The 66,616-nt window shown below is 47.8% G+C and overlaps 2 protein-coding genes across 2 annotated transcripts in view; one reads left to right on the top strand and one right to left on the bottom strand.

Moving 5' to 3' along the window:
• Nucleotides 1-10,079: 10,079 nt before the first annotated feature.
• On the bottom strand, nt 10,080-44,494 carry LOC136591016 (gastrula zinc finger protein XlCGF26.1-like). The gene is made up of 7 exons (XM_066588466.1): nt 44,466-44,494; nt 41,716-41,869; nt 41,439-41,606; nt 41,234-41,357; nt 41,040-41,113; nt 33,776-33,827; nt 10,080-11,847 (listed from the first exon to the last, which is right to left on the bottom strand). The coding sequence occupies exons 2-7, from the start codon at nt 41,821-41,823 to the stop codon at nt 10,742-10,744; spliced, it is 1,632 nt and encodes a 543-aa protein (XP_066444563.1). The 5' UTR covers nt 41,824-41,869; nt 44,466-44,494; the 3' UTR covers nt 10,080-10,741.
• A 14,719-nt stretch (nt 44,495-59,213) lies between these two features.
• Nucleotides 59,214-66,616, top strand: part of LOC136590954 (zinc finger protein 665-like) — an 18,042-nt gene continuing 10,639 nt past the window's right edge. The window contains exons 1-5 of the mRNA XM_066588445.1: nt 59,214-59,295; nt 65,061-65,214; nt 65,325-65,492; nt 65,574-65,697; nt 65,818-65,891. Of these exons, the coding sequence (XP_066444542.1) occupies nt 65,107-65,214; nt 65,325-65,492; nt 65,574-65,697; nt 65,818-65,891 (474 nt within the window). The 5' untranslated portion in view covers nt 59,214-59,295; nt 65,061-65,106. The remainder of the gene's footprint in view (nt 59,296-65,060; nt 65,215-65,324; nt 65,493-65,573; nt 65,698-65,817; nt 65,892-66,616) is intronic.

The raw sequence follows: 66,616 nt of genomic DNA, 5'->3' as shown, positions 1-66,616 counted from the left end.
TGCTGTACTGCCTCTAGCTTGGATACAAGATATGATACGGGCAGGCATGGAGGCTCTAGTACCCTGTTGTACCGCCTCTAGCTTGGATACAAGATGTGATACAGGCAGGCATGGAGGCTCTAGTATCCTGCAGTACCACCTCTAGCTTGGATACAAGATGTGATATGGACAGGCATGGAGGCTCTAGTATCCTGCTGTACCACCTCTAGCTTGGATACAAGATGTGATACGGGCAGGCATGGAGGCTCTAGTACCCTGTTGTACCACCTGTAGCTTGGATAGAAGATGTGATACGGGTGGGCATGGAGGCTCTAGTACCCTGTTGTACTGCCTCTACCTTGGATACAAGATGTGATACAGGCGGGCATGGAGGCTCTAGTACCCTGCTGTACTGCCTCTACCTTGGATACAAGATGTGATACAGGCGGGCATGGAGGCTCTAGTACCCTGTTGTACCACCTCTAGCTTGGATACAAGATGTGATACAGGTGGGCATGGAGGCTCTAGTACCCTGTTGTACTGCCTCTACCTTGGATACAAGATGTGATACAGGCGGGCATGGAGGCTCTAGTACCCTGCTGTACTGCCTCTACCTTGGATACAAGATGTGATACAGGCGGGCATGGAGGCTCTAGTACCCTGTTGTACCGCCTCTAGCTTGGATACAAGATGTGATACAGGCAGGCATGGAGGCTCTAGTATCCTGCAGTACCACCTCTAGCTTGGATACAAGATGTGATATGGACAGGCATGGAGGCTCTAGTATCCTGCTGTACCACCTCTAGCTTGGATACAAGATGTGATATGGGCAGGCATGGAGGCTCTAGTACCCTGTTGTACCACCTGTAGCTTGGATAGAAGATGTGATACGGGTGGGCATGGAGGCTCTAGTACCCTGTTGTACCGCCTCTAGCTTGGATACAAGATGTGATACAGGTGGGCATGGAGGCTCTAGTACCCTGCTGTACTGCCTCTACCTTGGATACAAGATGTGATACAGGCGGGCATGGAGGCTCTAGTACCCTGTTGTACCGCCTCTAGCTTGGATACAAGATGTGATACAGGCAGGCATGGAGGCTCTAGTATCCTGCAGTACCACCTCTAGCTTGGATACAAGATGTGATATGGACAGGCATGGAGGCTCTAGTATCCTGCTGTACCACCTCTAGCTTGGATACAAGATGTGATATGGGCAGGCATGGAGGCTCTAGTACCCTGTTGTACCACCTGTAGCTTGGATAGAAGATGTGATACGGGTGGGCATGGAGGCTCTAGTACCCTGTTGTACCACCTCTAGCTTGGATACAAGATGTGATACGGGTGGGCATGGAGGCTCTAGTATCCTGTTGTACCACCTCTAGCTTGGATACAAGATGTGATACAGGGGGCATGGAGGCTCTAGTATCCTGTTGTACCACCTCTAGCTTGGCTACAAGATGTGATACGGGCAGGCATTGTGGCTCTAGGACCCTGTTGTACCGGCTCTAGCTTGGATACAAGATGTGATACGGGTGGACATGGAGGCTCTAGTATCCTGTTGTACCGCCTCTAGCTTGGATACAAGATGTGATAGGGTTGACATGGAGGCTCTAGTATCCTGTTGTACCAACTCTAGCTTGGATACAAGATGTAATACGGGCAAGCATGGAGGCTCTAGTACCCTGTAGTACCGCCTCTAGCTTGGATACAAGATGTGATACGAGCAGGCATGGAGGCTCTAGTACCCTGTTGTACCACCTCTAGCTTGGATACAAGATGTGATACAGGCAGGCATGGAGGCTCTAGTACCCTGTTGTATCGCCTCGAGCTTGGATACAAGATGTGATACAGAGCGCATGGAGACTCTAGTACCCTGTTGTACTGACTCTAGCTTGGATACAAGAGGTGATACGGGGGGCATGGAGGCTCTAGCACCCTGTTGTACCGCCTCTAGCTTGGATACAAGAGGTGATACGGGGCGCATGGAGGCTCTAGTACCCTGTTGTACTGCCTCTAGGTTGGATACAAGATGTGATACGGGTGGGCATGGAGGCTCTAGTACCCTGTTGTACTGCCTCTAGCTTGGATACAAGATGTGATACTGAGGGCATGGAGGCTCTACTGCCCTGTTGTACCACCTCTAGCTTGGATACAAGTTGTGATACAGGTGGGCATGGAGGCTCTAGCACCCTGTTGTACCACCTCTAGCTTGGATACAAGATGTGATATGGGGGGCATGGAGACTCTAGTACCGTGTTGTACTGCCTCTAGCTTGGATACAAGATGTGATACTGGGGGCATGGAGGCTCTACTGCCCTGTTGTACCGCCTCTAGCTTGGATACAAGATGTGATATGGGGGGCATGGAGGCTTTAGCACCCTGTTGTACCACCTCTAGCTTGGATACAATATGTGATATGGGGGGGAGGGGGGCATGGAGGCTCTAGTACCCTGTTGTACCACCTCTAGCTTGGATACAAGATGTGATACGGGGGGCATGGAGGCTCTAGCACCCTGTTGTACCACCTCTAGCTTGGATACAAGATGTGATACGGGGGGCATGGAGGCTCTAGTACCCTGTTGTACCGCCTCTAGCTTGGATACAAGATGTGATACGGGGGGCATGGAGGCTCTAGTACCCTGTTGTACCGTCTCTAGCTTGGATACAAGATGTGATACGGGCAGGCATGGAGGCTCTAGTACTCTGTTGTACTGCCTCTAGCTTGGATACAAGATGTGATACGGGCAGGCATGGAGGCTCTAGTACTCTGTTGTACTGCCTGTACCTTGGATACAAGATGTGATACAGGCAGGCATGGAGGCTCTAGTACCCTGTTGTACCACCTCTAGCTTGGATACAAGATGTGATACAGGTGGGCATGGAGGCTCTAGTACTCTGTTGTCCCGCCTCTACCTTGGATATAAGATGTGATACGAGTGGGCATGGAGGCTCTCGTACCTTGTTGTACCGCCTCTAGCTTGGATACAAGATGTGATACGGGCGGACATGGAGGCTCTAGTACCCTGTTGTTCCACCTCTAGTTTGGATATAAGATGTGATACAGGTGGCATTAAGGCTCTAGTACCCTGTTGTACCACCTCCAGCTTGGATACAAGATGTGATACGGGGGGCATGGAGGTTCTAGTATCCTGTTGTACCACCTCTAGCTTGGATACAAGATGTGATACAGGGGGCATGGAGGTTCTAGTATCCTGTTGTACCACCTCCAGCTTGGATACAAGATGTGATACGGGCAGGCATGGAGGTTCTAGTATCCTGTTGTACCACCTCCAGCTTGGATACAAGATGTGATACAGGCAGGCATGGAGGTTCTATTATCCTGTTGTACCACCTCTAGCTTGGATACAAGATGTGATACAGGCAGGCATGGAGGCTCTAGTACTCTGTTGTACCGCCTCTAGCTTAGATACAAGATGTGATACAGGCAGGCATGGAGGCTCTAGTATCCTGCTGTACCACCTCTAGCTTGGATAAAAGATGTGAAACGGGCAGGCATGGAGGCTCTAGTACCCTGTTGTACCGCCTCTAGCTTGGATACAAGATGTGATACAGGGGGCATGGAGGCTCTAGTACCTTGTTGTACCACCTCTAGCTTGAATACAAAATGTGATACAGGAGGCATGGAGGCTCTAGTATCCTGTTGTACCGCCTCTAGCTTGGATACAAGATGTGATACGGGCAGGCATTGTGGCTCTAGGACCCTGTTGTACCGGCTCTAGCTTGGATACAAGATGTGATACGGGTGGACATGGAGGCTCTAGTATCCTGTTGTACCACCTCTAGCTTGGATACAAGATGTGATACGGGTGGACATGGAGGCTCTAGTATCCTGTTGTACCACCTCTAGCTTGGATACAAGATGTAATACGTGTGGGCATGGAGGCTCTAGTACCCCGTTGTACTGCCTTTAGCTTGGATATATGATGTGATACGGGGGGCATGGAGGCTCTAGTACCTTGTTGTACCAGCTCTAGCTTGGATACAAGATGTGATACAGGGGGCATGGAGGCTCTAGTATCCTGTTGTACCACCTCTAGCTTGGCTGCAAGATGTGATACGGGCAGGCATTGTGGCTCTAGGACCCTGTTGTACCGGCTCTAGCTTGGATACAAGATGTGATACGGGTGGACATGGAGGCTCTAGTATCCTGTTGTACCACCTCTAGCTTGGATACAAGATGTGATACGGGTGGACATGGAGGCTCTAGTATCCTGTTGTACCACCTCTAGCTTGGATACAAGATGTAATACGTGTGGGCATGGAGGCTCTAGTACCCCGTTGTACTGCCTTTAGCTTGGATATATGATGTGATACGGGGGGCATGGAGGCTCTAGTACCTTGTTGTACCAGCTCTAGCTTGGATACAAGATGTGATACAGGGGGCATGGAGGCTCTAGTATCCTGTTGTACCACCTCTAGCTTGGCTGCAAGATGTGATACGGGCAGGCATTGTGGCTCTAGGACCCTGTTGTACCGGCTCTAGCTTGGATACAAGATGTGATACGGGTGGACATGGAGGCTCTAGTACCCTGTTGTACTGCCTCTAGCTTGGATACAAGATGTGATAGGGTTGACATGGAGGCTCTAGTATCCAGTTGTACCAACTCTAGCTTGGATACAAGACGTAATACGGGCAAGCATGGAGGCTGTAGTACCCTGTAGTACCGCCTCTAGCTTGGATACAAGATGTGATACGAGCAGGCATGGAGGCTCTAGTACCCTGTTGTACCACCTCTAGCTTGGATACAAGATGTGATACAGGCAGGCATGGAGGCTCTAGTACCCTGTTGTATTGCCTCGAGCTTGGATACAAGATGTGATACAGAGCGCATGGAGGCTCTAGTACCCTGTTGTACTGACTCTAGCTTGGATACAAGAGGTGATACGGGGGGCATGGAGGCTCTAGCACCCTGTTGTACCGCCTCTAGCTTGGATACAAGATGTGATACGGGGCGCATGGAGGCTCTAGTACCCTGTTGTACTGCCTCTAGCTTGGATACAAGATGTGATACGGGGCGCATGGAGGCTCTAGTACCGTGTTGTACTGCCTCTAGCTTGGATACAAGATGTGATACTGGGGGCATGGAGGCTCTACTGCCCTGTTGTACCACCTCTAGCTTGGATACAAGATGTGATACAGGGGGCATGGAGGCTCTAGCACCCTGTTGTACCACCTCTAGCTTGGATACAAGCTGTGAGACGGGGGACATGGAGGCTCTAGTACCCTGTTGTACCGCCTCTAGCTTGGATACAAGATGTGATACGGGGGGCATGGAGGCTCTAGTACCCTGTTGTACCGCCTCTAGCTTGGATACAAGATGTGATACGGGGGCCATGGAGGCTCTAGTACCCTGTTGTACCACCTCTAGCTTGGATACAAGATGTAATACGGGGGCATGGAGGCTCTAGCACCGTTATGCCGGCACTTTTATTCTAAGACTATTCATTCAACTCTGATTTTCAACACAGAAATACCGAAACCTTTTTTGAGCTTGACGTTCTCTGACGCTCTTGACAAATAGAAAGTTCTTTGCCCAAGGCATACATATCCTCAGTCATTGTTATCTAATGGACACTCTTTTGGGACAATCACTCTTGTGTTATACGCCTTTCAAACACTCCTACAACTGATGCCAGCTTGTTACTTATACTGTTCAGACACAATCCTCTGCCTCACTGTCTAGCAGAAATAGGCATCGTCCCATTTTCCCTGAGCTTACATTTATACTCGCTCAGCGCTCCTAGGGTTAATGGTTTCTGGGTCTTCTGCTCAGCTGATGCACCTTTTCTAATCACCTCCCTATATAGCCGCTCTGGGCCTTTCAGTCCTTGCTGCAGTGTTGATGTGACTTTTGTTCCCTTCACGGTCAGCCGCTGCTTCGGCAGTTACCTTTCCTTTCCTTGCTCCCTGCTCGTGTTCTGTATATCCAGCTGTCTGTCACTCTCGTCAGTTTGCCTCTCTGTTCATCCCTGTCAGTTTGTACCTCCTGTGTTCCTATACGTCCCGGTATTGTTCTGTTGTTTATTTTATAGGTTCTCTGTCCCGCCAGGGTCAGTCAGCGCCTAGAGGAAGACTGTGGGGGCCGTCCTTATCGGGACGAGTGCTCCGCTTATAGGCAGGGATCTCCCCTCCTGGTTATTAGTTCAGGGCAAGATACCTTCCCAAGTCTCCATCTGCATATGGGGTTCATCCATCAGGTGTCTTACCTTTTACGCTGGGGTCAGATGTCAACCGTGCTGGACTGGATCATCACTTACCTGGTAGGTTTTTAAACATTTTCTTTTTATTGAAAGAAAAGCAAAATTGCCAGGAAATTGAAAACAGTCTGGCCTCGCAGGGCCCAAGTAATCACATATACAAGGCGCTGAGATCATTGCCTAAATAGTATATATACAATATATATGATATACTCAGAGAGATAGAAAAACTGGCAAAAAGTTAAGGGGAGGGGGGGAGGGGCATAGAGGGGGGGAATGGGGTAAAAGGAAGTAACAAATGGCAAGCGTAATATCCTTTTGTCAGGAAGGAAGAGTAAGGCGTTCCATTCTATAAAGTGTTTGTCATTCTGTTATATTAGTTGTCTAAATCATTTCTGCTTCCCTGGAAATGGATCCATGGCGTCCAGAGGGATTCTTCTTCGTCCCTTGTACCAGACTCCCAGGATTCTTCTTCGTCCCTTGTACCAGACTCCCAGGATTCTTCTTCGTCCCTTGTACCAGACTCCCAGGATTCTTCAAAACGGAATATTTGTGTAATTCTTTCTAGCTCTTGTGAAATCTGCGGCGTTTCCCTTTCTCTCCAGTGGAGGGGGATAATGAGCCTGGCCGCTGCCAAGGGAATAGTTGGCAAACTTTTATTTGAGGGATTAAACTGGTTTGTAGGCAACCAAATCAAAACCTCCTCCGGTCTGAAGGAAAAGCATGTGCGGCAAATTATGTTAATGTGGTTTGTAACCGATTGCCAAAATGGACTAATTTTTGAGCAGTGCCACCATATGTGCAATGCGGTGCCACTCTCTGTCTCACCCCTCCAGCACTTGTCTGAAGTCCCAGGGCTCGTTTTAGATGTTTTTGCCGGGGTCCTGTACCACCTGGTCAAAGTTTTATCTGAATTCTCTTGGATTCGTCCACATCTGGAGAAGCCATGTGAATTTTTTAATACTTTGAGGGTTTCTTCTCTAGTGAGACCAAGTCCCAGTTCTCTCTCCCATTCCCTAAGGAACCAAGGTGATGTCTGTAACAGCAGGCCTTTATAAATTTGTGTAACCAGTCTCTTCGGATGCGAGGGGAGGGAGACATATGTCTCAAATCATAGGGGGGGGTCTCTAAGTTTGCGGAAACTAGATGTCTGAAACCGCTTTAGAGAGTGGTAGAGACCTGCTCTGCTCAGAAAATCTACAGCAAGGTGGGCAAATCTCGTGTCTAACTTCAGGGTTTTTTTTAGGTATTTTTGATTATTTTTTATTCCTGGTTTGCTAAAGTGAGACAAAGACAAAGTGGCTGGTTTGGCATTTTCTTTTTTTATTTTTTTTTAAAAATTTTTTAACCATGATGGATCAATAATGTATTTATTTACTACAGATTTGGCGATATTAATTATGTGTAGGTTTTTTTTTCTTGTTATTTTCTCAATATCTAAAGCCTTGTGTAACTGAAAAAAAACTGCAACTTTTTTTTTATCGATAAAAACATTTAGATGCCACAGTCAGCAATGACTGTGGCATCTGCGGGGTTAAGTAGTATACAGGAGTGAGTAAATGAGTAAGCCCTTTTCTGGGGGAAAAATCTGTATGCAAATACGCTCTCTGATGGTGGGAAATAACATGAACAACAATTCATGTCACCCCTTCCCTGGGACAGAAGGAGAGACGAGAGTCACAGAGCTTCTCTGCTGTCGCTGGTCTCTGTTTCCTCACTGCTCTGCACAACTCACTGAAAAGTGACAGCAGGAAATTCACTATTCCCAACCCTACTTCAAACAGCTTATGTTCCTTATGTGCTACCAACAAGAAGCTTGCCTTTAATGACACTAAAGGAATGTTGATAGCTCTGATAGAACAGATCTACAGACTTTTACATTAGAACCAGCTCCGTTTGTCCGAACCTCTAATGTCTTCTTCCTACAGAACAAACTGAGCTCGTCCAAAACCGTTGGGGGAATTAAAAAATTAGACGCTGAATGCGGCATCAAAGCTGTTAGCCGAATGTAGTGTAGGATCTAGGGAAGAGCCACAGGGCTGCCATGTAATCCAGCCTACTAAGCCTTGCCAATTTCACTGCCACCCGCGCACTCCCAAACCCTTATTTATTTTGGGTAGGAAAGTGCATTGTTGCTTTCTTGGAGTTACTCAACAGAAACACACAAAAATGAACAGTCATGGTGATTTTATTAGCAATTCTTGAAAATCAAATGAGTTAATATGTATATTACAGCAAATTATATATATATACACACACACGCACACACACGCATATATATAAACATATGTATATTGCAGTATGTAGAAGAGAACACCTGAAGGCAGACCTCTCTCTTGCATAGTTTAACCCTTTCCAATCCACTGTCTGATGTCCAAAGACATTCTGATTGAAGGCTGTACAGCTCTGATGTCAGAAGACGTCCGGCAGGGTATTCCTACTGTATATTACTGGCCGCTCTGTTGTTGGGGGCCTCTCCAGCATGTCCCATGCCGCAGTACTGGCTCTAGACAGCAGATGGTGCCATTGTATAATGGCAGAAAGAGAAAGACCCCTAGGAAACCCTGAATCCAAAATTGGATTGCAAAGGGTTAATATATACATAAATAATTGCAGAAGAATGCTCAGATGATGGACCTCTCTTCTGCATAGTGTTAGAAACGTGTCAGACCTCGCCTGACTATGCAGGGAAATCTCAGTGTTGGATGAGATCTGAAATTGGATTGGAAAGAGTTAATAGGCTAACATATAAAAGTATAAAAATACTGTAGTTAAAAATACAGAATATAAGTAAAGTATATAAAAATAGTATTTTTAATGCCATTTTTTGGGACATTTTTAGTCAAACATGCGCTTTTTCTTAAATTTTTTTTTTCCTTATCAAGAAGCCGCCGGCCCCATGGAGAACAAGCTGTGGGGCTGAAGTAATCCACTGCTGCAGCTGTCACAGCCACAGCAGGGGATCGAAATGTTCTTCCATTGCTTTCAGTGGGTCGGCACTACTGCCATCAGCTCCATTGGAAGCAATGGGCAATATCGCAAAAAGAAAGGAGATGCTACAATTTTGTTTTCCACGCAGCATTGCTGAAAACATCACAAATGAGAATCAAACCATTGAAATTCATTAGTTTTATAATCCTGCACTTTCATTCACTCTCGCGTTGCCTGGTTTTCTCACCCTGTCTCATTTTTCTGTCTTTGGAGCGGAGTAACATGTCATTGCGGGACAAACTGTGGCTTCTATTGATATAATTTTGATTGCTTTTTAGTGAAGTTTTTATACGATGTCCAAAGAAGCAGAATTCTGCAAGGGTGCGCCATTTTTCATCTGGCATTTACCATGTGAACATGATTACGGTTTCTCCCCATTTGTAGTCTTAGATTCATCAAAAAATGTAATTTCTGAATGGAATATTTCCCACGTTCAGGGCATGAAAATGGCTTCTCCCAGGTGCGACCTCTTTGATATCGCTCAAGATTGGTTTAGACAAAAAGAAAAAACTTTCCACATTCTAGCATTAACCCTTTACCGCTCCATGACGTACCGGTACGTCATGGAGCGGCGGGGTATGTATGAAGAGAGGTTGCGTGGCAACCTCTCTGCATACAGCGCGAGCGTCAACTGTTTATAACAACTGACACCCCCAGGCCCCAGGGCTGCCTTACCAGACTGCCTATCAAGCCATCCCCGTGGGGTGGCTTGATAGACTGCCTGGTAAATTGCAGTATGACTTAATGCTATAGCATTACGTCATACTGCAGGAGCGATCAAAGTAAAGTTAAAAAAAAAAAAAAAAATCAATAAAGTTTTCTTAATTGTAAAAAAAAAAAAGTTATAAAAGTTAAATCTAAATTATAAAATAAAAATTTGTATTTGGTATGGCCGCATCTGTAAAAGACGCTCTATCAAAGTAGCGCATTATTTTTCCCGCACGGTGAACGTCGTCCGAAAAAAAAACCCGCCAGAAATGCACCTTTTTAGTTACCTTGTCTCCCAGAAAAAAACGCAATAAAAAGCGATCAAAAAGTCGTATATACTCCAAATTGATACTATCGGAAACTACAGGACATCTCGCAAAAAATGAGCCCTTGTTCAACTACGTCGATGGAAAAATAAAAAAGTTATTGCGCGCACAAAATGACCGCAGAAAATAAATGAAAAAAATTAAATATCTTTGAGAAAAAAAATATATAGTAAAAAAAAACCTCTATAAGTTTGGTATCGTAGTAATCGTACCGACCCATAGAATAAAGTTATTATGTCGCCTTTGTTGCCGTTTGTGCGCCGTAGAAACAAGAATTTCTTAAAAGTTTTTCAGTACATTATATGGTACAGTAAATGGCACCATTGAAAAATACAACTCGTCCCGCAAAAAACAAACCTACATACAGCGACGTCGATGGACAAATAAAGGAGTTACAATTTTTTTGAAGGGGGAAGGGAAATAGAAAAAGGGGCCGCGTCATTAAGGGGTTAAAACGTCATCTCCCAACGTGAGTTTTGATGTGTCTCTAAATACTATTTGGATGTGAAACATTTCCCTCATTCCAGACATGAAAAGTCCTTCTCTTCTGTGTGAATTTTCAGATGTTCCACAAGATTTGATTTCTGAGTAAAACATTTCCCGCATTCAGAACATGAAAATGGCTTCTCTCCTGTGTGAATTCTCTGATGTTCCACAAGATGTGATTTCTGGGCAAAACATTTCCTACATTCGGGACATGAAAATGGTTTCTCCCCTGTGTGAGTTCTCTGATGTATGTTGAAATGCTGTTTAAAAGCAAAGCATTTCCCACATTCTAGGCATGAATATGTTTTCTCTCCTGTGTGAATTCTCTGATGTGTCTTAAAGTACTGTTTAGATGTAAAACATTTCCCACATTCTAAGCATAAAAATGGATTCTCCCCTGTGTGAATAGTTTGATGCATCTCAAAATGCTGTTTAAATGTAAAACATTTCCCACATTCTAGGCATGTATATGGCTTCTCTCCTGTGTGAATTCTCTGATGTTTCTTGAAGTAATGTTTAGATGTAAAACATTTCCTACATTCAGGACATGAAAATGGCTTCTCTCCTGTATGAATTTTCTGATGTTCCACAAGATGTGATTTCTGGGTAAAACATTTCCCACATTCAGGACATGAATATGGCTTCTCCCCTGTGTGAATTCTTTGATGTTCCATAAGACGTGATTTCTGGGTAAAACATTTCCCACATTCAGGACATGAAAATGGCTTCTCTCCTGTGTGAATTCTCTGATGGTTCTCAAGATTTCTTTTAGTTGTAAAACAATTCCCACATTCAGAACACGAAAACGGTTTCTCCCCTGTGTGACTTCTCTGATGTTGTCTAAGTTGGGATTTCTCGGTAAAACATTTTCCACATTCAAGACATGAAAAAGGCTTCTCTCCTCTGTGCTTTCTTTGATGTCTCCCGAGAGATGATTTCTGGGTAAAACCCTTCCCACATTCTACGCATGGAAATGGTTTCTCTGTGTGAATTGCCTGCTGCCCCTCCAGGTTTGATTCGCTAATATGTTGTGAAGACAAAAATCCTGTTGTTTTTGTGTTGATCTGTGATTGACTATCTTCTACATCATAGTATGGAGATAACAGGAGGTGTTCCTGGGAGCTCCTGCTGTCTTCACCTGGAGAAAGAAAAAAAATCAAAGTGACTGATATTTTATAAGTTCCATATGATACTTCCATTTAATCAGTGAGACCTGCACCGAATACCGTCACCACATCACATGTAGCGGTTTACTTTGATTTGGTATGTAACCACTAGTGTCAGTAACATATAATCAACCATATATGTAAATCTACCAAATGTATTTATATTTCTTAATACACTAGATCACAGAAAAAAAGTCTGCTGCTTGGGGTATTTCATCTGTCCTGTACTAAACCGTGTGCAGAGTCCAAATCTGGAGTTGGATTTTGCCGTCGGGTTCTGAGCAATGGGAACAGAAGGCTTTTCGTCGCCTTGTACAGCCTTCAGGCTCGCTCTGCCACTGCTCAGGTACATAGTCACAATCTAGCTCCGGCATAAGGCCATGCACATCGCTACAGAAACAAATGTCATTTTCCAGCTTGTATTATGAGGCTAATTTTGCATGATGATCACGAAAGTGTGACGTTTTTGCACATTTTGGTAGTAAGTTCCATTCCTGTAATCTGGAGGCTAACATTTCAGACTTCTCTTCTGATAAAGACCAGTCTCTCACCGGATCATCTAATTCAGATCGGCTCAGCAGGTGAGGCTTATCCTGTTCAGATTCTGGTTCATAACATGCGTCAGCAGCACCATCGTCATCCTCATGATCCACTTCTGTATTGTCACTTTCAGTAGCACAACACGCAGGCGGTATTAGCACTGTAGTCTCATGGTCACGCAGAAATAGCCGTCCGAGTGATGATCTTACGGCAAATCATAGGCACAGCAAACGGCATTGCCTTCCTCTTGCCATTGGCCAGTGTGGCACACGGTGCAGCAGATGGGAGGTCCCCATCTTTTGTCTTGATCTTCAACTTTAAACCCCAAATAATGCTTCTAAGCAATCTTCGCTTTCTTTTGTGCTGAACGCATGCGGTATATTTACCACAAATGTAGCACACATGGTCTGGATGGTTGACGGCTCCGCCTGCTCATCTTTATGCTAAAACAGACATACTAGCTACATAAGAAAACAGTATTACCAACTACAAGCTTGTGCTTGCCTCATCTCGAATTATATAGTCTTGGCAACTACTGCCATCAGCTTACCGACCTGCTCAGATGTGCCCCGATGCTGCAGGATACAGGTAATGGTGCAGCAGTTATAATGTTGCCATGCATCAGTATGTGGGCCAATCTACCGAGCTGCCGCCAAACTGTAGTTGGTCTAAAACGTGAGATGTAGACGTCCGAGGCGAATGCTGACTTCAGATTTAACGCACTCGATTTCATGTAAATAACAAGTTTCTCTCCCAGTAGCAAAAACTTTATCAGTAAGGTTGTCCTGACCAGATCACTCTGGTGCCGGAAGCTCCTGCGATCATGTGAATTAGTAATGGCACGCGACTCCTACTTTGTGCCATTCACTGCCCTCTTTAGATATACCTCCCTACTGTGGTAATTGGAAGCTACCTTCACACTGCATACCTGGGGAACCATTTTGTTTTCGAAATAGATCTTACATTAAAAAAAAAACCTGAAGAAATCCAACAATAGTTGTAATAATTAAATAATTGAATAAACTTAAAGGGGTTGTCCCGCGGCAGCAAATGGGTCTATACACTTCTGTATGGCCATATTAATGCACTTTGTAATGTACATTGTGCATTAATTATGAGCCATACAAAAGTTATCAAAAGTTATTCACTTACCTGCTCCGTTGCTAGCGTCCTCGTTCCCATGGAGCCGACTAATTTTCGCCCTCCGATGGCCAAATTAGCCGCGCTTGCGCAGTCCGGGTCTTCTGCAGTCTTCTATGGGGCCGCTCGTGTAGAATGCCGTCTCCGTGTAGCTCCGCCCCGTCACGTGCCGATTCCAGCCAATCAGGAGGCTGGAATCGGCAATGGACCGCACAGAAGCCCTGCGGTCCACGGAGACAGAGGATCCCGGCGGCCATCTTCAGCAGGTAAGTATGAAGACGCCGGACCGCCGGGATTCAGGTAAGCGCTGTGCGGGTTGTTTTTTTAACCCCTGCATCGGGGTTGTCTCGCGCCGAACGGGGGGGGGGGGGGGGGGGGGGTTAAAAAAAAACAAAAAAACGTTTCGGCGCGGGACAACCCCTTTAAGAAGATTTTGCAGGTAGCTGGACTCACTATATACACCCCCTACGGAAAAACCCTAACCTGCCAGGGGTTTTAGGTTGGAGGGATTTTCACCGTGGGAGAAGGGAGGGGGGTCTCTGTGGAACAAATACATTCTGGGGGTCTTTGGAACAATTTAGAGATCTTTATAACGATCCCAATAGTTATTTTTTCCACTTCCTTCAGTTATGACAAGCGATGGCTGCTCAGGCCGGTTAGTAAATGTGCTCACAGTCCATCACACTTTGGGGAATCGTCTCGGGTGTTCTGGAGCTGTGAAGGGTGTGATATCTTATTTATATAATCAGATGCTTTCCTACTATTTACAGCAATTCCCAATAATGGTAAAAAGATTTGAGCTGTGTTAGTGAAGATAGATGGGCTGCAGTGTTGTGTACGATTCCAATAATCTCTCTAGCTGAACATCAAGGAGTATCACAATGATATTTAGTGCATGGAGTTTATTGTACTCCATTAAAGTTGTTTAATATGGAAATTAGATTAAACTCAGACTGTCCGAGATGTGGCAGATTTAATAGACTTGGTCTGGGATTCTGTAAATTTTAGACACAAGTATTTGGTCTTAGTCCCAGAACTTGTATATTGGGTGTTGTTAATGGGCTTGATGTGCGGATTCTACTGGGATTTCAGAGAGCATTGCATCAGACACAAAAGTTGATTACTGCACATTGGATGCATTAATATTCATAGATGAGCGAGCACCAAAATGCTCGGGTGCTCGTTGCTCGAGTCGAGCTTCCAGCGATGCTTGAGGGTTCGTTTCGAGTAACGAACCCCATTGAAGCCAATGGGTGACTCGAGCATTTTTGTATATCAGCCATGCTCCGCTAAGGTTTTCATTTGTGCAAATCTTCAAAACCTACGAAAGTGATGGAAACGACACAGAAACGGATAGGGCAGGCGAGGGGCTACATGCAGGGCTGCATCTCAGGCTCCCAGGTCCCACTATTAAGCCACAATAGCGGCAAGAGTAAGCCCACCTCCCTCACAATTTTTACTTCGGACAAACCCTCTTTAGTAAGGCATACCTTAGCACCACACTACCTCCAACCAAGCACAATCACTGCCTGCGGGACACTCCGTTGCCTCTTCTCCTGGGTTACATGCTGCCCAACCCCCCGCACGACCCTGCGTCCGCAGCGCACACAAAAGTGTCCCTGGGCAGCCTTTAGCTGTCCTCATGCCACACGCTGGCTGCATAGCCACACCACCCTCATGTCTATTTATAAGTGCGTCTGCCATGAGGAGGAACCGAAGGCACACACTGAAGAGGGTTGGCAGGGCCAGGCAGCGACCCTCTTTAAAAGGGGCTGGGCGATAGCCCACAATGCTGTAGAGAATCGATGAGAAATTGACGTTCGATCTTCATTACAATCCTGTGCCACCTCCATCAGGAGCTGCAAACGTGGGCATGAGTTACATAGCAATGGGGAATCCATGTGCCCACACAGTATTCATTCTGTCTAGGTGTCACATAGCTCAATCGACACCGTAAGCGGAAAGCCATCTGCACTCTGCCCCCTACCCAAGTCAGTCAGTGTCTTTGTGCCAGACAGGTCAAACACCGCGATGGGAACTAAGTGTGCACCTAACAGCATAGGTGGGTCCTAGGCAACCCAAGACATGAACAATAAATAAATCAGAGCGGCCAAACATGGCAGACTTGCACCGCGCCGACGACATAGGCCTCAGCCCACAGCTTCAGCAATCGTAGGCATGAAGCGGACTTCGATGCTAGTTCATCTGCGACGGGCTCAGTAAATCAGTTACCTTTCCTTTCCCCGCTCCAATGACTGGATTAGCAGGAAAAAGCTCCACAGACCCAACCTGGCGCAGTTGCAGTTCCCCCGGGACATAGGCCTCTGCACAAACCCTCAGCAATCGCGGGCCTACAGTGGACTCCAATGCTAGCGCAGCTGTGAACGTCTCATTAGCGCTGTATTGCTCCTCTTGTTTGTCCCATTGCAGTGCCCCAGATAGCTGAGCTAACGTGAGACAAAGTACAGGTGGGCTTCGGCCCACACTGCATGCCCCAGTCAGACTGTTTTTTTTTTTTTATAAATAGTCACAGGCAGGTACAACTCCACTCTGGGAAGTCTGTGTGGACCCACAGCATGGGTGGCTCCCTGGAACCCACCGACGGTACATAAATAAATCCCATTGCAGTGCCCCGGATAGCAGAGCTAACGTCCGATAAAATACAGGTGGGCTTCGGCCCACACTACATACCCAAGTCAGACTGGGTTTTTTGGGGGGCCAGATACGTAGAACACCGCGATGGGAAAACTTAGTGCACCCATACTATGCACAGACCCCTGTAGTATTCCTGTTTCAAAGGTATAAGCTGACCCCACTTACAGTTATGTTGTAGAAGTCTAGGTAGACCCCAGTAACATTTCTGTAGTTACAGTATTGACAGACCTCAGTAATATTTCCATAGCAGCAGTATAGGCAGACCCCAGTAACATTTTAGTTGCAGCAGTATAGGCAGAGCCCAGTAACATTTCAGTTGCAGCAGTATAGGCAGAGCCCAGTAACATTTCAGTTGCAGCAGTATAGGCAGAGCCCAGTAACATTTCATTTATAACCGTATAGACAGACCCCTGTAACATTTCTGCAGCTGAAGTATAGGCAGACCCCTGTAACGTTAATGCAGTTACGCTCCACTCCTTTGGCCCAAACAAGTCTCTCCGATAACTGTGGTTACACGAGAGAAAATTCATGATGCGCATTGCTGCTCCCCTGACCCCAAGCGGGAGGAGGAGGTAGCATTACAAGGCCAAGACAGCATGACCTGGACCCGCTATAGTCTGTGTGGGAAGCACGTTAGCGGGCCCAGGGTCAGGCTCGGTTCCGCGCCTCCACCGTGAATTTTGCCTCCATGGGCAAAATCAAACCTTCAGATGCGAATAAGAGCCAATGGACAACAGTGCAGCCACAGAACAAAAGTGGAAGCGACAACAGCTAGTATTTTGTGAGACAAGAGGGGCATTTGATAGCAATGAAAAAGGATATTCTAGGAACTAAACGTCGGCACTCCTCCTCATCTCAATCAGAAATATGGAAAGGCTTCATTCATATGTTTTCTGTTGACCATTTCAAAGTGTTAGCAATGCTAGTTTCTGGCTATAGCACTCATCTTTGTCAGGAATTACCAAAGATGATCACAAGTAAAGGCCTCATCAGTCCAAAATCAGTCTGGGAGTATGTGGATCTCAGCTGGCCTGCTTCCACCAAGGGTATGTGCCTGCTGCTCCTCTGTCCCCAGCCCTGCAGGGATGCTGTGTTCTATAGTCGGCTCTATTCCTACCTCAGCTGTACACTACAATATGTAATTATTATCAGTACCAACAAGATGGAAGCCGCTATTGCTCTACCGGTCGGCTGAATGCTTCAGCTAGGGATAATCAAATACGACCCCGGTTGTATTCAGTTGGTTTTCGGAACTGTGGCCAGGATTAAGAGGGACAGGGGGGATGGGGGGCATTCCTATTGTGCCGGTTTAGGTGAAATTCTTGGACCGCCGTAAGAGGGACCAAAGCTTAACCATTTGCCAAGAATGTTTTCATTGTTGGAGGAGGAGGAGGATGGGGAGGGTTTACAGGAGATGGCATTACAAGGCCAAGACAGCATGACCTGGACCCGCTATAGTCTGTGTGGGAAGCACATTAGCGGGCCCAGGGTCAGGCTGGGTTCCGTGCCTCCACCGTGAATTTTGCCTCCATGGGCCAAATCAAACCTTCAGATGCGAATAAGAGCCAATGAACAACAGTGAAGCCACAAAACAAAAGTGGAAGCGACAACAGCTATGTGGAAAGGCAAGTATTTTCTAAGACAAGAGGGGCATTTGATAGCGACACCGACTGCTGGCGACGTGCTGCTGCTGCTGACACATCTTAATTGCGAGGTAGAGGTTGCATAGGAGGAGGAGAAGGGGGAAGGTTTAGTAGAGGTGGCATACACCGCCGCAGATACCAGCACCGAGCTGGGGCCTGCTATTCTGGGGGTGGGTAGGACGTGAGCGGTCCCAGGCTCTGACTCTGTCCCAGCCTCCGCTAAATTCACCCAATGTGCCGTCAGGGAGATATAGTGGCCCTGCCCGCCTGTGCTTGTCCACGTGTCCGTTGTTAAGTGGACCTTCCCAGTAACCGCGTTGATGAGGGCACATACAATGTTGCGGGAGACATGCTGGTGTAGGGCTGGGATGGTACACTGTGAAAAATAGTGGCAACTGGGGACCGAGTAGCACAGGGCCGCCGCCGCCATCATGTTTTTGAAAGCCTCCGTTTCCACAAGCCTATACGGCAGCATCTCCAGGCTGATCAATTTGGCAATGTGCACGTTTAAAACTTGAGCGTGCGGGTGCGTGGCGGCGTATTTGCGTTTTCGCTCCAACGCTTGTGCTAGCGACAGCTGGACGCTGCGCTGTGAGACATTGCTGGATGGGGCCGAGGACAGCGGAGGTGAGGGTGTGGGTGCAGGCCATGAGACGGTAGTGCCTGTGTCCTGAGAGGGGGGTTGGATCTCAGTGGCAGGTTGGGGCCCAGGGGAAGAGGCAGTGGTGCAAACCGGAGGCGGTGAACGGCCTTCGTCCTACCTTGTGGGGTGCTTGGCCATCATATGCCTGCGCATGCTGGTGGTGGTGAGGCTGGTACTGGTGGCTCCCCGGCTGATCTTGGCGCGACAAAGGCTGCACACCACTGTCCGTCAGACGTCCGCGCTCTCAGTGAAAAACTGCCACACCTTAGAGCACTTTGGCCTCTGCACGGTGACTTGGTGCGAGGGGGTGCTTTGGGAAACAGTTGGGGGATTATTCGCTCTGGCCCTGCCTCTACCCCTGGCCACCCCACTGCCTCTTCCAACCTGTCCTGCTGCTGCACTTGCCTCGCCCTCTGAAGACCTGTCCTCAGTTGGCTTATCAAACTAGGTGGGGTCACCTCATCATCCAGCGGCTCTTCCTCCAAATCCTCTGTGCGCTCCTCCCTCGGAGTTACTGCCCTTACTACTGCCTCACTGATAGACAACTGTGTCTCATCATCGTCATCGTCCTCCTCACCCACTGAAAGCTCTTGAGACAATTGCCGGAAGTCCCCAGCCTCATCACCCGGACCCCAGGAACTTTCCAAAGGTTGGGCATCGGTCACGACAAACTCCTCAGGTGGGAGAGGAACCATTTTTTCCCGATCACGGCAGGGACCCGAGAACAGTTCCTGGGAGTCTGCCTGCTCCTCAGAATGTCTCATTGTAATGGAGTGAGGAGGCTGGGAGGAAGGAGGAGCAGCAGCCAGAGGATTCAGAGTTGCAGCAGTGGACGTCGTAGAAGACTGGGTGGTCGATACATTGCTGGATGCACTTTCTGCAATCCACGACAGGACCTGCTCACACTGCTCATTTTGTAATAAAGGTCTACGACGTGGACCCAAAATTTATGATATGAAGCTTGGGACCCCAGAAACTTTCCTCTCTCCTAATACCGCAGCAGCCGGCTGCGATTCACCTGGACCACGAACTTGGCCTGTGCCCACACCCTCACTTGGAACTCCGCGTCCTCGCCCGCGTCCACGTCCTCTAGCCCTACCCCTCAGCATGGTGGATTACGAATAGAGCAGACACAGAGCGGTGTAAAAATATTTTGAATTATTGGCGTGCAGTTGGAGGGAGACAGCGCTTATGTTACGCAAACAAAAAAAAAATTATACGGAAGCCTGCAAGCAGGCCTAGCTGTGCAATATGCAATAGTGATGCACCTAAACTGACACCAGCCACGCAGTGAAATGCAGAGGATCACAGCTAGCCGTAAGAAGTATTTTTTTTTTAATTTTGGGAAAATGCAATGCAGGCTATATATCATGCATCTGATTTTCCCTCTATCCGGGGGCTGTCGCTGTTCACTGTGCTTGCAGTTGATAGCAGACACACAGCGGTGTACAAAATTTTGGAATTATTGGCGTGCAGTTGGAGGGAAACAGCGCTTAATATGTAACGCAAACTGCACCCAGGACAAAAAATTATACGGAAGCCTGCAAGCAGGCCTAGCTGTGCAATATACAATAGTGATTCACCTAAACTGACACCAGCCATGCAGTGAAATGCAGAGGGTCACAGGTAGCCCTAAGAAGGAGCTTTTTGGGGGGAATTGTTGACAGGATTCTACACTACCACTGTCCCTGCCTCACCAATACTGCCCCTATACTCTGTATAATTGGCTGCAGACTGAGAACGCAATACTCTGCAGAGCCCAAGATGACAAAAAAAAAACGGTGCAAAATTGTTCCTAGCAGCCAAAACAGTAATGCACACGGTAAGATGTGGCCCTAAGAAGGACCGTTTGGGTTCTTGGACACAGGATTCCACAATACCCACTGTCCCTGCCTGAGCAATACTGCCCCTATCCTATGTAGTACAGACTGCAGCCTGAGAATGCTATAGCCTGCACGCCCGAAATTTAATTTTTTTTTTTTTTAATTAGCAAAACAGCTCCCAGCAGCCACTACAGTAATGCACACGGTCAGATGTGGCCCTAAGAAGGACCGTTGGGGTTCTTGAAGACGCCAACACTCTAACTATAGCACCAGCTACACCCTCCCAAATCTCTGCCAGCGTTTGTCTGAGGCGAGCAGCAGGCGGGAAAGCTTTAAATACTCGGCGGTCACTTGATCTCGCCAGCCACTCACTGCAGGGGTGTGGGATAGGGCTGGACCGTCACAGGAGGAAGTTGTAATGCCTTCCCTGCATGTCTATTGGCCAGAAAATGGCGCAAAACTTTCAGGGAGTAACGAGCATCTCGAACACCCTAATACTCGAACGAGCATCAAGCTCGGACGAGTATGCTCGTTCATCTCTAATATATATACCATAGTCAGTACATTTCTACCGACACCACCAAAATGAGACTCTGACTCCGCAACTCCAACTCCCCAGCCCTGTTTCTGCTTTTTGACGGACTCAGAATGCGTCCACGGTGCGGTCAAGCAGCACATACAGCAAGTAGGATGCGCAGCTGCATAGCTACTACCAATACAGAGAGGGAGATTATGATACCATTGTATTGTGGTGAGAGCACGTCTGCAATACTGCGTTCAGTTCTGGAGACCTCATCTACAGGAGGACATTAATAAAATAGAACAAGTCCAAACAGGGTCTACAAAACTGGTGGAAGGTATCAAGAACAAAACTTATCAGGAAAGACTTAGGGAACATAATTTTCCTTTTTCCCTCATGCAACATATATAAAAGGTTTCCTTGATGTTCCTCCTTTCTCTTCATTCCTGCTTTAACATATATAAAGATTCCCATCATGTCCTCCTCTCCCTTCTCTCATCCTGTAACATATATAAAGGTTTCCATCATGTCCTCCTCTCCCTTCTCTTCCCCTGTAACATATATAAAGGTTTCCATCATGTCCCCCTCTCCCTTCTCTCCTCCTGTAACATATATAAAGGTTTCCATCATGTCCTCTTATCCCTTCTCTCCTCCTGTAACATGTATAAAGGTTTCCATCATGTCCTCCTCTCCCTTCTCTCATCCTGTAACATATATAAAGGTTTCCATCATGTCCTCTTATCCCTTCTCTCCTCCTGTAACATGTATAAAGGTTTCCATCATGTCCTCCTCTCCCTTCTCTCCTCCTGTAACACATATAAAGGTTTCCATCATGTCCACCTCTCCCTTCTCTCCTCCTGTAACATATATAAAGGTTTCCATCATGTCCTCCTCTCCTTTCTCTCCTCCTGTAACACATATAAAGGTTTCCATCATGCCCCCCTCTCCCTTCACTCCTCCAGTAACATGTATAAAGGTTTCCATCATGCCCCCCTCTCCCTTCACTCCTCCAGTAACATATATAAAGGTTTCCATCATGTCCTCCTCTCCCTTCTCTCCTCCTGTAACATATATAAAGGTTTCCATCATGTCCTCCTCTCCCTTCTCTCCTCCTGTAACATATATAAAGATTTCCATCATGTCCTCCTCTCCCTTCTCTCCTCCTGTAACATATATAAAGGTTTCCATCATGTCCTCTTATCCCTTCTCTCCTCCTGTAACATATATAAAGGTTTCCATCATGTCCTCCTCTCCCTTCTCTCCTCCTGTAACATATATAAAGGTTTCCATCATGTCCTCTTATCCCTTCTCTCCTCCTGTAACATGTATAAAGGTTTCCATCATGTCCTCCTCTCCCTTCTCTCATCCTGTAACATATATAAAGGTTTCCATCATGTCCTCTTATCCCTTCTCTCCTCCTGTAACATGTATAAAGGTTTCCATCATGTCCTCCTCTCCCTTCTCTCCTCCTGTAACACATATAAAGGTTTCCATCATGTCCACCTCTCCCTTCTCTCCTCCTGTAACATATATAAAGGTTTCCATCATGTCCTCCTCTCCTTTCTCTCCTCCTGTAACACATATAAAGGTTTCCATCATGCCCCCCTCTCCCTTCACTCCTCCAGTAACATGTATAAAGGTTTCCATCATGCCCCCCTCTCCCTTCACTCCTCCAGTAACATATATAAAGGTTTCCATCATGTCCTCCTCTCCCTTCTCTCCTCCTGTAACATATATAAAGGTTTCCATCATGTCCTCCTCTCCCTTCTCTCCTCCTGTAACATATATAAAGGTTTCCATCATGTCCTCCTCTCCCTTCTCTCCTCCTGTAACATATATAAAGGTTTCCATCATGTCCTCTTATCCCTTCTCTCCTCCTGTAACATATATAAAGGTTTCCATCATGTCCTCCTCTCCCTTCTCTCCTCCTGTAACATATATAAAGGTTTCCATCATGTCCTCCTCTCCCTTCTCTCCTCCTGTAACATATATAAAGGTTTCCATCATGTCCCCCTCTCCCTTCACTCCTCCAGTAACATGTATAAAGGTTTCCATCATGTCCTCCTCTCCCTTCTCTCCTCCTGTAACATATATAAAGGTTTCCATCATGTCCCCCTCTCCCTTCTCTCCCCCTGTAACATATATAAACGTTTCCATCATGTCCCCCTGTAATATATATAAAGGTTTCCATCATGTCCTCCTCTCCCTTCTCTCCCCCTGTAACATATATAAAGGTTTCCATCATGTCCTCCTCTCCCTTCTCTCCTCCTGTAACATATATAAAGGTTTCCATCATGTCCTCTCCCTTCTCTTCTCCTGTATCATCTATAAAAGGTTTCCATCATGTCCCCCTCTTCCTTCTCTCCTTCTGTAACATATATAATGGTTTCCATCATGTCCTCCTCTCACTTCTCTCCTCCTGTAACATCTATAAAGGTTTCCATCATGTCCTCCTCTCCCTTCTCTCCTCCTGTAACATATATAAAGGTTTCCATCATGGTCCCTTCTCCCTTCACTCCTCCTGTAACATATAATAAAGGTTTTCATCATGTCTTCTTCTCCTATAAGATATATAAAGGATTCCATCATGCCTTCCCTGACCCCTCATGCTCATATATAAAAGGTTTCCATGATGTTCCTCCTTTCTCTGCATGAAGGGAGAGGGGTGAGGGATGACATGATGGAAACCTTTATATATGTTACAGGAGGAGAGATGGGAGAGGGGGACATGATGGAAACCTTTATATATGTAACAGGATGAGAGAAGGGAGAGGAGGACATGATGGAAACCTTTATATATGTTACAGGAGGAGAGAAGGGATAAGAGGACATGATGGAAACCTTTATATATGTTACAGGAGGAGAGAAGGGAGAGGAGGACATGATGGAAACCTTTATATATGTTACAGGAGGAGAGAAGGGAGAGGGGGACATGATTGGAACCTTTATATATGTTACAGGAGGAGAGAAGGGAAAGGAGGACATGATGGAAACCTTTATATATGTTACAGGAGGAGAGAAGGGAGAGGAGGACATGATGGAAACCTTTATATATGTTACAGGAGGAGAGAAGGGGACATGATGGAAACCTTTATATATGTTAAAAGATGAGTGAAGGGAGAGGAGGACATGATGGAAACCTTTATATATGTTACAGGAGGAGAGAAGGGGACATGATGGAAACCTTTATATATGTTACAGGATGAGTGAAGGGAGAGGAGGACATGATGGAAACCTTTATATATGTTACAGGAGGAGAGAAGGGGACAAGATGAAAACCTTTATATATGTTACAGGATGAGTGAAGGGAGAGGAGGACGTGATGGAAACCTTTATATATGTTACAGGATGAGTGAAGGGAGAGGAGGACATGATGGAAACCTTTATATATGTTACAGGAGGAGAGAAGGGAGAGGAGGACATGATGGAAACCTTTATATATGTTACAGGAGGAGAGAAGAGAGAGGGGGACATGATGGAAACCTTTATATATGTTACAGGATGAGTGAAGGGAGAGGAGGACATGATGGAAACCTTTATATATGTTACAGGATGAGTGAAGGGAGAGGAGGACATGATGGAAACCTTTATATAGGTTACACGATGAGTTAAGGGAGAGGGGGACATGATGGAAACCTTTATATATGTTACAGGAGGAGAGAAGGGAGAGGAGGACATGATGGAAACCTTTATATATGTTACAGGAGGAGAGAAGAGAGAGGAGGACATGATGGAAACCTTTATATAGGTTACAGAAGGAGAGAAGGGAGGAGAAGGACATGATGGAAACCTTTATATATGTTACAGGATGAGAGAAGGGATAAAAGGACATGATGGAAACCTTTATATATTTTACAGGATGAGAGAAGGGATAAAAGGACATGATGGAAACCTTTATATATGTTACAGGGGAAGAGAAGGGAGAGGGGGACATGATGGGAACCTTTATATATATTACAGGAGGAGAGAAGGGAGAGGAGGACATGATGGAAACCTTTATATATGTTACAGGAGGAGAGAAGGGAGAGGGGGACATGATGGAAACCTTTATATATGTTACAGGATGAGAGAAGGGATAAAGGGACATGATGGAAACCTTTATATATGTTACAGGGGAAGAGAAGGGAGAGGGGGACATGATGGGAACCTTTATATATGTTACAGGAGGAGAGAAGGGAGAGGAGGACATGATGGAAACCTTTATATATGTTACAGGGGAAGAGAAGGGAGAGGAGGATATGATGGGAACCTTTATATATGTTACAGGAGGAGAGAAGGGAGAGGAGGACATGATGGAAACCTTTATATATGTTACAGGGGAAGAGAAGGGAGAGGGGGACATGATGGAAACCTTTATATATGTTACAGGGGAAGAGAAGGGAGAGGGGGACATGATGGGAACCTTTATATATGTTACAGGAGGAGAGAAGGGAGAGGAGGACATGATGGAAACCTTTATATATGTTACAGGGGAAGAGAAGGGAGAGGGGGACATGATGGGAACCTTTATATATGTTACAGGAGGAGAGAAGGGAGAGGAGGACATGATGGAAACCTTTATATATGTTACAGGATGAGAGAAGGGATAAAGGGACATGATGGAAACCTTTATATGTGTTACAGGATGAGAGAAGGGAGAGGGGGACATGATGGGAACCTTTATATATGTTACAGGAGGAGAGAAGGGAGAGGAGGACATGATGGAAACCTTTATATATGTTACAGGGGAAGAGAAGGGATAGGGGGACATGATGGAAACCTTTATATATGTTACAGGGGAAGAGAAGGGAGAGGGGGACATGATGGAAACCTTTATATATGTTACAGGAGGAGAGAAGGGAGAGGAGGACATGATGGAAACCTTTATATATGTTACAGGGGAAGAGAAGGGAGAGGAGGACATGATGGGAACCTTTATATATGTTACAGGAGGAGAGAAGGGAGAGGAGGACATGATGGAAACCTTTATATATGTTACAGGAGGAGAGAAGGGAGAGGGGGACATGATGGGAACCTTTATATATGTTACAGGGGAAGAGAAGTGAGAGGGGGACATGATGGGAACCTTTATATATGTTACAGGAGGAGAGAAGGGAGAGGAGGACATGATGGAAACCTTTATATATGTTACAGGGGAAGAGAAGGGAGAGGAGGATATGATGGAAACCTTTATATATGTTACAGGAGGAGAGAAGGGAGAGGGGGACATGATGGGAACCTTTATATATGTTACAGGAGGAGAGAAGGGAGAGGGGGACATGATGGAAACCTTTATATATGTTACAGGAGGAGAGAAGGGAGAGGAGGACATGATGGAAACCTTTATATATGTTACAGGAAGAGAGAGAAGAGAGAAGGGAGAGGGGGACATGATGGAAACCTTTATATATGTTACAGGGGAAGAGAAAGGAGAGGGGGACATGATGGGAACCTTTATATATGTTACAGGAGGAGAGAAGGGAGAGGAGGACATGATGGAAACCTTTATATATGTTACAGGGGAAGAGAAGGGAGAGGAGGATATGATGGAAACCTTTATATATGTTACAGGATGAGAGAAGGGATAAAGGGACATGATGGAAACCTTTATATATGTTACAGGAGGAGAGAAGGGAGAGGAGGACATGATGGAAACCTTTATATATATTACAGGAGGAGAGAAGGGAGAGGAGGACATGATGGAAACCTTTATATATGTTACAGGAGGAGAGAAGGGAGAGGGGGACATGATTGGAACCTTTATATATGTTACAGGAGGAGAGAAGGGAGAGGAGGACATGATGGAAACCTTTATATATGTTACAGGGGAAGAGAAGGGAGAGGGGGACATGATGGGAAGCTTTATATATGTTACAGGAGGAGAAAGGGGAGAGGAGGACATGATGGAAACCTTTATATATGTTACAGGGGAAGAGAAGGGAGAGGGGGACATGATGGAAACCTTTATATATGTTACAGGAGGAGAGAAGGGAGAGGAGGATATGATGGAAACCTTTATATATGTTACAGGAGGAGAGAAGGGAGAGGAGGACATGATGGAAACCTTTATATATGTTACAGGAGGAGAGAAGGGAGAGGAGGATATGATGGAAACCTTTATATATGTTACAGGAGGAGAGAAGGGAGAGGAGGACATGATGGAAACCTTTATATATGTTACAGGAGGAGAGAAGGGAGAGGAGGACATGATGGAAACCTTTATATATGTTACTTGTGAAAAAGTATTGTGACATATCTAGGAATGGGATGTGGTAAATATGTAACTACTGATGATCATGGTAATAAATTGAAGATTATTGTATTGTAAACCTAATTGCTTGGACTTGCAATATTTGCTATTATGTTACTTGTTTACATGACTAATAATCTTGAGTTACATGTATTCTGTATGTAGTAGTTACTTGTGTTCTAATGAAGATAGATTAGGAATATTAGAAATATGGATTTGCTACAGCAGAAAACTTATCAAATCACTTTGGCAGAGATTGCTGGATTGATAAAATGGACCTACACAATCCTGCTTCATCCATTATTAATGAAGGGTGAAGAAAAGCACACAAGGCCCAGGACTGCGATTTTGGTTTTGCTTCATCTGCCATGAACTGATTTATTCTGGATCAAGTTTATTTTGGACTGAGTAAATTCGGGAACTGAGTTATCTCTGCCAGGACATTGGGATTTATCAAGTGTGATGTTAAATGTCATCTTCTCTAAGTACATGCTGCATCTGTCCATATGCTGCGACTATCCAACTGAGCCTGAAGAGCTGACAAGTGTGCCCGACTGCTGCTGAACTGTCACTGGGGCGGAGCATCAGACTTCTGAAGAACATCCACCAGCTGACAATTCAGAGGAGGGCGAAGCATCATAGCTTCCTCCATAAGGCAAAAAAATGGTGTACAGAGGGCAGCTGAAACTGTGAAATCTATAAAAAATAGACAGGCTCTATAGTCAGCGGTGGATACCTGCACTTCTTACATCCATGGACATGGAGAATGGAGGAAATTGACTGACATCAATGTAATGGGCGGGGACAGATCCCTCCTTAGGGTTTGTTCTTTGGCTAACCAGGAAAAGTAGTAAGGGCACAATAATCCCCCTGCTTCCCTGCATCAGAGACCCTGTAGGTTTAGAGTCTAAAGAAGATCAAGAGAAGAGGAAACCCTTTTACAGAAAGTGACATTTGTATTCAACATACGACTGTTTTTGAATTTTTTGTTTTTCATTTTTTCCTCGAGCCCAGATTTGACAAGATTTGTTTTATGTTGATAACAAATGAAACTTTAGGGAACAGTGTAATAAATGTGACATTAGATTATGTGGTTGTTTATCTAATGTATCATGGTTATGAAAAATAGGGAACATTTGAAAGAAACATTTAGAAGTTATTAATAGAGATGAGCGAGCACGCTCGGTAAAGGCAGATAGTCATCGCTCTTCTCGAGTATCTGCATACTCGTCCCAGCAATTGCAGGGGAAAGGCGGGGAGCGGGTGGGAGCGGAGGGGAGAGAGATCTCACTCTCCCCCCACAATTGCTCAGACGAGTATGTAGATACTCGAGAAGAGCGATGACTATCTGCCTTTGCCGAGCGTGCTCGCTCATCTCTAGTTATTAATGATTCATTAATAGAACCATAATATGTCAAAAGATATATTTAAACTTTTAATTGGATGTTGATTTTATGTATTTTATTAAGGGTGGATTGTTAGGAAAATACTGAATGTATGAATTTTTAGATTTTATTCAGACATTTAATTACGATTTGGAATCTTTGATTGGAATATGCTGAGTAGGTGGATAAACCAGTCCTGTGCATACCAGAAGAGATGTCCCCTCTTTCGATGTGCAAATTCCATTTACTTGGACACAGAGGTGAAATCAACATTAATGGGCATTTAAAACCAATCTACATGGAGCGATGATTGCTCAAAAATTGCTAAATAGTGATCGTTTGAGCGACAATCATTGCGTCTAAACGTGCGGCCATCGTGCACTTTTCGTGCACGGCCAGCTGATCGTTAAATTCAGGTCAACCTAAAAATCGTTGCGTTGCCTTATTAGCAGTTCTCCACGGGGAGTACTGATAGCATTGTTTCTCCGTGGAGAACAAAGGAACTGAATGCAGATTAGAGCCCTCCGGCTATTGACTGCATTCAGATAAGGCTTCATTTGCACACTAAATAGCTATTAAGTAGCTGAGTAGCTACTTAATAGTTTATGCAAAATGATCGCTCAAAGCGGTCACTCAAATTGTCGTTTGAGCGATCATCGGCTCGTGTAAATGGGCCTTTAGATCTTGGTCTAGGAAGAGGTGTAATTAAGTTTGTATACAGACAACGGGGAGTCAACATTTATAACCATGTGCAACTGTTTGATGTCCACTTCAAACAGGAATATGGCGGAACCTTTCTGTTTAGAAGGCTTTGGTATGCGGACACATGGTGACCTGTTGGAATGAGGACTTGGTCAGCTGTATTAGAATATAAAGAGGTCAGAAGGATGAGAAGGTTTGGAAGCTCTGAGTAGTACGGACACTTCAGAGACAGAATGAGGAGGTCATCTGTTGAACCCCTAGACGTGAGGGGACCCTCTGGTGATATAATATATGTTCTGTAATCTTTTAGGTAATAATGTGTAGCCAATGATGTAATGTATCCTGCTATCTTTATACTTTGTGATGTGCCGCTAATCCCTCAATTGGCCAGCTTTGTGGACGAAATTTCTCAGAAATCTCATCCACATGGGACAGCAAATCTGTCACGGCAAAGCTGGGAGAAGCCGCTGCTGTGGTGCAGATTCACCGGCCACAGAAACGGAAAAGTGTGCAGCCAGGTCGCTTCAAAACAAGCGGCTAAGTGCCGTGGGTTTTGAAGCAGCGCTTTCCCGGCGGACATCTCGCTGTTTATTGCTGTGGCCAAACTGCGAGATTTCCGCTGGAAATACGCTCTGTGAGAACCCAGCCTGAGGACTCACACACAGGTTGCCTGACTCACACACAGAGCCATAAAAAAATAAGGGCTGTAAAGTAACGTACCTGTCTGCAGACAGAAGTTCCTGTACCACTTGTAAGCAGGGATGGTATTGCAGCTTCCGGCCACCAGGGGGAGCTCATCACAGCAGACATGTACAGCAGGAACAGAACATACAGTATGGACTTTTCCAGCCAGCAAGGGGAGCTCACAACAGCACACTCGTACAGCACAGCAGGGACAGGATAACAGCAGACTGTCTGCAGATCTACCTATACATCTGGAGGTAGGAGACAACGGGGATGGCAGCAGGGGACAGGCCTCTTGACTTGCCTGCACACTTTACTATGCCTTACTATCAGGGGGTGCCTTATATTTGGGACTTCTGCAAATTTCAGAGGGTGTCTTATTTTCAGGGGGTGCCTTATTTTCGGGGAAACACAGTAGATCCAATAGTTTACAAACGTAGGACAATTATTCACCACGAGGCTTGATTATCAATTGGATTTGAATACGTTCCTATTGTTAAACCTTCCATGTTGTCTTACTATCTTTAAAGCGCAATCTGAACTTAAAGGGGTTGTCCCGCGCCGAAACGGTTTTTTTTTTTTTTTTCAACCCCCCCCCCCCCCCCCCCGTTCGGCGCGAGACAACCCCGATGCAGGGGTTAAAAAAGATCACCGCACAGCGCTTACCTGAATCCCCGCGCTCCGGTGACTTCTTACTTACCTGCTGAAGATGGCCGCCGGCATCTTCTTCCTCGGTGGACCGCAGGGCTTCTGTGCGGTCCATTGCCGATTCCAGCCTCCTGATTGGCTGGAATCGGTACGTGACGGGGCGGAGCTACACGGAGCTACACGGAGCCCCATTGAGAAAAGCAGAAGACCCGGACTGCGCAAGCGCGTCTAATTTGGCCATTAGACGGCGAAAATTAGACGGCAACCATGGAGACGAGGACGCTAGCAATGGAACAGGTAAGTGAATAACTTTTGATAACTTCTGTATGGCTCATAATTAATGCACAATGTACATTACAAAGTGCATTAATATGGCCATACAGAAGTGTATAGACCCACTTGCTTTCGCGGGACAACCCCTTTAAGTCTTGCTCCTTGCAGCAATACACCTTGTAAGCATAAATTTCACATTTGCTCATCTATGTAACCCTGATGCGTGAATATCGCTTATCACTGAGGGCTACAATGTTACATCTGTAAGTTACTGTATGCCCTCTACCATCCTACCCAATTTACATATGAACAGCGCCTCATGTATCGTAATTGTGTCTTATATATAAAGTGTAGATCTGCACTCACCTGGTGCGTGGTGGGGAAACCCAAGGTTTGGGAAAACCCACCAGCACCCCGTGTCATGTTGCACAAAATTCCCCGTCCACAATCCAGCCACCTAGAGACGTTTTGGAGATAATAAGCTCACCGATTCCCAGGGAGCTCTAGGCAATCGAGAAAGTTCAATGCAAAAGGTAACTCCACGCTCCACGAGTCGGAGGTTTTGGTAAAAAGTATTCCAATATTCAGATGGTTATCAAAACCATTCTTTATTTGTAAACCTTTGCCTCGTGTTTCAGCGCTTGTAAGCGACTTTCTCAAGCATAAATACAACTACATGTGACAGGTGTATATATGTATATGTACACTTACCTCTCAGGGTCCGCATTAGACACCAACCGCTTGTCGTCACGTCATCTATGGGGAGGCATTTACCGCTATGTGCAGAGTGATTCACGTGATCTTCCTTTGGAATGCAACGAGCGTTCCAAGTTTGTATAACTTTCTTGCTATTTGGAGTGCAGTCATGCGTTCCTTTTCTACTCCAGTGGCTGGGCCGGGCAATTTATGTATTACTCGAGTAGAAATATCTAAATATTGGAATAATTTCTACCAAAACCCCCAACCCGTGGAGCGCGGCGTTACGTTCTGCATTAAACTTTGTCGATCTGATCAAATTTCATCAACATGTAATCTGGTCGGGCACATGGGCGACACATTCTACAGATTGAGAACCTAAGCCTTAAAGGGTAAGATAATATAGGAAAGTCTCTTCTGTGATTGTAATTGTATCTGTACGGATCAAACGTTGCGGCACTAAAGGAATTATTACTAGTTGTGGTAATAATGAGCAGGAGGACATTTTTCTGGACTTCCTATCAGTTATCCCATTAACCCATTAAGGACCAAGAACTGTAAATTTACTGTGCTAGGTCCTGGGCTTTAATCCCAGTGACTGTAAAAATACAGCAGGGGAATTAAAGCCCCTGCTTCTGCAATCAATCAGCTGAGAACTCGAAGGAGAAAGCAGGAGTGTTTTTTACCCCTTCTGCCTTCTCCTTTCCCGAGTACTAAGAAGTGAAAGTGGAAGTGTTTCTTCCACTACGCGAGCCAGTGATCACGTGACAGCCAGGATCTCCGGGCACAGCAAAGCTACAGGGTCCTAGCAGACCCATATTAACTCTGCCAGTGACTATTGTCACCACAGGGGATGTTTTTCCCTATAACTGTGGGTCCTATGGATGCATTTACTATGGATGCCCCAGCCACATGGGAAAAGTGTCAAACAAAAAAAAAACATGTGAATATCCCCCACAGGTCTTATATGACATCATGAGGAACAAAGATAGTAAAAAAATAATAAATACAGAATAAAATAAAAATATATATATATTAAAAAGAAAATAACCCAAAGCCGATGCCAACCAAAACCGTCACCGTATACGCCCTGTAATCCAAAATCATATATATTATATATCAAAACGTTCAAAACAAAAGGGAAGAAACCATTCCCATACTTTATTTTAGTAAAAAGATACTAATTAAACCAAAAAATAACTATAAATGTTAAAGAAAAACACTTTTTTTTAGCTTTTTACCCCAATAAAACTAAAAGCTGTTAAAAAAAAAAACATGAAAAAGATATTTTGAAAAATCTCCCTATATGTCACAGAAAAAAAAAACGCAGCAAAAATAATTTTGGTAGCTGAAGGTAAAAAAATAGGGCAGTAAAACCACCACTTGGGTAAAAATTCCCAAAGAGTGTCTGGTCCTTAAGAGGTTAATAAAGCAATGCCCAGTCAATAGATCTCCAGCCAGACGCTGGCCGAAAATCGCTGGATTCCAATGCGTTTGTTCAGATAGGCGATTTTCCAGTACGTAAAATTCGCCCGCTGGAAGAGATGGCGCATATGATGCACCTTCTGGACGTCCGTTTTTACGCCTGGCCAAAAGAGAGAGGTCTGGACATATCTTTTGCCAGAATACACCGGCTGTTCCCATAGGTTGCTATAGGAGTCTATGAGAACCATTAGAAAAGGGAAGTGTGAGGGAGTTTAGCAGCGGCTCACGTTGCTCAACTCCCTTCCCCTGCCCTTGCCGGCAGCTCCCATAGGCTGGGGAGGACGCGGGAGGGACTAGCTGCGGCCAGCAAGGGGCGGAGAGGGGAAGGGAGTTTAGCAGAGCTGAACTCTCTCCCCCCGGCCGACGGTATTCTCGGCTACAGCGTATATACACTGCAGCCCAACCATCTGAATCGGCGTTAAAACGTTAGATGCAGCAGTGACTTGGTTGCAGCTACTTTTCGTTAATGCGATTTTTCAGCCATGATTTGGGCCGCCAAAAATCGCAGCGCCCATGTGAAGGGGCCCTGAAATGGGGAAGAGATCAAATACTATTCCCCTGAGCCTTATAGTATAACAACATGTGGAGACCACCTGATCCAACTCACTGGATGAGGAGATCAGAGGAGACCAGCAGGTATCTACGCCGTATACATCTCCACCATTGGAGATCAGAGGAGACCAGCAGGTATCTACGCCGTATACATCTCCACCATTGGAGATCAGAGGAGACCAGCAGGTATCTACGCCGCATACATCTCTGCCATTGGATAGCAGGTAGAGCATTCTAAGGAAACTCAGTCTGTAATACTCAAGATTTATGAAAGGCTCTTACCAGTCACTGATGGGGGCGCTCCGAGTCCACTCCGCGTTCCACCACAACTTTTCTGCAAAGACATCACATTAAGGACATAAGAAAGAAGACCCCAAGATTATTTTCTATCCAGGAGGTCAAAACCCACCAAAAGCTAAGGACCAATCTACCTTAATAGAAGAATCTCCTCAATCAGACGGGATCAGCAGTCATCCAAGTGCTTTACACATCATCAGAAATGTTTCTGTTATTGTCCGGGATGAAATGATCAGAGTCCATCATGAAGTGGGCGGCCGGTCATCATCACCGGTTTTTACATTATCATAGAATCATAGCATAGTATAGTTGGAAGGGACCTCCAGGGTCATCAGGTCCAACCCCCTGCTCAGTGCAGGATTTACTAAATCATCCCAGACAGATATTTGTCCAGCCTTTGTTTGAACACTTCCATTGAACTCCCCACCTCCTGTGGCAACCTGTTCCACTCATTGATCCCCTCACTGTCTAATATCTAATCTGTGTCTCCTCCCTTTCAGTTTCATCCCATTACTTCTAGTCTTTCCTTGTGCAGATGAGAATAGGGCCGATCCCTCTGCACTGTGACAGCCCCTCAGATATTTGTAGACGGCTATTAAGTCTCCTCTCAGCCTTCTCTTCTGCTAAACATTCCCAGATGCTTTAACCGTTCCTCATAGGACATGATTTGCAGACCGCTCACCATCTTGGTAACTCTTCTCTGAACTTGCTCCAGTTTGTCTATGTCTTTTTTAAAGTGGGGTGCCCAGAACTGGACCCAGTATTCCAGATGAGGTCTGACTAAGGAAGAGTAGAGGGGGATAATGACCTCACGTGATCTAGACTCTATGCTTCTCTTAATACACAGGTGTCAAACACAAGGCCCGCCACCTCATTTTCTGTGGCCCGCTGGCTGTGCAGTAACTTCCCTCACTCCTCCGTGCTGCTGTCAGTAGGCGATCTTCTATCGGCTTGTTCTGTCTAGTGCAGACAGAATAATAGAGGAGTGCCAATATCACCCTGGCAACAGCCGCGGAGGAGGGAAGATGACTGCAGAGAACATGATCTCTGCAGCGAGGAGAGTGACGCTGAGGAGGAGCAGCTGCAGGGAGAGAGCCTGGTCAGCGCTGATCTCCTCTCACTGGCCCCAACTCTATTCATGGCTGCAGGCCTGGGGAGACATTAGGGGCCAAAGTATGCAGGAGGGCCCCAAGAAAAGAGCAGCTGGTATACCTGTCCTTGTGTGCATATGTATGTAGGTGTATAATAGTGTGCGTCTGTGCGCACGTAGGCGTATAATAGTGTGCGTCTGTGCGCACGTAGGCGTATAATAGTGTGCGTCTGTGCGCACGTAGGCGTATAATAGTGTGCGTCTGTGTGCACGTAGGTGTAAACTAGTGTGCGCCTGTGTGCACGTATGCGTATAATAGTGTGTGTCTGTGCGTATATGTGTATAATAGTGTGCGCCTGTGTGCACGTAGGTGTATAATAGTGTGCGCCTGTGTGCACGTAGGTGTATAATAGTGTGCGCCTGTGTGCACGTAGGTGTATAATAGTGTGCGCACGTAGGTGTATAATAGTGTGCGCCTGTGTGCACGTAGGTGTATAATAGTGTGCGTCTGTGTGCACGTAGGTGTATAATAGTGTGCGTCTGTGTGCACGTAGGTGTATAATAGTGTGCGTCTGTGTGCACGTAGGTGTATAATAGTGTGCGTCTGTGTGCACGTAGGTGTATAATAGTGTGCGTCTGTGTGCACGTAGGTGTATAATAGTGTGCGTCTGTGTGCACGTAGGTGTATAATAGTGTGCGTCTGTGTGCACGTAGTGTATAATAGTGTGCGTCTGTGTGCACGTAGGTGTATAATAGTGTGCGTCTGTGTGCACGTAGGTGTATAATAGTGTGCGTCTGTGTGCACGTAGGTGTATAATAGTGTGCGTCTGTGTGCACGTAGGTGTATAATAGTGTGCGTCTGTGTGCACGTAGGTGTATAATAGTGTGCGTCTGTGTGCACGTAGGTGTATAATAGTGTGCGTCTGTGTGCACGTAGGTGTATAATAGTGTGCGTCTGTGTGCACGTAGGTGTATAATAGTGTGCGTCTGTGTGCACGTAGTGTATAATAGTGTGCGTCTGTGTGCACGTAGTGTATAATAGTGTGCGTCTGTGTGCACGTAGTGTATAATAGTGTGCGTCTGTGTGCACGTAGGTGTATAATACGGTGCGTCTGTGTGCACGTAGGTATATAATAGTGTGCGTCTGTGTGCACGTAGGTGTAAAATAGTGTGTGTCTCTGCATGTATGTGTATAATAGTATGCGTCTGTGCGTATGTGTATAATTGTGTGCGTCTGTGCGTATGTGTATAATTGTGTGCGTCTGTGCGTATGTGTATAATTGTGTGCGTCTGTGCGCATATGTGTATAATAGTGTGCGTCTGTGCGCATAGGTGTATAATTGTGTGCGTCTGTGCGCATAGGTGTATAATTGTGTGCGTCTGTGCGCATAGGTGTATAATAGTGTGCGTCTGTGCGCATAGGTGTATAATAGTGTGCGTCTGTGCGCATAGGTGTATAATAGTGTGCGTCTGTGTGCACGTAGGTGTATAATAGTGTGCGTCTGTGTGCACGTAGGTGTATAATAGTGTGCGTCTGTGTGCACGTAGGTGTATAATAGTGTGCGTCTGTGTGCACGTAGGTGTATAATAGTGTGCGTCTGTGTGCACGTATGTGTATAATAGTGTGTGTCTGTGTGCATTTCTGTGTATAATAGTGTGTGTCTCTGCATGTATGTGTATAATAGTGTGCATGTATGTGTATAATAGTATGTGTCTGTGCGCATATGTGTATAATTGTGTGCGTCTGTATGCATGTATGTGTATAATAGTGTGCGCCTATCTATATAAATAAAAATAATGGTGTGCGCCTGTGTTTGTGTATATATGTATAATAGTGTGCGCCACTGGCCACTATGGGGGACCTTATTACCAATCGGGCCACTGTGGGGTTCACTTTTACTATACTGTCATACAATTAACAATTAGAATCGGCCCTTTGAAGGCAACCATAAGGCTGATGTGGCCCTCTGTGAAAATGAGTTTGACACCCCTGTCTTAATACATCCCAGAATTGTGTTTGCCTTTTTGGCTGCTGCATCACACTGTTGACTCATGTTCAGTCTATGACCTATTAGTATACCCAAGTCTTTTTCACATGTGCTGCTTAGCTCAATTCCTCCCATTCTGCACGTGATTTCTTCCTTTTTCTTGCCCAGATGTAGGACTTTGCATTTCTCCTTGTTAAATACCATTCTGTTAGTCGCCGACCACTGTGCAAGTTTTTCTAGATCTTTTTGAATACTCTCTCTTCCCTAGTGTTAGCTATCCCCCTTAGCTTTGTGCCATCGAAAAATGTGATCAGTTTCCCCTCAATTTGCTCCTCCGGATCATTTATAACAATGTTGACCAACACTAGACCTATGGCAGAGCCTTGTGGTCCCCACTTGATACATTCTTCTACTTGGATGTGCAGCCATTTATGACCTCTCTTTGAGTACGATCACTCAGCCAGTTGTGAATCCACCTAACAGTTGCCTTGTCAATCCCAGATTTGGTCATTTTTTCAATAAGTATGGTATGAGATACTTTGTCAAATGCTTTACTAAAGTCAAGATATACTATATCCACCGCATTTCCCTGATCAACCCAGTCGGTGATTCTGTCAAAGAAGGAAATTAGATTAGTCTGGCATAACTTGTTTGTTACAAACCCATGCTGGCTCTGGTTAATTACTCCATTCTCATCCAAGTACTTGCATACATGCTGTTTAATAATCTGTTCAAAGATCTTTCCTGGTACAGAAGTCAGGCTCACAGGCCTGTAGTTTCCTGGATCCGCCTTCTTCCCTTTTTTGAAGATAGGGACAACATTTGCCCTTTTCCAATCTTCTGGCACTTCTCCTGTTCCCAGGAATTGTCAAAAATTATGGCGAGTGCTTCAGCAATTACCTCCGCTGCTTCCTTTAGTATCCTAGGATGAAATTCATCTGGACCTGGAGACTTGCATTCATGTAAGTTAGCTAAGTGTTCCCTCACCATCTCTCTGCTTACAGATAGCCTGCATTCTTTTATTCCCCCAGTAGCACAGGGAAGATCAGCTGATGTTCCATCTACTTTTTGAGAGAAAAAGATAAAAAAATAGGAATTTAATAATTCGGCCTTCTCAACATCATTCTTAACCAATTCACCATTTTCATCTTGTAAGCATCCAATAGCATCTCTGACTTTTTTTTGCTTTTGACCCCCCAAATCCTTTTTCATTGCTTTTGGCCTCTGTTACAAGCCTCAATTCATTACAAGTTCTGTGTTCATCCATCCTGATCTCTTTAAATGCTTCCCATTCTTCCTTCTTTTAGGGATTGGTAACGATTGTGCTTTGAGAATCTCATTTCACAATATTTCCCAACCTTCTTGGACATTTCTGTCCTGAAGAACATCCCGCCATTGGATTCTTCCTCTTTCTGAGTTCATTGAAATCTGCCTTTCTGAAATCCACCCTTGAGGTCTGAGTCTTCTCAGGTCTTCCTCCCCTTGTTATCCAACATCCAAGGATATCATGATCACTGCCTCCTAAGGTCCCAGCCACCCTTACTTCCTCAACCATTCCCTCCCTGTTGGTAAGAATTTGGTCCAAGATAGCAGATCCCCTTGTTTTCTCTTCTACCTTCCGGAAGATAAAGTTGTCAGCAAGAGCGAATAAGAATCTGTTGGATCCATTACTTTTACCTGAGAGATTCCCAACTAATGTCTGATGGGTAAAATCTCCCATGATCACCATGTTGGGCTTCTTTGAGAGCTTGGCCATCTGATGTAGATAGAGTTCCTCCATATCTTCTGCTTGTCCAGGTGGCCTATAGTAAATGCCTACAATGGTGTCCTTTCTGTTGTTCTCTCCTTGTATTCTTACCCAAACAGTTTCTACAGAACTCCCAGCTCTGAAGCTTGAATCTCTGTGGAGATGAATGTTCTCCTAACATACAACACAACACCTCCTCCCCGTTTATTAGGTCTGTTTCTTATAAATACATTGTATCCTTCAAGCCTTGTATCCCAATCATGTGTATTATCCCACCAAGTTTCTGTGATGCCGATGACATCATATTTCTCTTCCTGTGTTCTCCTTGTTTGTTTCCCATGCTCTGTGCATTTGTGTAGGAACATGTTAGTTTGTGATCGGGGTCTCTTGTTTCTCTACTTTCCTTCTGAATTTTTTGTCTTTGTTTTTTTTTCCCACTTCTAATAACAAGGTTCTCCAATGTATTAATTAGCTGTATGTTTTGGCTTTCACTTCCCTTCCCATGTTGTTCTAGTTTAACGCTCTCCTGATGAGTGAAGCAAGACGCCCATCAAATATATGCTTACCTGTCTTTGTAAGGTGCAACCCATCTCTACCAAGCAGTCCATCATATAGGTAATTCACTCCATGGTCTAGGAATCCAAATCTTTGCAGACGGCACCACCGACTTAGCCAGTTGATCACCTCTAGAATTCTGTTCCATCTTCTTCTTCCATGGCCATCCACTGTGAGGATGGATGAGAAGACCTTCTGTGCTCCTAGTAGCTTGACCTACTTTACAAGGTCTTCAAAGTCTCTGCAGATCATTGCAAGGTTCTTTTTTGCAGTGTCATTAGTCCCTACATGTATTAGTAGGAATGGGTGGTGTTCTGTAGGACGGAAGAGTTCTGACAGCCTATGAGACACATCTTTGATTTGTGCACCTGGAAGACAGCACACCTCTCGTGCGGTTATGTCAGGCCTACAGACAGCGGCCTCTGTTACTCTCAATAGGGAATCCCCCACAACCACCACTCTCCTTTTCTTCTTCACAACAGCACTTCCTTTTCTCCATTCAAGAGGACTGTGCTTTTCTTGCTGTACCTCTTTCTCATTCTGTCAGTAACCAGTACCAGGCCTCCCTGTGTGAGAACCTGTTACCAGTCCCTGAGCAGTATGGCTGCTGGCTGACTCCTCACCCTCCTGCTTCTTTTGGTCACATGCTCCCATTCCTCAGCTTCTGCAGTTACACTGGACATTTCTTTTCCTTCAACATTTTGAAGACTTTCTTCTGTCAAGGAAATCCTCATCTTCCTTAATGAGTTCAATGTAGTTATTCTCTCCTGAAGTTCAATGTAGTTATTCTCTCCTGAAGACTCTGCACTAGTGATGAGTGAGCACGCTCCGATACAGCAGTTACTCGAGCGAGCATCGCTCTTCTCAAGTAACTGCTTACTGGTCCGAGCGTGCTCGGGAAAGGAGGGGGGGGGCGGCGGGGGCGAATGTGCTTGCTCATCTCTATTCTGCACCTTTACCTCCGGTAGAGACACAAGCTTGCATTTCTGGCAGGTGCAGTTTGGCTCTTCTTCTGGTAGGTCTGTAAACATATAGCATACGTTGCAGCCCACCATATGACTCTGCTCATTTTCCATGTTGTCAGATGATGTCACTTCCAAACTTCTAAAAGTCAAGAATTGTAGTGAAGATACGTAACCTATAAGATACTCCTAACTGCACAACGTCGCGTGCGGTCTGGCGATGTCCTCCGAGCAGCTAGACCCGCATAATCTCGGCAATCTTCCTGCTTGAAGTGATTCTTTGCTCTTCCTAGAATGCACAGGGAATATGCAAATGATCTTCCTGCAGCTCCAGTCTCTGGTCTGGCGATGTTCTCACAGCTTTAACAGTAAAGACGCCTTTTATTATTGCTGGAAATGGAACCTTCTCTCCTCCGGCCAGACAGCGGTCGCTCTTGTCTTCTGTGGTGACCTCACTGTGGAAAGCCGCTCACCAGATTTATAGTATTATCGTATAATCAGGTCTGTGCTTAGACGACTCTGAAGCCCAGAACTGTATGAGGCGGCACTAATGATCTGTACAGCAGTAAGATTATGGCCATAAGTCAGGAGTCAATGACTCCTCCAATACAGGACAGGATTCTGTCAGCCTTAGAAGCAGCTGACTGGCATTGTGCTGTTAGTCTGTGAGTTACATCTACACTGCAGGACTATACATTTATCCACACTGAATATCACTTACCAGTGGATGTCCGAACAGCCGGAAGGAGAACACAATCTATTATGTAACCAGAAGCTATTTGTAGCCACTACCTACCACAGCCACCAATATCATCATATAGAGCGTACACGTCACTGCGGCCGAGAGGTTTACTATAAAGCTTCCATCCATCTATAGAGGATCTGCAGGAATCTCAGCTCCATCTACCTGATGATCCGGTTGGTCTTGGGAATATGGAGGACTGGGACATCTCTCTGGTGGATTTCTCTGACTGCATCCATCTATAGGAAATATATACAATGACTGAATACATTGTCTATATGTGATGATCAGATGATGGGGGAGTCTAGGTGACCCTCATACCTGATGTCTCCTCTATAATAAGGAAGGTCTCCTCTTACCCGGTGATGTGACGGGCCGGTGGTCCTCCATCATGATGTCCTTGTACAGATCCTTGTGTCCTTCTACATACTCCCACTCCTCCATGGAGAAATAGACAGTGACGTCCTGACACCTTATAGGTACCTGACAACACAATATACCATCATCACCCGGACCCTCCCTTGGCGTTATTGTATAATGTCCCACATTACGGGCAGTGCTCACCTCTCCGGTCAGCAGCTTCGTCATCCTGGTGGTAAGTTCTAGAAGCTTCTGCTCATGTATCAGTGAGTGAGGTGGAGGCTCGGTGATGGGGCTCGGGGTCCGGCTCCGTCCTCCTGACACACGGGGGGCCACACACTCACCAGACGACTTCTTCACTACTGTGTAATCCTGTGTATGGAGAGACACTGATGACTACATGGAGTCTAAGAACCCTTCACCTTCCAGTCATCACCTGCTGTAGTAATAGAGATAAGAGGGACTCATGTGAAACTCTCACCTCTCCGGTTATCAAGGAGATGATCTCCAGGGTGAGCTCTAATATCCTGGAAGCCTTGTGGCTTCTGTCCTTTTCCATCCTCGGAGGGTCATTGATGAGAAGGACCATCGTGGTCTCAGGACAACTATAGCGGTGAGTCCTGTACCTGAGGAGCCTGAGGGAAGACAAGGAGGACTGAGTGCTAAATCACATCAGGAGGAACATCTTACATGAAGTACAGGGACTCCCTGACTGGTTATTATAGGACGACTCGTATCGTATAATGGAGGGGACTTATGTGCACACGCACCAGATATCATATTCATGTGATATATTAGTCGCCGCTGCTATAAACTAGATACAGTATTACACAGAATACATACTGCATTTCACCTGAAGGGATGGCTGGGACTTGAACCTCATTCACCGTGTAGGTTGGCTGGTGCAACTGAGAATGGAGAAGGTCCCCAAGCATGATGTGACCTTCTACCACAGGAGCCGATACCAGAAGTGTTGCCCAAAGTACTACTGCCCCTCATAGACGCCAGCCCCCCACTCATTAGTACTGCCCCTCATAGACGCCAGCCGCCCCACTCATTAGTACTGCCCCTCATAGACGCCAGCCGCCCCACTCATTAGTATTTCCCCTCATAGACGCCAGCCCCCCCACTCATTAGTATTTCCCCTCATAGACGCCAGCCCCCCCACTCATTAGTATTGCCCCTCATAGACCCCAGCCCCCCCACTCATTAGTACTGCCCCTCATAGACGCCAGCCCCCCCTCCCACTCATTAGTATTGCCCCTCAGACGCCAGCCCCCCCTCCCACTCATTAGTACTGCCCCTCATAGACGCCAGCCGCCCCACTCATTAGTACTGCCCCTCATAGACGCCAGCCCCCCCACTCAGTAGTATTGCCCATCATAGACGCCAGCCCCACCACTCATTAGTATTGCCCCTCATAGACGACAGCCGCCCCACTCTCATTAGTACTGCCCCTCATAGACGCCAGCCCCCCCACTCATTAGTACTGCCCCTCATAGACGCCAGCCACCCCCCCACTCATTAGTATCGCCCCTCATAGATGCCAGCCCCCCCCCCACTCATTAGTACTGCCCCTCATAGACGCCAGCTCCCCCACTCATTAGTACTGCCCCTCATAGACACCAGACCCCCCACTCATTAGTACTGCCCCTCAGAGACGCCAGCCCCCCCACTCATTAGTACTGCCCCTCAGAGACGCCAGCCCCCCCACTCATTAGTACTGCCCCTCTTATTCAGTAGTGCTGCTCATCATATATACTAAGTAAGATACAGCAGCGTCTCCATGCCTCGGCTCGTGCGCTCCGCCTATTACACACGTTGGGTCCGGTGTCTCCGGTAGAGCAATGTGTGATTGTTGCCAGCAGGAGAAACCAAGTCATCTTGTAGATATGAGACAAACATACATGATGTCATGGCGAGCGGCCAACCTCTCGGGCGAAGGGGTATGTCAGAGGGCATCATACCTACTAGATTACGTGGTTCTCTTGTGGTGACACTCACATTACGCATATTTTCAGGCACGTAATCCGCAGCGCTCCGAGCCCGCTGATCTCTATTGGGCACAAACACCTGGGTGCTTCTTATGTGTCTGAAACAAAAAAGCGTGTTGGTGCGTGTTACACGTATGTGTATGATGTTATCAGTGTATCTGCTGGGTGCGGCGTATTCCATGGACCACATACGCCCGTGTGAATGAGCCCTTAAGCTCACCCTCCGCCGCCAGCCTCTGCGGTCCGCCTGGCACTGTTCACCCCCTCAGTGCCAGGTAGAGCAGACAGGTGAGGTGTCATGTGATCGCTCTGCCCAAAACGTAGTAGGTGAACCGATGGCAGAGTCGGCAGTGGGAGGAGCCACACCGATGAGTAGAGCTCTCATAGGCCCCTCCCCTTTAACGATGCCACAGCCTGACCAACCCACCGGAGGGGAGTATGGCCGCCCCCCCTGTGTGCCAGCCACACAGAAAGGGTTAAAGATACTAATTATGGATAGAATCCTCACAGACACAAGCTCCTCTTAAGGCGGCCTGCACACGGGCGGGCGGACCCCACATGCGGTGCCCGGCCGGTGACCCTGGCTGACCTGTCCGGCGGCTTCTGCACACGCTGGGGATGTCCGGCATGCTGTCAGGCACGCGCAGTAGCCGCCGGCGCTGTGGGGCGACGCGTATGCTGCGATACCTCCGTAGTGCTCGCTGCAGACGGGCCGCGGGACGGACGGCTTCCACTGACTTCAGGCCGGCCGTGCGTAACCCGCGCAGAACCGCGGCCGGCGGAACACGTCTTAGATGATAATAGAGGAATGTTGGCTGCTGGACGAGCGCTCCTTCCGCTCGTGGAGATGACACGCGGTTGTGCCGTTGAATACTATGGGCCGCATGCGCCGTGGACTCCAGAGGGGGACGCCGTGTGCAGGAGGCCTAAGGGGACCCAATAAACTGTGCGCAGTGCGGCCGGCGGCAAGAGCAGCGCCATAACTAGTCGCAGACATAGGCGCACCGCTAGATTGTGGTTGCGACCGGGCCCCTGCCGGTAGGGGGCCCAGTGGCTCCCCCACATACAGATCGCACGCAGTGAGTATTGCTGCATGGTCGCCGGCCGGCAGGGTGTAGTTGTTGCGGAAGGAGATGCCGACTGAAGATGACCCCCATCATCCTCCCCGAAGTCACCTGACAGCCGGGGCGTCTCATGCAGGGAGTGAAGGGTTAAGAGGGGCCACACAGATCCCCACCTGTAGAGCCCACAGCAGCTTCCAGGACCTGTGATGATGTCACCAGTGTGGGAGGAGTCAGAGATCACATGACCCACGGTGATCAGCTGGATGTAGCAGAGCTGTGTGAGTGTTGTATCCTGGCAGCGGTGTCCTTGTAGTGGGCAGATTATGGCTTGTCCTGTGCACACAGTACCCTGTTGTATCACCTCTAGCTTGGATACAACATGTGATATGGGGGGCATGGAGGCTCTAGTACCCTGTTCTACCACCTCTAGCTTGGATATAAGATGTGATACGGGAGGGCATGAAGGCTCTAGTACCCTGTTGTATCGCCTCTAGCTTGGATACAAGATGTGATACGGGGGGCATGGAGGCTCTAGTACCCTGTTGTACTGCCTCTAGCTTGGATACAAGATGTGATACGGGCGGGCATGGAGGCTCTAGTACCCTGTTGTACCACCTCTAGCTTAGATACAAGATGTGATACAGCTGAGCATGGAGGCTCTAGTACCCTGTTGTACCGCCTGTAGCTTGGATACAGGATGTGATACGGGGGGCATGGAGGCTCTAGTACCCTGTGGTACCGCCTCTAGCTTGGATACAAGATGATATGCGGGCGGGCATGGAGGCTCTAGTACCCTGTTGTACCACCTCTAGCTTGGATACAAGATGTGATACAGCTGAGCATGGAGGCTCTAGTACCCTGTTGTACCGCCTGTAGCTTGGATACAAGATGTGATACAGGTGGGCATGGAGGCTCTAGTACCCTGTTGTACCGCCTCTAGCTTGGATACAGGATGTGATATGGGCGGGCATGGAGGCTCTAGTGCCCTGTTGTACCGCCTCTAGCTTGGATACAAGATGTGATATGGGCGGGCATGGAGGCTCTAGTACCCTGTTGTACCGCCTCTAGCTTGGATACGAGATGTGAGACGAGCGCTCACACACAGACACTTACTGACGGGCACACACACAGACACTTACTGACGGGCACACACACAGACACTTACTGACGGGCACACACACAGACACTTACTGACGGGCACACACAGACACTTACTGACGGGCACACACAGACACTTACTGACGGGCACACACACAGACACTTACTGACGGGCACACACACAGACACTGATGGGCACTCGCAAGGACACTTACTGACGGGCACACACACGGAATACACTTATCAGCCCACGGCAGCAGCAGCTGATGACATCACCCTCAGGCTCAGCGTCGGCACCTCACTCCCTGCGGCCACATTCTCTGGCTTGGTGCTGCTCCGCTACCACTGCCCGCTGGATGGACCCTCAGTGGGCAATCCTCCAGCGGCTCCCTCGGTCTCCTGGCGACGGTTACCCCCCTTCCGCCCTGCTCCCGGCTCGCTTCTGGGGTCTGATGTCACTTCCGGTCAGATGCCTGCAGTGGATGTCGCTGACGTCTCGGCTAACATTGCCATAGGTTTAGCTCAAACTCTGGTCCACAGAATGTCACTTTACCTGCAGTGCGCCCTGCTCATGCCACTCACCGTGCCAACATTGCAACGCCCCCAGTCCAGCTACCTTGCTGCTTCTGGAGAAAGGGGGGGGGGGGAGAGGGGTTATAATCACCTTTCAGCCTGATACACATGACTGTACTAGCTAACGGCCCAGGAGACGGGGGTCAGTCATGGTGGTCAGTCATTAGACAACCTGATTTCGCACTCTGTGGATGGATTGAGGTATGGTCAAGAAGGTCGGCTCTATAAGGTTATGTTGTGCTCTCCTTACAGGATGTGGTCAAGGCCGAACTCCTTCCATCTCACATGTCAGCCCGAGGAGCCACATTGCCCTGGAAGAAGCATGAAGCATGCTCACGAGAACGCGGCTAACGTCTACACAGACTCCCGCTGTGCCTACGCCATTGCTCATGACTGCGGAGCCATCTGGGGAGCGAGGGCATTCCTGACAGCAAATGAAAGCAAAACCAGTAAGGGTGTACCAGCACCGATGGAAGCCCCCCTGTTGCCCAAGAGAGGGGGCTGAAGATGCAACACAAGGCCACTCCAAGGATGGCACAAAAGAGGCAACCGTAAATCACCCCGCTGATCAGACTGTGAAGATAGCCAGGCAGAAGCCCAGACTTGGTCCTCCAGGGGTGGGGTGGTACAGGTCCCCCTCAGACGTCCCCCTCCCCCCGGTGGATTATGATCTGTTGATGCAGTTACAAAAGCAGGCAACCAAAGGGGGGGAAAGTAACACTGGGAACCAGCAGACAGGGCATAGAGACACCGGGGAATACATGGATGGTCTCCCACAGGCCCCTATCCCATCATGGCTCCGGCCTCCCACGGTAATACACACCTGCCACAAACAGCTATGACAGATGTGGCTGCCAGTCACTGGTCTGCACCAGGATTTAGCATCATGGCAGCCACACACACACAGGGCTGTCTGATGGGCACAGAACGACGTGGGGTGGTCTGTATAGGCTCCTGTTGCGTCCTCCGGAAATGCAACCACAAAAACACAAACAAAAGGCACAACTGTGCAAAAGGAAACAAAAACTAAAGGGGAATTCTCTCCCTATCGTCCCCTAACCCGGGAGAGGGCCCTGCCTACTCGGCGGACCGACCGCTTTGACAAGTGCGAGCCCGCACGCGTGCCTGGGCCACTGACAAGTCCCTATAGGGAAGCCCTGGCACAACAGAAAGACAAAACCGAAAACCAAACAAAGCATAAAAGAACTTAGCTTGCATGGAGAGCTTCAGCCAAGGTGTGTTCCTCCGTCGCTGTCCAAAGGTAACTGAAGGATTGACCAGCACAGGAGGTAATGCTGGCACTGTTTAAGTAGGAGCCAAGCTACTCAGCACCAGGTGCTGACTGACGTTACTCCTGCAACTATCACGCCCCTCAGCTCCAGGAGAAGCAAGAGCACACCCAAAACCTGGTCTGGCCTGCAAGCCCGGTGCAGGCCTCAGAACGGCTGCAACAGCTCCCTTGCAGTGCCTCCCTCATCCTGACGACCCGTTCCAGCGTCTTCAAGTAGACTACTTCCGACTGCCGAGGGTGGGCAGGTATAAGGTCGGTCTTGTAATGGAAAATATTTGGTTATGGATCATTTATATTAATATATTATATGAATTTAAACTGCGCAATAACAGACGCCACGGAGTGTGCCAGAGAGGCAGCTTGTGTAACCGTACCGAGAGCCATATGTCTAGATAAGATAAGGATATCAAGGAGCTTCCCATGTCGGCTCAAGGGGCCCTACCAAGAATATCAAGATATAACGAAGGTGGGGTTGGAATGATAGATCACCGAGGGAACCACTAAATAATAAGTAAAATATAACCTTTATTAATATAAATTAAAACTCTATATACAAAAAGGCGTGATCAATCCTTAATAGATATCGTGCCTGTCACGACCAATCGGCACCGTCCATAAAATGTGATACCTTGGACAAGTGAACAGTTATAATTTCCGTTAACTTATGCAACTAGAACGGTGAAAATTCACACCACTTTTTACTCGTATATCAGTGTGTGTTCACCGTGTGCATACACCCACCATATGTCCAAAAGTCTATTGGGTCTAACACACCAGTATTAGGATAGATCTTTTTTTGGTACACATGATAGAAGTGAACAAAAACACTTATAGAGCACTTCCAATTTGATCTCTGTAGCTATATGCACCAACAGATGGACAATGATGCATGTGCTCTAATGAAAATATTTGTGATCATGCCACCTTATCCCTATTCTGGTAAGTATGCAAAGGTAGCGATGATAAAGAAGAAAGAAGAACTATCTCCCGTATGATGAAATAGTGATAAGGATTAGTGTATGCATGTGATAACTATGTCATACATCAGATCCTACACTATACCTGACTAATAGGACAGTGGGAATAAGTATAACAGCTGGCCAAGGTATCAGTTCATATAGTGTATAACTGTTGGGATATACTACTAACAGTATACATACATCATGCTGCTTAAAGTGCTTATTTATGATTTTATTGAAAAGGCACTTTATCAATTACTAGAAGAAGATCCAATATGAGAGGCAGGACCGATTTATGGTCCATCAATTGCCTGACAATTGAACTTCTAAATAGTACTAGAACCCATTTAGGTAACACAAATAGAACCAGCATCTAGGGCAGGACTAATTTTTCTAAGTCCAAAGAACAAGCCCAATGGTTGGTCTATTATATCCAGTTTAGCTCACTTAGTCGCACAGTAGTGAAGAGACTCCAGCAAAGAGCCTTTTATAAGTCACAACACTGTTTGCTTAAACAAAAACCAAAAAAGACCATCTACGCGTTTCAACAGCTCAATCATATGAGCTGTATCATCAGGATGGTAGAATCTAATGCAATCAGGATAGAAAGATTGCATAAAAAATCAGCTAAGTATTGCAACAGTCATAAATGTATAAGACTGTGCCATATGAATAGCTAAAGTTAGCAGCTAGATTCAGTTAAAGGGGTTGTCCCGCGCCGAAACGGGTTTTTTTTTTTTTTAAACCCCCCCCCCCCCCCCGTTTGGCGCGAGACAACCCCGATGCAGGGGTTAAAAAAACCACCCGCACAGCGCTTACCTGAATCCCGGCGGTCCGGCGTCTTCATACTCACCTGCTGAAGATGGCCGCCGGGATCCTCTGTCTTCATGGACCGCAGGGCTTCTGTGCGGTCCATTGCCGATTCCAGCCTCCTGATTGGCTGGAATCGGCACGTGACGGGGCGGAGCTACACGGAGCTACACGGAGCCCCATTCAGAAAAGAAGAAGACCCGGACTGCGCAAGCGCGGCTAATTTGGCCATCGGAGGGCGAAAATTAGTCGGCACCATGGAGACGAGGACGCCAGCAACGGAGCAGGTAAGTATAAAACTTTTTATAACTTCTGTATGGCTCATAATTAATGCACAATGTACATTACAAAGTGCATTATTATGGCCATGCAGAAGTGTATAGACCCACTTGCTGCCCCGGGACAACCCCTTTAAGTATTGCAACAGTCATAGATGTGTTAGGACTGTGCAATATGAGTAGCTAAGGTTAGCAGATAGCGAAGTGAACAGCCTGATGGGCTGTGTGTAAATGAGCAGCAATGGTCAGTAGCCCAATGACAGGGCTTAAAAAGACCAAACCACGCCTCCCTGTGTGGAGGGCTCGTCCCCGCTCAGCCAATCTGCTTCATTTCTTCACCCGGCACTTGTCTTACCGAGATCTCGCGATATTGGAGATCCCGCGCATGCGCAGAGCCACACAGCGTCCGAAGATGCCAACCAGGATCCCGGAGGACGCAGCGGCATCGGGACATTGTGCAGAACTAGCGCACGTTATGTGCAAGGGAAAGCGAGGCACAATAAAGCCCAAACCAGGGCGATATCCATATAGGTGTACAATGAATGTGACTCTGGGAAACGGATAGGATAACTCTATATCATAAAGGCAAATTTTTTTTGGCATATACCTGTGTATGAGAGAAGGTAAGTATAAGAATGAGTGGATTTCTGCATATATGAAAATTATTTTAATTACAGCATGACAGGGATAATCGTATATTAGAAAGGGTAATGCAGCACCTAATAGTATAATAATGACACATGAATAATACCCACTAAATAATTATATCAGCCATAAAGGTGATACAATGGGTGTGTGAATTAACAATGTTAGGTAAACAATGCACCATAGGCCCATTTATTAATCACCCCGCATACAAAATGGTGAGATGGTAGCACCATTGTAATATGGCAGTAATAGATGGCATAACTATTGATTATAGAGCATTAGTCATAACTGCATAAAAATATGGTTAATGAGGCATACCACTCAAAGATGTAATGAGGGACTTAAAGTTATGCCACTTAAAAGGATTTATAAGATCATCCCTGATACCGCCATGATGCAATTATATAAATGCAGCAAATGATAGCTGATCATTCAAGCCCTTAGGACTACAGCAATCCAAACGGTGAATCCACCTTGTCTCTTTTTGTAGCAACATCCTATCTATGTTGCCCCTTCTTCCATTGGATCTAAAGATCTCAATTCCTTGAAACTGGATGCAATCTGGGTCATTGTTGTGTACGTCCCGTACATGTACTGCTAGACTCGTCTTATCACCTCGATTGACGTTCCCGATGTGTTCCAGTATACGTCTACGTAGTTGGCGGATGGTTTTGCCTACGTAATCGAGTGGGCACGGGCAGGTCCCTTTATATATAACACCACTGGATCTACAATTAATAAAATCCTTTATTTGGTATGTCATGCCAGTGGAAGAGCTGGAAAAGTTCCCACCCCGTTTAATGTACTTGCACGCCTTACAACCAGTACATCTGCATGTCCCCTTTGGAGGATCAGAGCCAAGCCATGTTTTCGTGGATGTCTGTACCGATAAATGGCTATGGACTAATCGATCCTTCAGATTGCGTCCCCTCTTGTAGGTAATCAAGGGTTTGTTCGGAAGATATTCCACTAGGTCCGAATCTTTGCACAGTATATGCCAATATTTACTCATAATCTGTCTGACTTCATTGGATTGATCGTCATAAGTGCCAATGATACGGATCTTTGCATCACCATCACCTCTCTTTCTCGATTTCAAGCAGTCCTCCCTCTTTACACTCTTGGCATAGTTATTAGCTTTATTCACTACCTCCGCTGGATAGCCCCGGTTGATGAATCTGCGGCTCATCTCCTGGGATTTCGTCACGAAGTCATCTTCAGAGGAACAGTTACATCGTGTACGGATCAACTGTCCCTTGGGTATACCGCGTTTCAGTGAAATGGGATGAGGACTCTCCCAGTGTAAAAGAGTGTTGGTTGCTGTTGCTTTTCGAAATATCGATGTTTGCAAAGATCCGTTTGGCATCTTATTTATGACGAGATCCAAAAATGTGATTTTGAAAGGATCAATTTCGGCCGTGAAGTACAATCCTAGATCGTTATTATTCAGATGATTGACGAATGTATGAAAGTCGTCTATTTCGCCAGTCCAGAGGATAAGCACATCGTCAAAATACCGGACCCAAAGATCAATAAACTGGGTCCAGGTCTCATTGTTCTCACTGAACACGGTGGTCTCCTCCCACCAGCCCAGGTACAAGTTGGCATAGCTGGGGGCACACGGGCTCCCCATAGCCGTACCCCTGAGCTGGTGGAAGTACCTCCCCTCAAACAGGAAGTAGTTTTTTGTGAGAACAAAAGACAACAAAGTCATCAGCAAGTTGTTATGCTGTTTCAAATGAGTGCCCCTCTGGTTCAGATAGTATTCTGCGGCTTTGAGTCCCCCGCTATGCGGTATCGAACTGTACAAGGCCTCAACGTCGAGGCTTGCCAGTTTTGTACTCGGGGATAGGACTATATCCTCCAACTTCTTAAGGACATCCGTAGTATCTTTAATATAAGCCAGTAGCGATTCAACAAACGGTCTTAATGCAACGTCTAGGTACGTACTGATACCTTGGGGGTTGGAATGATGTAACAAAGTTATAAAAGTAATCATGAACTGGATATATATGGGTGTGTGTGTGTATATATATATATATATATATATATATATATATATATATGGGTTCATGTATGTGTGTATGCCTATATGTATATAGTTACATGTATATAAGTGATATTTGAAATATTACACCACAGAATCATCCTGAAATGTATTGCACAGATCACGGGACCATATTCTTAGCTAAGAGACACATGATGAGATAAGATAAGAACTTTGAGCTACTTGGGCCCCTCAGCACTCCTTCAAGAGGTTATACACTGTGATTTGGAAGTTTCTGGAAGGTATGCAAATGAAGGATGAGAAGATGACCAATGAGTGCAAATTGAATTGACCAATGATGTTGTGACACCACAATGTAAGGGGCTATAAATAAAGGAGCCCGATATCGATCGGGTAGGAATTCTTTGATGAATCCATAACTGTGTGGGCTCTGTCATTCCATTCCTCCGTCATATGACGTACTGGAGTTTAGGTGTGGCAGCTAGACATGAGCGAGCACCAAAATGCTCGGGTGCTCCTTACTCGGGATGAAACTATCGCGATGCTCGAGGGCTCGTTTCAAGTAACGAACCCCATTGAAGTCAATAAGTGACCCGAGCATTTTTGTATATCGCCGATGCTCGCTAAGGTTTCCATTTGTGAAAATCGGGGCAATTCAAGAAAGTGATGGGAACGACACAGCAACCGATAGGGCAGGCAAGGGGCTACATGTTGGGCTGCATCTCAAGTTCCCAGGTCCCACTATTAAGCCACAATAGCGGCAAGAGTGCCCCCCCCCCAACAACTTTTACTTCTGAAAAACCCTCATTAGCAATGCATACCTTAGCTAAGCACCACACTACCTCCAACAAAGCACAATCACTGCCTGCATGACACTCCGCTGCCACTTCTCCTGGGTTACATGCTGCCCAACCCCCCCCCCCTGCACGACCCAGTGTCCACAGCGCACACCAAATTGTCCCTGCGCAGCCTTCAGCTGCCCTCATGCCACGCCACCCTCATGTCTATTTATAAGTGCGTCTGCCATGAGGAGGAACCGCAGGCGCACACTGCAGAGGGTTGGCACGGCTAGGCAGCGACCCTCTTTAAAAGGGGAGGGGCGATAGCCCACAATGCTGTACAGAAGCAATGAGAAATATAATCCTGTGCCACCGCCATCAGGAGCTGCACACGTGGGCATAGCAATGGGGAACCTATGTGCCACACACTATTCATTCTGTCAAGGTGTCTGCATGCCCCAGTCAGACCGCATTTTTTTATAAATAGTCACAGGCAGGTACAACTCCGCAAGGGGAATTCTGTGTGCACCCACAGCATGGGTGGCTCCCTGGAACCCACCCGCTGTACATAAATGTATCCCATTGCAGTGTCCTGGACAGCAGAGCTAACGTCAGATTAAATGCAGGTGGGCTTCGGCCCAAACTGCATGCCCCAGTCAGACTGGGGTTCTTTAGAAGTGGACACATGTAGTTACAACTCCGTGTGGACCCACAGCATGGGTGGGTGCCAGGAAGCCACCGGTGGTACATAAATATATCCCATTGCATTGCCCATCACAGCTGAGGTAATGTCATGTTTAATGTAGGTGGGCTTCGGCCCACACTGCATGCCCCAGTCAGACTGGGGTTCTTTAGAAGTGGACACATGCAGTTACAACTCCCTGTGGACCCACAGCATGGGTGGCTCCCTGGAACCCACCGGCGGTACATAAATATATCCCATTGCAGTGCCCAGCACAGCTGATGTAACGTCAGCTGTAATGCAGGTGGGCAAAAAATTAATTGGTTACACTGTAGGCGAGGGCCCCAAAAAATTGGTGTACCAACAGTACTAATGTACGTCAGAAAAATTGCCCATGCCCAACCAAGAGGGCAGGTGAAACCCATTAATCGCTTTCGTTAATGTGGCTTAATTTGTAACTAGGCCTGGAGGCAGCCAAGTTAAAATAAAAATTGGTTCAGGTGAAAGTTTCAATGCTTTAATGAGCATTGAAACGTATAAAAATTGTTTACAAAAATTATATGACTGAGCCTTGTGGGCCTAAGAAAAATTGCCCGTTCGACGTGATTACGTTAGGTTTCAGGAGGAGGAGCAGGAGGAAGAGGATGAATATTATATACAGATTGATGAAGCTAAAAGGTCCACGTTTTTGATGGTGATAGAGAACAATGCTTCCATCCGCGGGTGCAGCCTACGTATTGCTTAGGTATCGCTGCTGTCCGCTGGTGGAGAAGAGAAGTCTGGGGAAATCCAGGCTTTGTTCATCTTGATGAGTGTAAGCCTGTCGGCACTGTCGGTTGACAGGTGGGTACGCTTATCTGTGATGATTCCCCCAGCCGCACTAAACACCCTCTCTGACAAGATGCTAGCCGCAGGACAAGCAAGCACCTCCAGGGCATACAGCGCGAGTTCAGGCCACGTGTCCAGCTTCAACACCCAGTAGTTGTAGGGGGCAGAGGCGTCACGGAGGACGGTCGTGCGATCGGCTATGTACTCCCTCACCATCCTTTTACAGTGCTCCCGCCGACCCAGCCTTGACTGGGGAGCGGTGACACAGTCTTGCTGGGGAGCCAGAAAGCTGTCAAAGGCCTTAGAGAGTGTTCCCCTGCCTGTGCTGTACATGCTGCCTGATCTCCGCGCCTCACCTGCTACCTGGCCCTCGGAACTGCGCCTTCGGCCACTAGCGCTGTCAGATGGGAATTTTACCATCAGTTTGTCCGCCAGGGTCCTGTGGTATAGCATCATTCTCGAACCCCTTTCCTCTTCGGGTATGAGAGTGGAAAGGTTCTCCTTATACCGTTGGTCGAGCAGTGTGTACACCCAGTAATCCGTAGTGGCCAGAATCCGTGTAACGCGAGGGTCACGAGAAAGGCATCCTAACATGAAGTCAGCCATGTGTGCCAGGGTACCTGTACGCAACACATGACTGTCCTCACTAGGAAGATCACTTTCAGGATCCTCCTCCTCCTCCTCAGGCTATACACGCTGAAAGGATGACAGGCAAGCAGCATGGGTACCCTCAGCAGTGGGCCAAGCTGTCTCTTCCCCCTCCTCCTCCTCATGCTCCTCCTCCTCCTCAACGCGCTGAGATATAGACAGGAGGGTGCTCTGACTATCCAACGACATACTGTCTTCCCCCGGCTCTGTTTCCGAGCGCAAAGCGTCTGCCTTTATGCTTTGCAGGGAACTTCTCAGCGGGCATAGCAGAGGAATGGTGACGCTAATGATTGCAGCATCGCCGCTCACCATCTGGGTAGACTCCTCAAAGTTTCCAAGGACCTGGCAGATGTCTGCCAATCAGGCCCACTCTTCTGTAAAGAATTGAGGAGGCTGACTCCCACTGCGCCGCCCATGTTGGAGTTGGTATTCCACTATAGCTCTACGCTGCTCATAGAGCCTGGCCAACATGTGGAGCGTAGAGTTCCACCGTGTGGGCATGTCGCACAGCAGTCGGTGCACTGGCAGATTAAAGCGATGTTGCAGGGTGCGCAGGGTGGCAGCGTCCATGTGGGACTTGCGGAAATGTGCGCAGAGACGGCGCACCTTTCCGAGCAGGTCTGACAAGCGTGGGTAGCTTTTCAGAAAGCGCTGAACCACCAAGTGCAGAGCCGCCACCAGGTTACGGCCGTTGTCACACACGACCATGCCCGGTTGGAGGCTCAGCGGCGCAAGCCAGCGGTCGGTCTGCTCTGTCAGACCCTGCAGCAGTTCGTGGGCCGTGTGCCTCTTATCTCCTAAGCTGAGTAGTTTCAGCACGGCCTGCTGACGCTTGCCCACCACTGTGCTGCCGTGCCGCGCGACACCGACTGCTGGCGACGTGCTGTTGCTGACACATCTTGATTGCGAGACAGAGGTTGCGTAGGAGGAGGAGGGTGGTTTAGTGGAGGAAGCATACACCGCCACAGATACCACCACCGAGCTGGGGCCCGCAATTCTGGGGGTGGGTAGGACGTGAGCGATCCCAGGCTCCGACTCGGTCCCAGCCTCCACTAAATTCACCCAATATGCCGTCAGGGAGATATAGTGGCCCTGCCCGCCTGTGCTTGTCCACGTGTCTGTTGTTAAGTGGACCTTGGCAGTAACCGCGTTGGTGAGGGCGCGTACAATGTTGCGGGAGACGTGGTCGTGCAGGGCTGGGACGGCACATCGGGAAAAGTAGTGGCGACTGGGAACTGAGTAGCGCGGGGCCGCCGCCGCCATCATACTTTTGAAAGCCTCCGTTTCCACAACCCTATACGGCAGCATCTCCAGGCTGATAAATTTGGCTATGTGCACGTTTAACGCTTGAGCGTGCGGGTGTGTGGCGGCGTACTTGCGCTTGCACTCCAACACTTGCGCTAGCGACGGCTGGACGGTGCGCTGACAGACATTGGTGGATGGGGCCGAGGACAGCGGAGGTGAGGGTGTGGGTGCAGGCCAGGAGACGGTAGTTCCTGTGCCCTGAGAGGGGGGTTGGATCTCAGTGGCAGGTTGGGGCACAGGGGGAGAGGCAGCGGTGCAAACCGGAGGCGGTGAACGGCCTTCGTCCCACCTTGTGGGGTGCTTGGCCATCATATGTCTGCGCATGCTGGTGGTGGTGGCTCCCTGGCTGATCTTGGCGCGACACAGGTTGCACACCACTGTTCGTCGGTCGTCTGCACTCTCAGTGAAAAACTGCCAGACCTTTGAGCACCTCGGCCTCTGCAGGGTGGCATGGCGCGAGGGGGCGCTTTGGGAAACAGTTGGTTGATTATTCGGTCTGGCCCTGCCTCTACCCCTGGCCACCGCACTGCCTCTTGCAACCTGCCCTGCTGCTGCCCTTGCCTCCCCCTCTGAAGACCTGTCCTCAGTAGGCGTAGCCAGGTGGGGTCAGTCACCTCATCGTCCTGCTGCTCTTCCTCCGAATCCTCTGTGCGCTCCTCCCTCGGACTTACTCCAATTACTACTACCTGAGTGATAGACAACTGTGTCTCATCGTCATCGTCCTCCTCACCCACTGAAAGGTCTTGAGACAGTTGCCGGAAGTCCCCAGCCTCATCCCCCAGACCCCAGGAACTTTCAAAAGGTTGGACATCGGTCACGACAAACTCCTCCGGTGGGAGAAGAACTATTGCTGGCCATTCTGGGCAGGGGCCTGGGAACAGTTCCTGGGAGTCTGCCTGCTCCTCAGAATGTGTCATTGTAATGGAGTGAGGAGGCTGGGAGGAAGGAGGAGCAGCAGCCAGAGGATTCAGAGTTGCAGCAGTGGACGGCGCAGAACTCTGGGTGGACGATAGATTGCTGGATGCACTTTCTGCCATCCACGACAGGACCTGCTCACACTGCTCATTTTCTAATAAAGGTGGGGATGCCAGAAACGTGCCTCTCTCCTAATCCCGCAGCAGTCGGCTGCGATACACCTGGATCAGGAGCTCGGTCTGTGCCTACACCCTGACTTGGGCCTCCGGGTCCTCGCCCGCATCCACGTCCTCTAGGCCTACCCCTACCCCTCAGCATGGTGTATTACCAGTAGTGCAGAAACAGAAAGCTGTAATTAAATGTGCCGCTTATTGGCCTGTGGTTGGAGGCTGACTTCGCTTACGGACCGCACAGCAGAGCCAGGGAATAATTTTGCGTAAGCCTGCTGTAACACTTAGCTGGCTGCGTATGAATTAGGAGGACAACTACCCCCAGCACAGACCCAGTACACTGAGGACGGTCACAGGCAGCCGAAATAGATTTTTTTCCCAAATGTTTTTGGAAAGGCCCACTGCCTATATTCAATAAATATATGTCTTCTGTCCCTGCCTCACCACTACTGGCCCTGGAGTATGTAAAATAACTGCAGACTGTTGCACTGTGGACTGGAATACAGCGGTGATGTAACAGCCAACACAGAGCCAGGAAATAATTTAGCGCAAGCCTGCTGTAACACTTAGCTGGCTGCGTATGAATTAGGAGGACAACTACACCCAGCACAGACCCAGTACACTGAGGACAGTCACAGGCAGCCCAAATAGATTTTTTTCCCAAATGTTTTTGGAAAGGCCCACTGCCTATATTCAATAAATATGTCTTCTGTCCCTGCCTCACCACTACTGGCCCTGGACTATGTATAATTACTGCAGGGCGCAATGCTCTGCACGGCCGATATCCAAAAAAAAAAAAAGTGCAACACTGCAAAAAGCAGCCTCCACAGTACTGCACACGGTCAGATGTGGCCCTAAGAAGGACCGTTGGGGTTCTTGAAGCCTAAAATACTCCTAACACTCTCCCTATAGCAGCTCCGGCATCAGAAGCACTTTCCCTGATCTATGTCAGAATGCATCTGAGCTGAGCCGCGGGAGGGGCTGATTTATATACTCGGGTGACACCTGATCTCGCCAGCCACTCACAGCAGGGGGGTGGTATAGGGCTTGAACATCGCAGGGGGAAGTTGTAATGCCTTCCCTGTCTTTCTATTGGCCAGAAAAGCGCGCTAATGTCTCAGAGATGAAAGTGAAAGTAACCAGAACACCGCGTGGTACTCGTTACGAGTAACGAGCATCTCGAACACGCTAATACTCGAACGAGTATCAAGCTCGGACGAGTACGCTCGCTCATCTCTACTGGCAGCCCTACTGCACGGGTCACCTAGACTTCAGTCACAGGGTACACTCTGCTGTCCATCATTAGGCTGTCGCCGTAGCATGGGTCATATGACGTCATTCACAAGGTACACTCCGCTTCCCCTAGATGGCCATATATTTTTGCCGTAACCGTCTGGTCTGCCTCGACCTGATCTCAGGGTAGCCAGACTGGCATACCCGCCAGAGCCCCCAGCACTGCAGAGTATTGCATCTCTAGATGGAGCAGCACCCGTTCTCTGTGCCTGTGTCCTGCTGTGAATTCACGGTGGGGACACTAGCAGTCAGAGCGGAGAGGAATACAGCTGTATTCCTCTATTAGCGGCCCCGCCGGCGTCCTCCATCAGCGGCCCCGGCGGCGCCCTCCATCAGCGGCATCGGCGGCGTCCTCCATCAGCGGCCCCGCTGTGTCATGTCCCGCCCCACTCCACCCACATATTCTATAGTAGCTATTATAAAGTATGCAAAGCCGATCGTTCAGAACCGTCACTCAGACTGTCATCTCAGCGATCCTCTGTCAGCGTAAGAAGTCCAGGAGACCAACAGCAAACAACACAGCCCCTCCTGGCTCCTCCCACACAGCAGTCACATGGGTGTGATATCACCACAGGCCCGCCTGGCTCCTCCCACAAGCAGTCACATGACTAGTCACATGGGTGTGATGTCACCGCAGGTCCTGCAGCCACTAAGACGATCCTGTTACCTTTGGAGAGCAGAGACCTCTGGAGCGGCTGCGGAGGAGGTGGGGGAGCAGGTAGGAGAGGGTTAACTACACAGGGAGAGCAGCGCAGAGTCCCTGCAAACAAACCAAAATAACCAAAAACAATAACTTCTAAACCCAAAATATCCGTTATTTTCCGCTTCCTGCCTGTCGCTCCAAGCAGCAGAAAACTCCTCTCCGCCCGCTGACGCCTCGCTGTGTAACCGCTGCCAGAGCGGAGGAGAAACGCCGGCGGGAATGGCAGCAGCCTGCGGGGCTCAGCGCTTCGGCAGTCCGGCACACGGCGTCATGTGCTCAGGGAGGGGGGGGGGCCATACGGCACCATGTGATCAGTGGTTGGGGGAACCATCTGGCGTCGTGTGATCAGTGGTGTGGGGGGACAAACACGGCGTCATGTGATCAGTGGGGGGGGGCAAACACGGCGTCATGTGATCAGTGGGGGGCGGGCAAACACGGCGTCATGTGATCAGTGGGGGGGGGGGGGCAAACACGGCGTCATGTGATCCCAGGAAATATGTCAGTGGAAAGTGGGCACAGGTACGCCCATGACAGGGGGGGGGGCAGATGTACCACAATGTCCAGTTGGTGAACGCTGCAGGGACCCGTTAGCTGGCCATCTGCACCCATCTCTACAGGAAGCCCTCCCCAACCACAGTGCCATCTTACAGCAGGACAGTGCTACGTGGCACGTGGCACCGATCATCGGGATGGGGGGGGGGGGTTGGAGGAAAAACGAATACACACTGAACATGTCTGGGCTGTGAGATCTGATCCCACTTATCCCCAAAATGTGCCGCGATGGGCAGAGCTGCTGCTGCAGGAGTGGGCGAGTATGGAGGATGTTCACCCCCCTTGTGGAATCTGTTCCCCAACGCCTGAAGGCCATGATCGCCCAATTAGGAGACCCCACTCGTCATCCTGTAGGGGGTCCTAATGCAGCGACCGCAGACTTTGTGTCCTTAGATGCTGTGGTTGTTGTTGACCGTGGAATCTAAGGAGTTTATCGGTCAGATCGGAGTCGGCCCGACCGCGGCGTTAGCTGGACGTAATAGTGGACACCCGCTTCGGGTGGTGAAGGTGCGTCTTCTGCATCGGCTCCACCCACAAAATGTAAAAACTTGACATACACTTGTTGTTTTGAAGGAAGGGGTTAATATGGGAGGGTCACATGGGGTAATGGACGCAGAGGGCACCCTGTGACTGGCAGGGAGGCGAGTGACACTCTGCCAGAACCAGCAATGCCCTGAAATCTCTGGCCATTGGCTGATACTGAGGATGGAGCCTCTGGACCTCATTGTTCTGTGGAGGGGGAGGAAGAGGACCTCTGTGGGCCAGGTACAGGGGGGCAGGAATCAATACTAAAGGGGCCCAGAGATGCCCGTAGCGACTGAGGCTTTATGAGGGCCCGGATACATTATAGCGGAGCGGTCAGCTGGATGTTCTGCAGCTTTTTGCTTTAACGGACCCCAGCACAAAACGGGCGGGATGGAAGCGAGAGAAGAGACTCTGATGAGCGGGTAAACATTGGTGGCCAACAGAGGCCAAAATATAAAATTATGAATATTCATGCTCCTTCCCCCCTTGTCACCTCGCTTACCGTTTGTGCACCTTCCCCCCTTGTCACCTCGCTTACCGTTTGTGCACCTTCCCCCCTTGTCACCTCGCTTACCGCTTGTGCACCTTCCCCCCTTGTCACCTCGCTTACCGTTTGTGCACCTTCCCCCCTTGTCACCTCGCTTACCGTTTGTGCACCTTCCCCCCTTGTCACCTCGCTTACCGTTTGTGCACCTTCCCCCCTTGTCACCTCGCTTACCGTTTGTGCACCTTCCCCCCCTTGTCACCTCGCTTACCATTTGTGCACCTTCCCCCCCTTGTCACCTCGCTTACCGTTTGTGCACCTTCCCCCCCTTGTCACCTCGCTTACCGTTTGTGCACCTTCCCCCCTCGTCACCTCGCTTACCGTTTGTGCACCTTCCCCCCTCGTCACCTGGCTTACCGTTTGTGCACCTTCCCGCCCTTGTCACCTCGCTTACCGTTTGTGCACCTTCCACCCTTGTCACCTCGCTTACCGTTTGTGCACCTTCCACCCTTGTCACCTCGCTTACCGTTTGTGCACCTTCCACCCTTGTCACCTCGCTTACCGTTTGTGCTCCTTGCCCCCTTGTCACCTCGCTTACCGTTTGTGCTCCTTGCCCCCTTGTCACCTCGCTTACCGTTTGTGCTCCTTGCCCCCTTGTCACCTCGCTTACCGTTTGTGCTCCTTGCCCCCTTGTCACCTCGCTTACCGTTTGTGCTCCTTGCCCCCTTGTCACCTCGCTTACCGTTTGTGCACCTTCCCCCCCTTGTCACCTCGCTTACCGTTTGTGCACCTTCCCCCCCCTTGTCACCTCGCTTACCGTTTGTGCACCTTCCCCCCTTGTCACCTCGCTTACCGTTTGTGCACCTTCCCCCCTTGTCACCTCGCTAACCGTTTGTGCACCTTCCCCCCTTGTCACCTCGCTTACAGTTTGTGCACCTTCCCCCCTCGTCACCTTGCATACCGTTTGTGCACCTTCCCCCCTCGTCACCTTGCATACCGTTTGTGCACCTTCCCCCCTCGTCACCTCGCTTACCGTTTGTGCACCTTCCCCCCTCGTCACCTCGCTTACCGTTTGTGCACCTTCCCCCCTCGTCACCTCGCTTACCGTTTGTGCACCTTCCCCCCTCGTCACCTCGCTTACCGTTTGTGCACCTTCCCCCCTCGTCACCTCGCTTACCGTTTGTGCACCTTCCCCCCTCGTTACCTCGCTTACCGTTTGTGCACCTTCCCCCCTTGTCACCTCGCTTACCGTTTGTGCTCCTTCCCCCTTGTCACCTCGCTGACCGTTTGTGCTCCTTGCCCCCTTGTCACCTCGCTGACCGTTTGTGCTCCTTGCCCCCTTGTCACCTCGCTGACCGTTTGTGCACCTTCCCCCCTCGTCACCTCGCTTACCGTTTGTGCACCTTCCCCCCTTGTTACCTCGCTTACCGTTTGTGCTCCTTCCCCCTTGTCACCTCGCTTACCGTTTGTGCTCCTTGCCCCCTTGTCACCTCGCTTACCGTTTGTGCTCCTTGCCCCCTTGTCACCTCGCTTACCGTTTGTGCTCCTTGCCCCCTTGTCACCCCGCTGACCGTTTGTGCTCCTTGCCCCCTTGTCACCTCGCTTACCGTTTGTGCTCCTTGCCCCCTTGTCACCCCGCTGACCGTTTGTGCTCCTTGCCCCCTTGTCACCTCGCTGACCGTTTGTGCTCCTTGCCCCCTTGTCACCTCGCTGACCGTTTGTGCTCCTTGCCCCCTTGTCACCTCGCTAACCGTTTGTGCTCCTTGCCCCCTTGTCACCTCGCTGACCGTTTGTGCTCCTTGCCCCCTTGTCACCTCGCTGACTGTTCACAAGCAGCTCATTTACCTAATGAACTGGCAGATCTGGAAACCGGAGCCAAACACTAAAGGTGCATTTACACCACAAAGAGGATCATTCAAAAGATGGCTTTTGAGCGATCATTTTGCATAACCTACTACTTGGTACTAATGCCTATTAGTGTCAATTAGTAGTGTGTGAGCTGCCTAGAGCTGCATTCAGTGAACAGACCACCCACTGTTCCCTGATTACATTCCCTTTGTTCTGAGAGCTGAGAACAGTTAATACAATATTATCAGCTGTTATCAGCACTCCCAGGCAGTGGTCCTGCTTATTAGCTGTTCTGTTGAATGATGGTTTTCAACGGTTGTTCGGCAGAAAACTGAAAGATGGCCTTTGAGAGATAATCATTGTCTAAATGGGACTTTATGACCCATTTACATGCAAGGATAATCTTTCAAACGATTGGAAGATTACTGTTTGTTTTGCATAAACACAGAAGAAGAGTTTTCTAAAAAAAAAAAAAAGTCTTAATAAAGTCTTTACTAGAGACTTTATTAAAAAGTTATCAAACGGACAGACCAAAACATATATTGCCAAACTGAGACTAGGGGATTGATTTATGATGAGGGTCAGTTAACCCCTTTGTCCCCAAGGTAAAACAACCCTCTTATTCAGTGGCCGTATTCCCGGCAGACAGTATGCATAAAGCCACTTATGTATTCCATAAGGGGGATCACACTTTTCCGCTGACAATTAGGTACGGTCCTCAGAACGGGGAGACTGGACCGTATTATATTCCTCTACAAGTCCCCTTTATTAAGAGATTATTACTCAGGGATTCAGGATAGTGAGCTCTAGAGGAGAATTCGCACCCCTTTATTAGGATTCTTGACCCCTCTTTATGATCACAAATAGGGCAGTGGGTGCAGCGTGTTAGCCTTTCACATTCATGTGATTCATGAAGCAAAGAGTGTTGTTGAACGTGACAACAGGTCCCCCTCCTTAGTATCACACATTAGAAGAGGCGCGGAAGGGGTTAAAGGTATAGGTAGGACCGCTGAAGTGGATGCAGACCCAATTAGTAGGTCAGCTTGAGTCCTTATACCCCTAATTAAGAGTGCCATACATCTAGTGATTCTCACTTGTCATGTCTGGCACACAGCCAAGGGGTTCCCATTCCCCCCGTATCAAGGTATAATAGAACGTCGGCACACTGATGGAGGAACCGACTTCTAAAGCTCCATGAATAGTATTCCCCTTCTTAGAAATGAGATCAGCTACATCCAGGAGACCCCAAAATCACTAATAAGTCTCTGGTTCCAATGGTGTACCAGAGGGCAGAAGAAGGGGTTAAATTGAAAAGGGAGAGTGGTTGATCCACCAGGCACATATATGGACCTATTGCAGTCAAGTATTAGTTGCCTCCTTGGGCCAGAGATTGTGTCTCCTAATATTAATACAGTACTAATCCACAAGGGCTAGCACATCAAGGGTTAACAATCCCCGCGTGTGCAGGAAGACGGCACGCTACTAATAGGCGGTTCCTGTGGATTCCCCACCTAGCATTCCCTTCCTTGCTCAAAACATTTCAGAGCGCATGCTCTTTTGACTAGATGATAGTCCCTGCTGCCTGTCACGGCACTCGTCACCGCGATACAAGACTGTCTGTGTCGGCAGAGGGAAGAACACAGCGTACGGTCTGAACAATGGATTTTGAGCTTACCTAAAAATCATTGTTCAGACGAAAAGTGCGTGATGCATACACACACCGATTATTGATCAAAAGCCATCATTTAATGAGTTTTGAATGATAATCGTTGCGTGTAAATGGGTCTTAAAGTGGCCACACATATTAAACAACAGTCAGTGGGCTCAACAGATTTATGTCAGTCTCCCATCGGGCAGATAAGGATCAGACAGTGGATTTCTCCTGCATTAGCCTTGGGTTCCTGGGAGATAAGTCACCACCGGATGTCTCTGCAGAGGACGGAGATGTCTGCCAGCGGCTTACTGCCATTAGATGTCACACACGAAGGCTCGGCCGACAGACTGGGGAGAACTACCTGCCGAGTTGTCAAAGATTAACGTTGTGTCCCTCCTGATGGAGAAATGTTACTTCCAGTATCTGTTACTCAGATGCCTCCGGCTGACCGATGCTGGAGGGTTAGAGTCCTCTGTGCCCTCCTATGGAGCCGTCTACAGCCGGAGGACCTGTTGACCAGTGGGGAGACCCCAACCCACTGCAGGACCGACAGCGGCCGCGACTTTATAAACTGACCAATCAGCAATCTGGTGTATAAGTCCCCTCCATTATACACTATGAGTCGTCCTATAATAACCAGTCAGGGAGTCCCCGTACTTCATGTAAGATGTTCCTCCAGATGTGATTCTGCTCTCAGTCCTCCTTGTCTTCCCTCAGGCTCCTCAGGTACAGCACTCACCACTATAGTTGTCCTGAGACCACGATGGTCCTTCTCATCAATGACCCTCCGAGGATGGAGAAGGACAGAAGCCACAAGGCTTCCAGGATATTAGAGCTCACCCTGGAGATCATCTCCTTAATAACCGGAGAGGTGAGAGTTTCCCATGAGTCCCTCTTATCTCAATTACTACAGCAGGTAATGACTGGGAAGGTGAAGGGTTCTTAGACTCTATTTAGTGATCAGTGTCTCTCTATACACAGGATTACACAGTAGTGAAGAAGTTGTCTGGTCAGTCTGTGGCCCCCCGTGTGTCAGGAGGACGGAGCCAGACCCCAAGCCCCATCACCGAGCCTCCACCTCACTCATTGATACATGAGCAGAAGCTTATAGAACTTACCACCAGGATGACCGAGCTGCTGACCGGAGAGGTGAGCACTGCCAGGAATGTGGGGCATTATACAATAACACCAAGGGAGGGTCCGGGTGATGACTGTATATCGTGTTGTCAGGTTCCTATAAGGTGTCAGGACGTCACTGTCTGTTTCTCCATGGAGGAGTGGGAGTATGTAGAAGGACACAAGGATCTCTACAAGGACGTCATAATGGAGGACCACCTGCCCCTAACATCACTTGGTAAGAGGAGACCTTCCTGATTATAGAGGAGACATCAGGTTTGAGGGTCACCTAGACTCCCCCATCATCTGATCATCACATATAGACAATGTATTCAGTCACTGTATATATTTCCTATAGATGGATGCAGTCAGAGAAATCCACCAGAGAGATGTCCCAGTCCTCCATATTCCCAAGACCCACCGGATCATCAGGTAGATGGAGCTGAGATTCCTGCAGACCCTCTATAGATGGATAGAAGCTTTATAGTAAACCTCTCGGCTTTATTACTGCAGCATCCTGGCAGGTATTCTGTAAGGTGACTGAGATTTTCCGGTCAGAAGCCGGGGACTTGTGAAAACAACAACTAGAAATTTACTGAACCTTTCTCAGGAGGTTACCGCCAATCTTACCTCATCAGCAGCAAGTAATCGCAGTACTTGTAAAGCCCACAGGCCCTTCAGTGTGTGTATCTTCACAAGCCAAGGGAGCCTTTCTGTCTGTAGGCCAGCAGCTTAATCCCAGTGACTTACTTTAGGTGGTCCCAGATTTTCTCCCGTGGCTTACACTAGCCTGGACCCCCTCACAAGAGCACTTGTACCTTATCCAAGTCTTGAGGTTCAGTCCGGGCATACCTTAGTCCTGATAGATAGAGGCCTGGGCCCGTGTGTGTCAATCTGTGATGGCAACAATCCTGCAGCTTCAGGTGCTGTACGATACACGGAGGAGCCGGGGCTGATAGACTCCTTTATATCCTGCTGAACTGTCATCCCCGACCCAGACAGGACTGCAGGGTTTTATATCACCTCCCTTCCTAGAATCTTCCAGCATCTTCTTGCTCAACCCCTCCTATGGCATAGATAATGAGGGCTGAGCTAACACAGAGGAGCTGACTGACAAAAGGGTGCTTCCATGTTTCTACGTCAAAGGTACAGACATA

This window comes from Eleutherodactylus coqui, chromosome 1, assembly GCF_035609145.1.
Source record: "Eleutherodactylus coqui strain aEleCoq1 chromosome 1, aEleCoq1.hap1, whole genome shotgun sequence".
NCBI classification, from domain to species: Eukaryota; Metazoa; Chordata; class Amphibia; order Anura; family Eleutherodactylidae; genus Eleutherodactylus; species Eleutherodactylus coqui.
This window is presented reverse-complemented; position numbering and strand designations above follow the sequence as displayed.

What these genes read in the sequence shown, in the direction of transcription:
- LOC136591016 (XM_066588466.1), bottom strand. Translation starts at nt 41,823, where the DNA reads ATGGTCCTTCTCATCAATGACCCTCCGAGGATGGAAAAGGACAGAAGC. An exon ending in TCTCCTTGATAACCGGAGAG is followed by an intron (nt 41,607 to 41,715) that starts GTGAGAGTTTCA and finishes CTCCATACACAG; the next exon opens with GATTACACAGTAGTGAAGAA. An exon ending in AGCGCCCCCATCAGTGACTG is followed by an intron (nt 11,848 to 33,775) that starts GTAAGAGCCTTT and finishes TTCTTTCTCCAG; the next exon opens with GTGAAGACAGCAGGAGCTCC.